Raw genomic sequence first — 55016 nt, 5'->3', positions numbered from 1 at the left:
AACTTTGGTTAAGACACCCTGATGAATTTTTGGTTAAGACACCCTGATCTAGCTTCAAAGAGTAGGGTGTTGATATGTTTTGCCGTGCTAGTTGCGTGTCCCACCAGGCATCGGATCCAGGATCACCGCCGCAGTGCCGAAGGAGGAAGGAAACGTGGGCCGGAGACGGGGAGTAGGGGAAGTGAAGGAAAAAAACTGTATTTACATGGTTACATGATTAATTACATTATTTACATAGAGCGGGACTGAGAATGGCTCTCATTGGAAGGGGAACGTCTTCGTCAACCGTATTCGACTGGAGCTAGCAGGCCTCTCTCGGCCACACTCACGGCCGAGTTAAATATCGTTCGGTTTCCCCAGATCCCTGGCTGGGGAATAATGGTCGACGAGCACTGTCCAATCGGATGGACCGAAGGGGACGTTCTTGTTACCACCCACGGCTGGGCAGGTGCGGGTTTTTCCACTCTCTCGCAGCTGGGTCGATGAGAGGGGGAGATGCTGACTCATCCAGCCCTGCGGGAAAGGAATCTCCCGAAGTCCTCCAGCAGGTGAACGAACTTGCTTCCCCGCCGATTGCCCAGAACGCGAGTCGGGGACACAGAATTCTTCAATTATCCGCCAGCGTGACCGGCGCCGGCACGTCGCCTCCTCTGTGGTCGCTCGGACAATACCTCCGGCGCGTCCCCGGCTTTCGCCGCTATAGTGGTCATCTCCGCTGTGGTCGCTCGGACAATACCTCCGGCATTCCTGCTACACTAATCCGCTCAAGGAATTTCGCTGGGGTTACTGCTGACAATGGCCCTTGAAATTCCTGCTACACTAATCCGCTGAGGCTCGGAGGGGCATTCCAAGCATCCCACTTCCCACCGCCGTCGCGGGGTTGTCGGCCTTGTTGATTGTTCACGGTAGCCGCTTGATCGGGCCCACGTGGTCCGAAGTACGGTCACAACAGCACGTCCGCCGCCCGAAGAGGTCTCGTAGTGGTTGCAGCCAACGCTGCTGCGCGCAGAGACCTGGAGTTGTGTCCGTTCGGCTTTTGGTCACAGCTGGGCCCAAAGGTTCTTCTTTCTTCGTTGACAGCTGTAACGAGCTCAACCAGCAAAGTCCAAAGCCCAACAAGCAGAAAGCGCCAAACCGACTTTAAGAACTGCCAAGCTGTTTTCGGTCAACAAAGTCTCTTTAGAGAAAATGAGCTGTCGCGTGAAATTTACGTCCTCCTCCGAAAGTTTCCAAGTTTGACCAAACCAGAATACACAGAGCTTGTTTAGCCAAAAGGGAAAAATTTCCTAAAATTTTTTTTTTGGGGGGGGGTGCCGTAGCACGGTTTATGTCACAGAAAGCCACCGCCCGTGAGAGCACAAAGGGAAGGTGGAGCTGCTGAACACACATACAAAACAGAGAAAAAAAATGATTTCCGCTAAAGCAAAAAACAAAATACAAATTTGCATAGCGGATTAACGTCCGGGGAGTCAGGAAAGGGCATTACACGGGAAAGCTTCGGCTGAGGCCATCAGCGTTGCCATTACTCGCACCTTTCGGCAACGCATGTGAACTGAGTCCCGCAATGCCAAGCTCCGAAATTTCGCTCTCATTTCGCATAGGAGAGTGTAATGAACAAAAGACAAAAAACAAGCATTAAACTCAATATGAGATTATGCGTCATATCCACCCCTGGCGCAGCCGCGGTCCGGCAGCTGCTTTAGCAGATGAGACATTGCATAATGCTAGGAATTCCAGCTTGCATTTCTGTGCAGGATAGTTAAATGAACAAAAGAAACAAGCATTCAACTCAAGACGGGATTATTCCTCGAATCCGTCTACCAACAGCGTTGCGACTCAAGGAATTTACTGGTTCCTATTTTTCAGCCGCCCCCTTCGCGGCCGCGGTCCGATAGCTGCTCTAGCAGGTGCAACAGGACACAAGGCTAGGAATTTCAGCTTAGGACCCTTAACCTCGTCCAAGTCTCGTGGTTCTGAAGTTTGGCTGACGCTCAGAAAGCAGAACGCGGGACGAGTGCGAATGCCGCGCCAGCGTATCCGTCTCTTTTGGAATGGGTTCGCGCGTGGCGTTCTCTTGGCTTGTGTTCCCACGGGGCGGGTGCGAACTCTTGAGCACCGAGGTGCCAAATTGGGGCGGCTACGCGGTTCGGATTTCAGTCGAGCAGTCAACAAGAGCCGCACTTTCCCCTTAATTAACTCTTCCCGTTTGGCCACCTGTTTACGTTGCCGCTCCGTGGAAACCCTCGCTGTTGGTTTGCGGGGCGCGTCATTAGTCATCGCGGAACCGTCACAGGTTAAGTCGTCGGCGTTCGCCTCATTTCCAATTTGTGATCCATCCTGCTCTGGCTCACTACCGTGAGAGTTTATAAGGGTTACAGGGTCACGTTTGCCCTCTTCACCCGCGTGCTCTGCTGGCGCTGCGAATTCTGGAGCCTTCGAACTGGTGAGGACCTGCGCAGCGTTATCTCCAAGACTAAGGCCCTTTTCTTTGGGCAGCATATCCAAGCGATTTGGGAAAATCGAGGGATGCTGCATAGGCAGGTCTTGGGAGACGGCTGCCTCGGTCAGACGCAGCTCGAGCGGGCTCTCGATCGCGACGCGGGCAGTAAGTTGGTCGTGTTCGATACCTTTCCTATCCTTATACTGGCGGTACAGCAGGCCAGGATGGAGCTGGAAAGGTATGCTCTTCCGTGACACACCTATGTCACTTTGGTGACTCAAGTTGCGTAGAGATTGGTCTTTCTCTTGCTCAGCGGTGAACGTTTCTCTGTCCACACGAAGGAGTTCGAGAAAGCCATCTGAGCGGGGCAACACTAGATTCGTATTCAATTCCTCACCTAGCTCCAGCTCATCACTCGCGCCTGATTCGGAAGACTCACTATAGCTTGCACTACTATCGGTGCTCTTAACCCCTGTGCTAGAAGTGAGTAAGTCCTGGGCTGGCTCGCCGTTAGGTAACGCGGAGCCGTCACAGTTTAAGTCGCCGGCGTCCGTTTCATCGCCAGTCTTTACTAGAGCCGGCTCTGGCTCACCACTGTGAGAATTTATAGGCTTCGGGCTTACAGGTTCAGGTTTGCCCTCTTCAACCACGTGCTCTGCTGGCGCCGCGACCTCACGAGCCTTCGAAATGGTAAGGACCTTCGCAGCGTTATCTCCAAAACAAAGGCCTTTTTCTTGGGGCAGCATATCCAAGCGATTAGAGAAAATCGAGGGATGCTGCTTAGGCAGGTTTTGGGAGACGGCTGCCTCGGTCAGACGCACCTCGAGCGGGCTCTCGATCGCGACGCGGGCAATGGGCAAAGACACGCAGTTTTCATTCACGATTTTAATTTCACTTCGCGCCGAAACCTCCTGATTTAATGTCGAATAGTGGTCGAATGCCGCTATAGTGGTCATCTCCGCTGTGGTCGCTCGGACAATACCTCCGGCATTCCTGCTACACTAATCCGCTCAAGGAATTTCGCTGGGGTTACTGCTGACAATGGCCCTTGAAATTCCTGCTACACTAATCCGCTGAGGCTCGGAGGGGCATTCCAAGCATCCCACTTCCCACCGCCGTCGCGGGGTTGTCGGCCTTGTTGATTGTTCACGGTAGCCACTTGATCGGGCCCACGTGGTCCGAAGTACGGTCACAACAGTGTTTCCTCTGGTGTTATGTAATCACAATTCCGTCCTGATTTCTATTTTCCCATTTTTATTTATTTGTACACTGTGCCCCTTTTCTATTCAAGTAGCCCAGTTCTTACCTTCTGCATTTTTAACCTGTCGTTTAAAGCTCGTTATTTCTCTGTCCTTTTTACTGCATACTACTTGTTAGTTTGCTAGTTTCTTACTTTGTTTCCCGGTTGGTATAACCACCTAATTTTCAACCCCGTAGAAACCAGGTTTATGTTTTTTGATCTACTCAAAATATCACTAATCACTTGCCTTCTTTATCGCTTGGCTACACTTCCCATTGGACTAGTGAACGCGTGACAATCCTTTGTATTCAACTTGATTCTCACCTAAAATTTCATCATCATATCTACCAGCTCAAGGAGAAAGCCGTGTTTGGAATCCCTTCTCTATAATAAAATATCTTTCTTTTCCCCTTCTTCCGCTCTTTTATCGCTTTACTATGTGTTTATTCATGCGCATATCAACTACGACACTGTAACATGGGGAAACGCTCACCGCTGTCATTTGCGCTCCAAACAACACATTCCAAATCAGGCCGTACCAATCACTACCGGCAGTTCATATAATTCCAGTGCTACGCCTTTGCTACGTGAGTATAATCTTATCCATTAATATTTTGTTGCAATGCAATCTAGCTATCCAGTTATTTAGGTGAATTGACAACAAAACTTTCTTTTCAGTTTACTGAGAATAGTATGCAGAATAGTAACTCCAGCAGGTTTGCAGCTCACAAAATTTTTCTTCCTACACCAAGTCTGGGCTATTCATGGAGTTCTCGTTTGACCTGTATTTCTTTATGGTGTAAACTGCCCTGAGTTTAAAATTATCCATGTTCTTGTGTATGCGTAAATCAACTTTGAAAATTTTTCTTTCCAAACAATAGAAGACTTGACAGGTTTGTGTCTATGCCTTTTATTTTTGAATAGTTAAGTTGTTTCCACTCTGCTGTCTTTCTTCTTTTTGTACTTCGTGCAATATAATATATGAGGATGATGATTTTATTTTACATTTCCGTTTTTCGGCCTGCAAATGTGTTTAGTTTGTTTCCATCGCATGGAACGTTTTGCTATGAATATTACCTTTCTTAATAATGTACAATTACCTCTCTGTTTTGCTGCTTGTTTATTTCTAATGCAGCTTAATGTTAATTTATCGAGGATATCGTTCCAGCCTCCTGACTGTGGGTCCTTCGCCTGCATACGGATGTTTATGAGCTCATCCCCCATCTACACCATCAATTCCAATTAATTACATTATCGTTATTATTTGAGTTCCCCGCAAATATACCATTTGGTAGTTTTTACAAATAGCTCTGCTTCTACGTGCACTAACAATTTGAAATTCAGCCCGAGGAACGAGCGCCTGTCCTGTCGACTTCTTTGTTCGCCCTCGTTTTCGCAGCGAGCTACGATCAGAGACCAACAAACCATAACAGCCACTTCAACCAGAAAAAAGGCCCCGGAAAAATAAAAATAAGTGCGTCGGCCGGGAATCGAACCCGGGCCACCCGCGTGGCAGGCGAGTATTCTACCACTGAACCACCGACGCTTTTTTTTTATTGCCTGTCTTTGGCTCATGACATTGCACAACAAAAATACACAAAACGCTATATACATACGACTTTGTCGTGGTCAGCCAGCACGAGACTGGCTTCTTCAGCTTAAAATTCCCGCAACATACACAACGGCTCTAGTCTTGAGAGCCACTCGGGAGGCTCCGCAGCTGCTTTTTGGATTGCAAGAAACCAGTCCATGCTTTCCCGAAAATAAATTCGGGCCGGTCGTGCGTCTTTGTCACAATGGTAGCCTGCCATTCTGGAGCGCCATGTACAATGGAGGCCCAAGAGCATTATGAGATCAAAAGGTGCCCCATCCTCATTATCAGTGCTTAAATAGGGAATTTCGTGCGCGTGAAGTGGTAGCTCTTTCTTTATGGTCCTTTGTAACACGCCCCAAAAATAAACCCCTTCCCACCAATGCAAAAAAACATGGTCTATTGTTTCAGGCTGTTTACAAATTAAGCAGTTCGATCCCCACGGTAAAAAGAAATCATTTCCCTCTAGAAACTTTTTAACTTGTAACGTCCCGGTGTGTAACTTAAAAAAGAAAGTCTTTACTCCTGGTGGCACCTGCATTTTCTTCACCGTTTTTAATACATCCCCTCCCGGGCCTCCACTGTACAAGGCCCTGTACATGGGCTCTGGGAAAACAATATCACAAAGATCATTGTACAACTTTTTCCTTTTGCTTTTCCACAAATAATCGGTGGAAAAACGTGCCGAAAGAAACCGAACGCTTGCTACAATCTCTTTGTAGTAACCAAAAGTTCCGCCAGGGAGCTGTTCTGTGGATACCACAAACTCCGGCAGCAATCGCCGCAGCTTCACTTGGCACACGGTGCGCAAGAAGGGGTCTGTGACGTCGCGAAAAAACAAAAAATGGTTCACCAGCTGCCTTAAAAAGAGGTGCCCTAGCCCTAGCCCCCCGTCTTTTACCCGCCGGAACAGGTTCGTTCTGCTACAACGTTCCCATTCGGACGCCCATATGAAAACTGCAAAAATCCTGTGTAGCTTCAGAACGTTCACACGCGAGCAATGCAAAACCTGCATCACATACCAGAGTTTGCTAATAAAAAAAAGATTGCAGACTGTAGCTCTGGCGAAAATTGAAAGGCTGGTGCCTTTCCATTTCCCAGCTCGGTCACGTGCGTCTTTAGTTTGATCTTTCCAATAGTCCTCGCTATCGCGATAAGCATCGAGCGGAACGCCCAAACACTTGCCCGGGGTCGTCGCCCACGGTACGTTGGCGAAATGGTCCGGGTGGGATGGCCACCATCGATGCCAGAGCCCAAGGCACTTGGACCAGTTAACCCCGCTACCTGTGACTTCGCTGAACGCGCGTACACACCCGTCAGCTTCACTTATGCTCCCCTGATCAACCGTAAATACTGCAACGTCATCTGCATAGGCCAGCAGCTTAACTTCAGCTGCTTGTAACCTAAAGCCATTAATACTATTGTTTTCTATGATTTTCATGCACAGCGTTTTGATGTAAATACAAAACAAGAGAGGGCTGAGGGGGCAGCCCTGACGCACCGAACGCTGCACGCTAGTGTGGGCCCCCAAACTCTTGTTAACAATCAGTCTCGTCGTGCAGTTTCGATACGCCAGGGCTACACCCTTACGGATAACTGAACCGACAATCACATGGTCTAAAACGGTAAACAAAATAAACAAAATTTAATGAGAAACACAATCAAATGCCTTTTCTAGATCAATCTGAAGCATCGCTACTCGCCCATTGATGTCGTCACAGCTTTCAAGCACACTGCGCGCTTTGTGAATGTTGGAAAAAATTGAGCGCCCTTTGATTCCACATGTCTGGTGGGGTCCAACAGTATCCGATATCACTGTCTGCAGTCTACGCGCCAATACCTTCATAAAAATTTTGTAGTCCACATTAGTGAGTGCTATGGGTCGATACGCTGTAACCAATTGTAATTTCTCTATATCATTCGTTTTAGGTATGAGCACTGAATGGGAGATCCCAAAAGATGGAGGCAATACTTTTACTTTATAGGCTTCGACGCCGACGTTGGACAGGACGAGTGACCCTTTATTGAGAGCGGAACTTGTTACGCAAGTCTGCCTTCATGTAGGTCATCACCCCGGCTGCGCCTGCCATAGAGAAGCGACTGCTTTTTGTGGAAAAAAAAAAAACTGCTGTGATAAACCGTGTGTTCAACGATGGCGTGGACTGCATTCCTGAGCATTGATTTCTCCGCTCGAATATGTTTCAGGTTCAACGTTCTGAGCCACTTGTTTTGTTAGTACTAATAAACCCAACAATTCTGGACAAAAGCATTTTTGAGCAGGAAATCATTTATGAAAGCATATTTTTCGTCATATAATGTAAAATTTCACTATAACAGTCAATATATCAGCAGATACCCGACGACAGTCTTGTATTTTTTTTTATTAAGGATTTGGCTGTCTTCAAAAGCATTCCCCGTTGGTTTTCTATGACACTCTTGAGTGTTCGATGCGTTCGATGGAAACACTCCAAAATAAACACCTTGCTACAGATGAGAAGAATGAACAATTACCTTCGATGTGTCCATAAAAGTGTCTTACAAATTTCCAATTTTGAAAATTTTTCTCCTAGAAAGTTGGACATGCATACTGTATTTTTTTATGGGCTTGCGCGTTTTTTCTCCAGAAGTTCTAAATGTATATCGGCAAGATATTGACAGAGAAGACTCAAGTGACTATACGCAGATAGATGACCATAGGCATTCCCTTTGAATCTGTGAGGAGGTGAGTGCCAGTAATTTAAACTGATTAATTGCGTATCATATTTGTACTCACACCTCCCCCTTTCTTTTATTTTAATTTGAGTCCGGTGGTTGCATTTATGAAAAGTTAGGATCATCTGCTTTGAAACATTTAAACGGGTTGGTTGCAGTTGTCACCATGAACGGCATTGATTCCCCATATTTTTAAGAAATGCGTCCAACTTAACGGTATTATGTATCAATTTGCCACTTTTCTTTATATCCAATATTTAATCGCAAACTTGGACACTCACGTCAACGCCCTGCTTATAAGCCACCACCATCCAAGCACAATGTTTGCTAACTTATACCGCAGATTCCTTCACATTCCCTTTCTTGTCACTAAATCCGGGGGGGGGGGGGGGGCTTAGGGGAGCGACTAAGCCCGCGTCGGCACCCCAGTGGATACAGCCACATTCTAGAAAAACACGTTCAGTTGTTTTAGAGAGTTACCCCATACTGCACATGTGTCATCTTTTTGGTTAAATGTCTTTTTGTAGCTTCGCGTTCTTAGACACCCTGATCTAGCGTCAATGAGTAGGGCGTTTCCTCTCTCGTTATCAAATTACAATTCCTTGCTGATTTTCATTTTCCCATTTCTATTTATTTCTACAGTCTGCTCCTTTTCATTCAAGTAATCCAGTTCATACCTTCTGCGTTTTTAACCTGTCTTTTAAAGCTCTTTATCTCGCTGCCCTTGTTTAGTGCATACTTACTGGTTAGTTTGCTAGTTTCCTACTTTGTTTCTCAGTCACGATAACCACCTAATCATCAACTACGTAAAACCTAACTATATCTCTATATGTTTTTTGGTCTACTCAAAATCTCACAATCACTTGCCTTCTTTATCGCTTGGCCATACTTCCCATTGCACCAGTGACAACGTGACATTCCTTGGTATTCAACTTGATTCTCATCTAAAATTTCATCATCATGTCAACCAGCTCAAGGAGAAAGCCGAATTTGGAATCTCTGCTCTATAATAAAATATCTTTCTTTTCCTGTTCTTCCGCGCTTTTATCGCCTTACTATGCGTTTTTATTCATGCGCATGTCAACTACGGCACTGTAACATGGGGAAACGCACAACACTGTTATTTGCGCTCGAAACAACACATTCCAAATCAGGCCGTACCCATCATTACCGGCAGTTCTTATAATTCCACTGCTATGCCTTTGCTACGTGAGTATAATCTTATTCATTAATAATTTGTTTCAGTGCAATCTTGCTATCATGTTATTTAGGTGAATTGTAAACAAAACTTTCTTTTCAGTTTACTGAGAATATTTTGTAAGATAGTACCCCACCAGGTTTGCAGGTCACAAAAATGTTCTTCCTACCCCCATTCTATGCTATTGATGGAGGAGTTCTCGTTTTACCTCTATTTCTTCATGGAATGAACTGCCCTGAGTTTAAAATTACCCATGTCCTTGTCTATGCGTAAATCAACTTTGAAATTTTTTTTTCACCACAATGGAAGACTTGACAGGTTTGTGTGTATGCCTTTCATTATTGATTATGTAAGTTGTTTCTACTCCGCTGTCTTTCTTCTTTTTGTACTTCGTGCAATGTTATATATGAGGATGGTGATTTTACTTTACATTTCCGTTTTTCGCCCTGTAAATGTGTTTCGTTTGTTTCCATCGCATGGAATATTTGGTTATGAATATTGCCCTTCTTAATAATGAACAAGAACCTCTGTTTTCCTGCTGGTTTATTTCTAATGCAGATTAATTTTAATCGATCGAGGATATCGTTAAAGCCTCCTGACTGTGGGTCCTTCGCCTGCATACTGATGTCTATGAGCTCATCCCTCATTTACACCATCAATTCTAATTAATTCATTAATTCAGCCCGAGGCACGAGCTCCTGTACTGTGGACTTCTTGTTCGTCCTTGTTTTTGCAGCGAGCCATGAGTAGAGACCAACAAGCAGAAACAGCCACTTCAGTCAGCGATAATGCTCCGGAGAAATAAAAAGCAATGCGTCGGCCGGGAATCGAACCCGGGCCACCCGCGTGGCAGGCGAGTATTCTACCACTGAACCACCGACGCCGATGTTCGGAAAGCCCCGCTGACTGTCTATATACAGGGTGTTTCACCTAAGACTTTCTGCAATTTTTAAAAATAAGCTATTTGAATTAGATGCGCGCTTTTTCTGGCATAGCATTGTCAGTGGTGTAGTACATCATAATGCAGCTAAGACGTGCTAACTAGCAGGCTTGTTAACCAATATTTAATAGTTAACTTTTAAACTATTACCGTTGGGCTCCTTAATTATTGAGAGGCATGTAGCCCACCGTAAGTGATGTCCATATCCGTTTTTAGAATTTCGAGAACGCGATTATCCTCGGCGCTGTGGCCCAACAAATTTTGGCTATTTCGACGAGTTACGTGCACTGGAGAGGTTGCTTTGCCTGCAAGCTTCTCAAACCGCATGTATTTTGGCGCGATGTAGGCGAAATTTGTCGGGCCACAGCGCCGAGGATAATTGCGTTCTCGAAATTCTAAAAACGGATATGGACATCACTTACGGTGGGCTGCATGCCTCTCAATAATTAAGGAACCCAACGGTAATAGTTTAAAAGTTAACTATTAAATATTGGTTAACAAGCCTGCTAGTTAGCACGTCTTAGCTGCATTATGATGTACTACACCACTGACAATGCTATGCCAGAAGAAGGGCGCATCTAATTCAAATAGCTTATTTTTAAAAATTGCAGAAAGTCTTAGGTGAAACACCCTGTATAGCCACCTGTTACGCAAGTCTCCGTTAAGTAGGTCATTGCGCCGGCCGGCCGGTCTCTCCTACACAGAGGAGCACTCTATGTAGAGAAGAGGCCTTGTGGTAAGGCGAATGTTCACAGAATTGAATGTCCGGTATGTGGGCATGAAATTGTTCGAAATGACAACGTTTTTGTTTGTGCAGAACTAAGCAGTCAAGGAATTTCTGAAGTCTGCATTGTTCGTTCCTTGCTGGGCACTGCATATATACTTAGTCTAAGCATAGCAGGCCACAGCAGTTGAGTAACATACTGAATATAGATTTGCAGCGACTTTTCACACGGCCATGTTTCAGTAGGGTTAGTGGCATCGCCAGTGTGCTGTGCGACGTCAGCGCCCGTTAAAGATCCCCAGGTGGTCGAAATTATTCGGGAGGCCTCCACTACGGCACCTCTTTCTCTCTTTCTTCTTTCATTCCCAACTTCCCCTCTTCTCTATGGCGCGGTTAGGGTGTCCACCGAGGTATGTGAGACAGTTATTGCGTCAGTTCCTTTGCCTAAAAACCAATTTACAATTCTTTCATTAAAGAACACCAGTTTGTTGAAATTTTTCAGCAGCCCTCCACAACGGCGCCTCTTTCTCTCTTTTTTTCTTTAGCTCCCACCTTACTCTCATCCTTCAAGGCGTGGTTGAGGTGTCCATACGCAAGTGACAGTTACTGAAGCTTTCATTTCCTCAAAAACTAATTATTTTTTAGTTCCGCGACCCACCACGCTCTCTTCGCGTCTCAAAAAGTTACAACTATCATTTTGCTATCCACAGCTTGCAGAGACAGTTTCTGCCTCATTGCTTAGTATGTGCAAGATACAATTATTACACTTTTTATTTACCTCGAGGGAACAGGAAGTACCTGCAAAATTCTATCCGCTCCATTCTTACATACGACATATGTGAGTGCCATACCCACCAATTCTGCAGAAAACAAATTTTCAACGGGAAAGAATGAACGCAATTTTTTTTTGTATTCTACAAGATTTCACTGTAACAATCAATACAACCGCACATCTCCTGTCCTGCCGGCTTTCATTTTTTTTTTGCTTTTAACGTTATTGCTGTCGTCAGAAACGTTCCCCTTTGATTTTCTATGGCAATCTTAACTGCTCGATGCGAGCGGTGGAAGAACGTTAAAAGAAAGATTTTGCCACTGATAGAAAGAATGGACCATTACTTTCAATATTTCCATACAGCACCTTATAATATTTCAATGTTCCAAAGTTTTTGTCCAAAAATGCTGGACATGTATGGTGCAAAGTCCTAGATATATGCATTACCTTACCGCGCCGAATACCGCATGCTTGTTTTCACAAAAATGCACTACATGACTGTGGAGCTCTTCCATGGACTTTCAAAGATGTAAAGAATCATCTTTGACGTTCTGTGGCAGTTCACAGTAATTTACATCGTGTATAATGCAGAGTTTTGCTCAGGTGTAAAGACGGAAGGGCTAGACAACTGTAGGACACAATTATTACACATTGGCAGTGAATGAATACACTTTGCTGCGCAATTCTGAAGAAAAAAGAGCTAGCTTCGAATTGATGGAAATGCTCATTTAATTTTTCGGTACGTGATGGACTCCATAAAGAAATATTTTCGTAAAGGTCATTAGCAGTCGTGCTATCTTGTTTTTAGTGTCGCATAGCCGTAACCATTGGTCTGTGGTTCATTGTTCCTTTGACCAGTATATCTTGTGCTGTATTCTTGTGTTTGTTTGTTTTATATAGGAGAGTTCCCGCAGAAAACACGTCGTGTCGGGAATTTAACTTTCAATACCATGACATAAATGGAAGTCATTACTTTATTAGTAAAAGAATTCTGTGTTGTGTTGTGTTGTGTTGGGTTTTATGGCACATAGGCAACTGAGGCCATTCTGTATGTAGGAAAAATTATTTTCTCTGCGGTGTTTTCAGTGGGCTTTCAGTAATTATCACGAAACTCTATTGTAGCGATGCTGTTTTCGGAGGTTTTCATGTGTCCTTACGCACCAGACTAATCTCCAGTAATTGAAGTGGGAGAGAAAAATTTACGACGTTTACGCTTGTTGTGTCAATTCAATAATTGCACGAGAGTTAGTGAAAATGTTGTCACTTGTTTTTTTTTATCTTTGCTCATTTCCCTCTTCATTCACGAAAATCTCATTCACGCAGTCTTACCACATATGGTAAGACTGCCGCACTTTTCCTTTTGATTATGAAGGTACTAAGACACGCACACTGCTTGGCTTCGGCTGCGGATGCTCGTGCCTCTAGCTAAGCTGTGAATCAAATGCAACGCGTCACTGTGCGCACAGACGATGCTGCTATCTCCGAGTTCACGGCGTTAAGTATCTTGGCGTGAACGTTGTCCACTTCTGTCTATGAAATTGTTCCGCACAAACTTCTGGATGTTTTCGGGCAGCGTCCTTAACCTGTGCTCCATATGTTCGACACGCTCATGCAATGCCCGTATTGTAATAGCCCTATTCAGGGTATTTGCGGAGTACAATAATCAAAATAAATATTGCTAAACTAGTACCAATCACTTGGGAGAGCTTGCCATATCTTGCCATGTCAAAATCATTCTTATTCTTCTGGTTATTTCATTCTCATGGCCCGGATCTGCGGTGATTACCTGCCGTATGTAGATCTATTTCCCTACCACTGCAAACGCTTCATTGTCATTGCCTTTTGTGACTGCTGAGCATTATTTAAGATTTCTTCATGTTAAAGCGACATTGAGAGGAAATTGAAGTTGACTTGTGTCGATAGAATACCAGCTCCTAACCTCAAAAAGGTCTCGCAAGGTAGAAAAGAGCAAGAATTAAAATGCAGGTATCGCCGCCACAGGCCGTGCGCGCGTGTGCTTGTGGGCATGGTCATCGCGCTTGTGCTTGGCGCTGTCAAGCACAAGCGCGATGACGAAATAGCCGAAAAGACACGGATCACTGAGGCTGACAAACGTGCATGAAGGTATCGCGTTTGATATTGAAGTATCCATGTGTTGCTCTGAAACCGCTAGTGCACTTTTATCGCATGAAGAAGACGGAAAAAAAGACAACCTGAATGTCGGCAGATTAAGAGAACCTATACTTGGCAGCGCAAAATGTGGCCAGCTTAGTTTCGCTATATTTTGGTGTTTCGCGGCTATATGCTTTGCGTGCTCCCGTGAGTTCTTATTTGACGCGCCTCGATCTTCAAGTGCAGAGCAGCAGAGGAACTCTAAGTGCCCCTCTAAGTGGCTCTCAAGCGAAATCCATGCTGTGGCACACCCCTGCTCCGATGAAAGCACTTGTGGAATGGTGCACGAGCCTCCACGTAAGCGAACTCACCACTCGCGGCCTTCGCTTCGTCATCCTATCAGCACGCAGAGCTGCATCAGCAGCAGTACGAGGGCTGTTATTATAAAATTTCAATATTTCCGCACGTACCAGTCCTTAGTCGTCAGTCGTGACGGCGGCTCGGTGGTGACAGCTGCCGCACCAGTAGCATGGCTTGCTATCTACGCCACCGACTTCTCTGCGCTCGGACTATCCTACCGAACATGCCACCTCAGCCATTAAAAGCATCGCACGTTGTGTGGCGTCTAGGTCGCTGAAATACAGACTGCAGTTCTTTGCCAGAACTTCGCTGTCGTGATCTGGTACAGGATCCATCGTAACTCTGGTGCAAACGCAGACGAAGCGGTGGTAGGGTCGCCTGATAGAAGCCTCCAACGTCATTACGGCGGTAGTTTCGTTTGTAGACTGCTGCTAGACTCCACCATTCGCCGCCAGCAACCATGGAGTTGACGTTTACGTCACTTTTCGGCTTTTTCGTCATCACAGACTCCCGAGTTTTAATTCGAGCATCGGCAAAAAGTTTTATTGCGAAAGCAATACTACACCAGGTCTAACCGCTCGTCGCGTTGTCCGTGGCCCGTGGACTCCCCTGCTTTCAACAACGAATTGGCCAACATGGGCGGCACATTTTCTACCGGTGGCTTTGATAGAAACAGCCCCCGGCCAGTGCAGTGGTGCATCATTTAACCGCTGCGCCACTGGGATGGTAGTGCTATGGTGACTCAACGCCATCTATGAGTGGACATTAACCCACTACAGCTATCGCGTCATACCCTTAGGGCGAAGCCTAAGTGTCCTTTCCAACTGAAGAATGAACACCTGCTTTCGCACATGTGCTCGGTTTAACGACGTTGAACCCCTACCAATTTGTTCAGCTGTGCATCTAAATTTCTTTGCGATGAATGCATCTTTCGCAGCCGGGCAAACGACGACAAAGCCATGAAATGTCCAACTACCGAATTTTGCTAACAAAAAAAAATTTGGTAGAGGTGTCCTCATTGCTCCTTTAAGGGTCCCTCTTCGATTTTCCTAGTTGAGAACTGCACCCGGGCACCTCTAGGCTGTGTCCGGACCGGAAGCACAGTCAAGAGTGGCGTATGCAGAAAGCTCCAGCCTGCCCCGTGGGATCCGACGCGCTTTGCAAATCGAGGATACGCTCGCCGTTGTCTCCTAATGGCCTGTTCGTTGGCTTGCATAACCGCCGCACATCAGAAGATGCACCATGAGAAATAAATTTAAGGCGATTGTAAAATGAGCTCAAGAAGCACGAAAAGATTAGGAAACGAGGCCTCTGGAGAAATTTTTCGCAATAAATGTTATTGGCTTAAACTTTTCGCTCTTTCGTTTAATGATAAACACCATCAGACGGCACGGTATTCTTATCGGGGGTTCAAGTGGAATTCGGTCGCTGCTTCCTTCCCGCAGAAGAAACATGCCTTGGAGAAAATCATTAGTTTCTCATCAATTATTTTTTTTTTCGTGTGGGATCGGCTCAGTAGCCGAACGCCCTACATTCCACTCCCCTTTTCTCAACTTATGCCTTATGGCAGACTTCTCGAATAATAACAAAAGAGCGCCCTAACCACTTGAGCCACCGCGGCAGGTATGAAGTCAGATGGTCGGTGCGGGTTTCCTCCGGTCTCAAATGCCTTTCATCCCACTCCCGTAGTCTCTGCAGCCTTTCCCTGCAAAATCTGCAGACATTGTCAGCAAAAGCTGGGGCTGTTTACAAACTTTCCATTACTTATTCTAGCAACGTGACTAATGACTTTGATAGCATGCCAAACAACTAGCTGCCATGAATCCAACCAGCCATATCTTTTTTCCCGAAAACTGATAGCACACCTAATACATTGAGTCGTGTCTTATGCGGTAACGTTTGTCGGAGTTCTTAGGTTTTTTTGCTCTTCTTCCGCTGTACGCAGGCTGGTCTGATGGTTTTTGATGAACGGGGAAACAGTGACACTGTATCCGTTGGCTTTCCCTGAAGACAACGGCCGTGCTCCCGGCTCGAACCGGACAATGCAACCACCGTAGGCGATCAGGGCGCTTGCGGGGTCAGCTTCACGAGGCTGTAGCACGATGATAGCAGCAATGACCTGTGCGACAAAGGCGAACGATGTCAGACTAGGTCGCATGGCTATACAACTGTCGAGCCCACCAAATAATTAACGATACATGTACGTAGTGTAGAAGCTCATTAGTTTATGTTAAATATAGAGAAGGGCTGAGGAGGGAACCCTGCTGAACTCCATCAGTAGTTGTTAGTCGCGAAGATGCGGATTTATTAGCAGCTCCGTATTGTTCGCGATTGCACACACACTTATGTTTGAAGTAGTTCTACCAGAGTTCTTCGAATTCCGTAGTATTGAAGTTTTGGTAATAATCCGTCGTGGTTTCACATATGTAACGCTTTAGTCAAATTAAATGCGCTCATTGTTAGTCTTTCTGCCTCTATATCAGGACAAATCATGGATTGATTTGATATTTTCATTTAAATCAGCATCAACATTGCACATATTTAAAAGTGACCACAAGTGCATACCACTAGTGCTTTAATATCCGACATTTGATGGTCCTTTTAGTTTCTTTATTTCTTGCTATGTGCTGTGAATGCCTTGATATATGACACCTATTCATGCCTTTGTGCATCAGTTTCAATCAATTTCACTTTTAACAATTGTATTCAATTTTTGTTATATTTATTTTATTTTTTTTTGTATTCGTTTGAATGCTTCGATATATGGTACTATTCATAATTTTTTTCTATATCATCCTACCCAGTTTAAATTTAGCGCATCGTCTTCGGTATTTGCTGCATTCATTCTGATGTGCCCTGAATACTCCCTTCTTTTCTTCTTTTTATCCCTCGCAGGATCCAGTTCTGTTTATGCGTCTTTGTTGAGATGCTTTGTCTTACTTTGCAGTACCTTATTAAGGGTCCCATTTAAGTATGCGACTTTGGAACCCTCGATAAGGTATTGCTTAGTGGAACATGCGACTCTGGGTCCCTCGTCTGTACTATTAATGTGAATTGAATTATGTATTATACCTCATAATATTAAATTGAAACTGAAGCAACGTTCAGCAAAGCTAGCTCACTTTATTTTACATTCATGTATCCATATTGCTAGTTTGTGAATAAATTATACGGGGTGAAAAACGGCTCAACCGAAAAACATTTCATTCTCAGCAACCTTTGCTAAAGGAAGCACAATTGGATGGGACGGCAGTTTTCCAAACCCGTTTTGCTCACTCTCTTTTGTCTTGGTACCATCTTTAGCTTTATATTGTGAACCATAACAACCTGTGCTGATTTTTCTTCTATTTAGAAGGTGGATCGTACCGTATGAAGCATTTAATTTCACCCGGCAACTTTCCATCCATTCAAACCGCTTCAAACTGTTGTGAATATTTTACCTCTCGAAATGAACGCACTGCCACATATGTCAGAGATTCCTTGGAAAAAGGTGCGTTCAGGGCGTGAGTAAACACTAATACTTTCGTGCGTACACAGCGCAGGTCTGAGGTGCAGAGTGGAAACAGGAGCGCGTGAATATGGGTTCACTGTTCTAAATCTTTCTGTTGAATGCTAACTGAGTGCAGGGTGGTTACCCGCGAACCGCAGTGCAACAGTCCAGTCCTCAGTGCATCAGTTCGAATTGCAGTCAAATTTTCAGTCCCCTACCAATTGTCGGCATTGGACAAAATATATTCATTACAAAACAATCCCGAACGCGTTGCGCTGAAGAATCGGCTTTCCAGCGGGAAGGACCCAACCGAAATCAGCGACTCTCCATTCAGAAAATGACGAGGACTGCAGGCAAGGTTTACCATGCTAAATATCTACCGACCAAGTAGACCACTAATGCATTTACCGGCATTAGAATTTCAATTTTTAATCCGTGTTCGTGTCCCATTTACATCTCCGCTTCGCAGTACCTTGACTAGTATGGCACTTGAACCCGCTTGTACACATGCCTCCGTGGAGCGGAAGATATATGGCATCAGCACATTGGCCCAGTAGCTGCCAGATTCTATCAGGGCTCTCACATGGCTTCTCTCTTAAAGGAATCTTAAGAGGAATCTTAAAAGAAGAGGAATCTGAACCCGTCTTTTTGCCGCGGGAACTCGACCTACACGTTCCCAGCAGTCTTAGAAACATCGATTTATTGCCCTGTGTGGCCGATTTCACTAATTAAATCGGATTAACGTCCGACTCCCGCCTTTCTTTTTTAATTCTCCCCGTACGATGGGCGGTGTAGACCAACGCGTGGAGTGCCTTTCAGTCAACTCCGTGGCGGCTTGCCGTTCTGCCATCGGCGGAGTAATACGTAGTAATCCATGTAAGCACATAGCTCGCACGTGTTTTTATTTCTGCGGGCTTATTTTGCGGCTGTATTATCTGCGAATGAAACTATTTATTCACGGAAACCTAAAAACAAAAATAAAGGAAAGCAAAGCCTCCACGGAGCTGGATGAAAGGCACTCCACGCGTATGTCGACTCCGCCCACCGTACGGAGAGAATTCAAAAAAAGAAAGGTGAAAGCCGGACGTTAATCCGATTTAAGTAGGGAAATCGGCCACACAGGGCAATAAGTCGAAGTTTCTAAGAATGCTGGGAACGTGCAGGTCGAGTTCCCGCGGCAAAAAGACGAGTTCAGATTCCTCATCAGTGCACCTTTAAGAGGCGTGGCGTGTGGTCTCGCGTTTTCAAATGATACAGTAAACAACTTTAATGATTCATGAAAGAACAAAGTGAGGGGTGGGGAGGGGGGAAGGAGAGGAAGCAGGACGACGATGGACCCTGGGGCTGCTTTAGATGCCGGACGCTTTTGTGCTTCGGCGACTCCTCGGGCCGAGACCACTGCGGCGAAAAAAATGAAACATGCGTCGGCCGGGAATCGAACCCGGGCCACCCGCGTGGCAGGCGAGTATTCTACCACTGAACCACCGACGCTTTTTTTTTTCTTCTTTATTTTCGAGATTGACATGAAAACAATAAGACCACTTCAGCTACACTTGAGCTGATACGGATGAAGTTAAAATTTCTTAAGTTTCACTAGATCATCTAGTAGTGTTACCCACTGGGGTGGGTCACGCTGCGCCTAGTAACATTCCCGCAGATAAACAGCACTTTCAACAAAGTTCTCACGTGTACTACGAGCGTTTATATCCGCATGCCTTACTTGCATTCGCGTTTTCCACAAGCTGTGGAGGCCAAGAAGCATTAATAAGTCATAGGGTACCTCTTTGCGATCAACTGGTAGAAATATGATCTCATAAGGGTGCAGTGGTAGTTCTTTCTTGATGGTTCTCTGCAGGACATCCCAGAAAAGTATGGCGTCCCAGCAGTCTAGGAAAACATGTTCAATTGTCTCCGGCTGCTTACATAATAGGCAATTTGTTGTCCATGGGACAAAGATTCCTTTTTCATGGAGCCAGGTTTTAACGGGTAGTGTATTAGAGTGCAATTTGAAAAAGAATGTTTTCACTGTCGGCCGGACCGGCATCATTTTCACCCGTTTTAAAATATCCTGCCCTGGGCCTCCACGGTAAGGCGCACGATACAAAGTTGGCGGCAGCATAATATCAACCAGATCCTTATACAGCTTCTTTTTGGGAATGTTATACAGGTATTCTAGTGAAAAACGCACTTCCAACAACCTGAAGGAAAGGACAACCTCACGCAAATATCCGTTTACAGCACCACACATGTTTTCACACGATGACACTATGATTCCGGGGAGCAGCCTTTGCAACCGCATTTGCATAACAGTTCTCAAAAATATGTCAGTTTGATCACGAAGGAAAATAAAGCGCGACACCACTTGACGCAAAAACAAATGAACCAGTCCAACGCCACCGCTTTTGACTGAAATAAACAAGTTTGTTTGCCTGGTTTTCTCCCAGGTCGACGCCCAAAGAAAAACTGCAAACGCTCGATGGATTTTTTGAATATTGCTGCGCGACGCACAGAGCACATTCATCACGTACCATATCTTAGAAATCAAGAAAACATTGCACACAAATGCACGTGAAAAGATTGACAGCTGCCTTCCTTGCCACGCGTCCGCTTTCTCTCTTGCCTTTAACGTCTCCTCGTTCCAGTGTGTGCTGGGATCGCGATAACTTTTTAGGGGCACCCCAAGGTACCGCGTCGGTAAGTCAGTCCATTGCAGTCGAGAAAAAAAATCTGGTGAAATATCCCATTCCCCATGCCAACATCCTGAGCTTTTTCCCCAGTTTATCTGACAACCAGTCTGGTCGCAGAACTTTTCGACCACATTCGTAGCTTCACGAATGCTGTCTCTGTTTGTGCAAAATACCGCTATGTCGTCCGCGTATGCAAGGATTTTCACTTCGGCTGCCTGAAGCTTGAATCCAAAAATGCAGTCACTGTTAAGAATGGCCAAGCACAACGGCTCGAGATATACTGCAAAAAGCAGGGGAGAGAGCGCCGATGTCAGGAGGGTCTACTGACCGTCTATTGATAGCGCAACTTGTTACGTAAGTCTATGTAGGTCACTGCACCGGCTGGCGCGTGCTATAAAGAGGCGCTCTCGTTTCCCTAAAGGAACTTCGGTGTTTGAAATATATTCCTGCACATTTAGTTCTTTGCTCAAATACTCCTCAAAACTAGAAGTTTGTAGTCACTTCCTAAGTAAATAGTACTAGCACAAGAAGTACTCGCATTTGTAAGTGCATGTCGGCACGAAATTCATGCGGCGATATACGGCAGGAGCAGACAGCAGTGGATTGTAATGATGTCATGGGATGTCATGTCATGTGACGTGCCGTGACAGGGAAAACGGATGAGGACGGACGGACGGATGGACGGATGAACGGATGAACGGATGGACGGATGGACGGATGGACGGATGGATGGATGGATGGATGGATGGATGGATGGATGGATGGATGGATGGATGGATGGATGGACGGACGGACGGACGGACGGACGGATGGATGGACGGACGGACGGGTGAATGGATGGACGGACGGACGGGTGAATGGATGGATGGACGGACGGGTGAATGGATGATGGATGGACGGGTGAATGGATGGATGGACGGACGGGTGAATGGATGGATGGATGGACGGGTGAATGGATGGATGGATGGACGGGTGAATGGATGGATGGATGGACGGGTGAATGGATGGATGGATGGACGGGTGAATGGATGGATGGATAGACGGGTGAATGGATGGATGGATGGATGGACGGGTGAATGGATGGATGGATGGACGGGTGAATGGATGGATGGATGGACGGGTGAATGGATGGATGGATGGATGGACGGGTGAATGGATGGATGGATGGACGGGTGAATGGATGGATGGATGGACGGGTGAATGGATGGATGGATGGACGGGTGAATGGATGGATGGATGGATGGACGGGTGAATGGATGGATGGATGGACGGGTGAATGGATGGATGGATGGAAGGGTGAATGGATGGATGGATGGACGGGTGAATGGATGGATGGATGGACGGGTGAATGGATGGATGGATGGACGGGTGAATGGATGGATGGATGGACGGGTGAATGGATAGATGGATGGGTGGGTGGGTGGGTGGATGGGTGGATGGATGGATGGATCTTCCTTTTAAACTCTGATTCCCATCCTGTTTACTTTTTCCGTGTTAATGATATTTTTCATATTTATAAGCTATACAACTGTGATTTCTACGAAGATTAACGCAATTTCTCTATTCCGATTCTACACCACCAGTACTATGATCTTCTCTTGCACGTCTCTACTGTGAATGTGGAAAGTTTCGTTTCGCTATTAGTAAAACCAACAAACTAATGACAACCTCTTCATGCGTTTTCTGATACCTGGATAGCTTTACCGATTAAAAGAAAATGTTTAATGTTTTCGACACTGCTCCCGCTTGATGCACAAATATCAGCTCCCTGTTAACGCTTGCATCTATATTGCCTGCTTCTAAGGCAAGCTGATTTAGCCCCAAATGAAAGGTCACGACTGGACTTATCACATGGTGTTTCCTTACGGGTTTCACCTTTTCCAGCTCTGTGTTAATGCAGTGACTCTTTTGCTCCACTTTTTGTCGCCACCCTGGTGCCTCGGTTTTGGCGAATTTTCGTTTTTTTTTTGTTCGTGATAACTTGCCTCGCAGGGTTGCTGCCTGCGTATAGCCTGTCGTAAGCTTTCTAGTCCTTTAACTCCGATGCGTGCCCGCGTTTTTATTTTACGAATAGCTATAGACTTCGACTGCCAATCCCGTATCCAATTTTTCGTAGTCTTACCTCAAACACTATTTTGCTCTTTCTTTTCCGTGTATCAAAAGACGAGCAAACCATATCCTCCACTGCAGCTTTGCTCGTTGTGTTTCCATGGGCCCCTAGAGGTAATCTTGACGAAGCAAAACTGCGCAATCTTCACAAAGAACACAGAAGCGGAAGACGATACACCGGCGCTGTTTTGCTTCCTGGTGAACAGCCATCTAGCTTCCCATCATTCTTTGGTTCAAGCCCAGTACTCTTGTACAATCTCATTTGTGAGGCACCTGTGGAATATTGCAGTATACTATTATTAACATACTGGTGGAAATGGTCTACTCTACCGATGAGTCGCAAAATCGTGCTTCCAAAGATTGTCGTTCGCTGGCACCTAGTATCCAAGACCGCCACGGAAAACGAACGAGGTCCATTTTTGACAATAAAAAGTGCAAAGCTACAAAACCTAGCTCGCAGGTACCATTCGCGAATATGTTGATTGTTATGGCGAAATCTGACGATATGCGAAAAAATTGCCTTCAGAACTAATTTACCATTAAAAATATCGAGTCCAGAGTTTTCGGGCATCTAATCTGTAGCTTGTGCATTACACGTGTTTTAAGCACAGTACCCCTTTCGCAAAATTCAACCGCGGAACAATTACGTACTGCCACAGTCCTGATGTTACCTTTAGGCCAATTGTACATGCATATACAGGGTGTTTCACCTAATATTTCGCACAATTTTTAAAAATAGGCTTTTTGAGTTAAGGGAGTGATTTTTCGACATAGCATTGTCCGCGGTATAATACATCATAATGCAGTAAGACGTGCTAACTAGCAGGCTGATTAACTAATACTTTTATTGTTAGGCTCCTTAATTGTTCAGAGGCGTGTAGCCCACCGTAAATAATATCCATATCAGCTTTTGTACTTTCTAAAACGCGGTTACCCTCGGCGCTGCGGCCCTACAAATTTTGTCTATTTCGAAGAGTTGCGTGCATTGGAGAGGTTGCTTTGCCTGCAAGCTTCTCGGAAACGCGTGTGCTATTTTAGCACGATGTAGCCAAAATTTGTTGGGGCACAGCGCAATGTCCAACACCGGGTGAAGTTCCAATGCACCGTGCCAGGATAGCGTGGAGGCTTCGAATGCGCCCACTGGGAAAAATACAGGGGGCTCTGGTCTGGCGTGTTACGATGATGACGATTCCGACTGCAACCACAGGTAATTCCGCTAAGATTAATTCATCTGTAAAACCCCGAGCTCGGTGGCTCATTCTATTACCGGCCACCGAGCGTGACGGACGCAGGATCATGAGCTCCCACGGAGCGGCGACAGCGGCCCTTGCCGGCCGCGGAAACAGGCTAGATGTAAAAGATGATAACGACTACCAGATTATTTTGCCGCAGCTGCCCACCGGGCGTGTCGTGTTAAACACGGTTTTCTTGCATGGTGACGTGCGTGCGAGGCCCTTTCGGGTCGAAGATTTTCGTGAAGCCTTGGTCGAGACTGGTACGCTCCCCGACGTGGTGGCTTTGGGGGCGTATCAGGTGAACCACGTCTGGGCGGTGACTCTCAGTAGCGCGGAGGCAACGAAGCGCCTTCTCGCTTTTAAGGAGGTTCAGGTGAAAGACCGTCGGTGCATCATTATCAACCCAGAAGACCAACAGGTGAGACTGCGACTGCATTGGATTTTGCATGGCGTGGCAGACGAAGACATAAGGACGGCCCTCGCGGCATTCGGAACAGTTACCGAAGTTACTCGGGAGCGCTGGTGGGTTCAAGGTTTCCACCAGAAAGGGTCGAGTACAAGAGCAGTGCTCATGAAGCTGAAAGCTGGCATGAAAGTGGACGACCTCCCACACCAAATCCGAGTCGCGGGAGAGCTGGCTCTCGTTGTCGTGCCCGGAAGGCCAATGCAATGTCTGCGCTGTGGAGGCAAGGGCCACGTCCGCAGGGCTTGCAAGGTACCGCGATGTACCCAATGTAGACGGTACGGTCATGTTGCGGCGGACTGCGTGCGGACCTACGCAGCGGCGACAGGGTCGACGGCAAGGGACGAGTCGGTAGACCTGCTGATGGACGTAGACGAGGCTAAAGCTGCTGGGAAGGGTGCCGGAGGTGACGAAGGGCTGGCAGCGACAAAGCATTCATCGGTGTCTACGGGAGAAGAGAGCAAGGTGACCGACAGCGCTGAGACGCAGACTGCGGCAGCGGTATCACCCGAGACAGCTGAAAGAGCGTCAACTGAGGGTGGGAGCCCTCAGCTTGACGAGTCGCTGAAACCAATGGACTGTGAGGCCGCGACGCGAAAGGACAACACTATCGTGGCCAGTGTCTCCGGCCCCGCAAAACGCTCCCACGCACAGACCGACAGTGAAGAAGACAAGGCGGCCGCGACTAACGCAGAGGAGCCGCCTGCAAAAGCACCTCCAGTACGACGACCACCTTTCAAGCCGCGGCCAAATGTCGCGACGGACAGACGGCCAGCCGATAAGCCGGCACCGCAGCAGAGTGACCCGGGTTCACCCGATGACTCAGGGGCAAAAAACGGCGTCTAGCTTAGTGCTAGGCGTGAAAGGTAAGCACCATGCTTCCGGCCTCTTCTTTCGCTACCAAAATGTATCTGGAGTCGTGCCTTAATTTCGCCACGCTTAACGTAAGGGGCATGAGCGGGAAGCGAAAACAGAGTCAAGTGCTCCACCTTTTGACGGACAGAGACATAGATGTATTAACCGTTCAAGAAACCAAAGTGGAAGGGGAGGTGGAGACTGGAGGCATGGTGCAACGATTCACGTCGAGGTACTATGCAATTGTGAGCCATGCGATTGGCAACTCTGCTGGGTGTGCTGTGTTTGTGAAAAAGTTGCCGGGACTCGAAATACAGGCGTATTTTTCTTGTCAATCGGGCCGCTACGTAGTATGCGATTTTTTGTACTGCAACGTTGAGTGGCGTGTGCTATGTATTTATGCGCCAAACGTAGTGGAAGACAGGGCAACGTTTTTTGAGAACCTGCAACAGTATCTTCTTTCCGACAAACAAATAGTTTTCATGGGCGACTTTAACTGTGTTTTGAGCGCTCGCGATAAGAGTAGCACCCGTGCCTTCAGGAACAGAAGTACTGAGGTTTTAAATCAAATGATAGACGAATACGCCTTGGAAGATGTTGCCGAATGCTTAGAGGGCGCACGCGATGTGCAGTACACGCACTTTCAACGTGTCAGTCACGCGCGCCTCGACCGCATATATATGTCACTTGATTTATTGCCGAAATGTCATAAGTACAATGCTTTGCCTGTGTCCTACTCTGATCACTGTGTAGTCGAGTGCTCTGTAGGATCAAGAAGCGAAATAACAGCTTTTCGTGGGACCTATGGAAACTAAACTCTAACCTGCTAAGTGACAAAACTTTCACTCATGCCGTGGTAGAAAAGATTAATAAAATAGAAAGGGAGGGAAAAAACGAAGTCGGGTTGCAGTGGGAACTAGCTAAACAAGACATTAAAATGAAGGCTATAGAACGGTCCACCGTTCTAAGGCACGAAGAACGATTACAAGAGAGGCAGCTGAAAGTTATGCTAGAAAAATTGTTAGCTCAAGAATGCAAACAACCGGGCATATTTATGGAAGACATCAAGAAAACAAAGCAAAAGCCGGAAATTATCGAAGAAAAACGGTATCAGGGAGCGCTAGTTCGGGCGCGAGCGGCAGATTTGGTCGCGGGAGAAACGCCCATTAAGCGGGCGCTTGGAATGGAAAAGGCGCACGCTCGACGAAACCAGATTCACGAGGTAGAATGGGCAGGCACTTCAGTCTCTGATAACGATAGCATACAGCTGGCCTTCTTTGAGCACTTTCGGACAATCTTCGCGCAACATGAAGTCGACTCGGATGCATTTAGAGACGAGTTTTTGAAAGATATGCCACGGCTGGATGACGAGCAAAAAGAAATTTTAAAGCAGCAGATTGCGCAGCAAGAAGTCGAACGCGCTATAGATAGCTTGAACCCTGGAAAGTATCCAGGCCCCGATGGTTTAAGTGTTTTTTTATATAAAGTGTTTAAGAGTGAATTAACCCCTTTGCTGACTTCTTTATTTAACGAAGCCTACAGTCGTAATGCTCTGCCTCCATCCTACGGTACGTCCCATACAGTACTCATTCCTAAAACAGATGACGCGCAAAAACTTAAACTGGTTACAGCATATAGGCCCATCTCGCTAACGAATATCGATTACAAAATTTTTATGAAGGTGCTAGCTGCCAGAATTCAGATGGTAATTAAAGAAATCGTTGGCCCTCATCAAACGTGTGGCATAAAGGAGCGGTCTATTGCTTATAATATTCACAAAGCAAGAAGTGTGTTGGAGTGCTGTGACGCCATTGGCGCTCGTGTGGCAGTTCTCCAACTAGATTTAGAAAAAGCTTTTGACTGTGTTGCGCATGACATATTGTTTTCTATCCTTCATCATGTTAATTTAGGCACTATTATCACTGAGGGTGTGGCCTTGGCGTACAGAAATTGCACTACCAGGTTAATTGTTAATAAATCGTTGGGGGCCCCCATTAACGTTCAGCGTTCTGTTCGCCAGGGTTGCCCCCTCAGTCCTCTTTTGTTTTGTATCTATATAGAAACTTTGTGTAAGCACATTATAAGAAATAATGCTGTTCAAGGATTTCGACTACAGACGGCTGAAGTCAAGATCCTAGCATATGCAGATGATGTTGCTGTTTTTGGCGTGAGTCACGATAGCATTCGTAACGCAGTCGACGGGGTCAAGCGTTTCAGCACTGTGACGGGGAGCAGGGTTAACTGGGGGAAGTGTGTGGGGTTCTGGCATGGACAGTGGCCAGTGACCCCAAAGAATTTCACTAACGTGACCTGGCACACGACCCCTGTGAAATACTTGGGTGTCCCGCTGGAAAATTACCGCGACAGCGAACCGTATTGGACACGGCAGGTGCAAGAAACACGCGATAAGGCTGAAAAGTGGAAAGCGTCCTATTTATCTATATTTGCGAGAGCCACAGTGTGCAATCTGTTTTTCATCAGCAAACTGTGGTATGTGATGCAAGTGATGCATTGTTCGCGAATTAATGTACAAAAGTTTCATCGTATTTTTGCTGTTTTTGTGTGGGCCTCGAAATCGGAGAGGTGTACGCGAACCAATTTGTTCAGAAGAGTGAGGGATGGAGGACTCGGGCTTGGACATTTATTTGCGAAGCAATTGGTCAATAGATTCTTGTTTTTGCGCGATGTTAATGATCCTTTTCTGCGCACAGTGTGCCAAGTAAGGCTCGGTAGGGCTTTGCCAGACTTTGTGATTTCAACTGAGTGTATGACGGGTGGCATGTTTGGTTTTTTCAATGAGATAGTTGCCAGCGTCCGATTTTTGAATGCTAGATTTTCAAAACAATATTTGAGTGATGTGAGCCGTTAAGATTTGTACAAGGATTTGTGTGACATCCTCTTTCCGGTGCCCTTGTACAGGGCCATGTACTGTGGAGGGCCTGGCTACAACGTTTTAAAAAGAGTAAAGAAAATGAAGGTACCACCGGGAGTCAAGAGTTTCTTCTTTAAGTTGCACTCTGGAACTTTACCTGTGAAAATTTTCTTGAGGCAAAACAGATATTCCTTCCTTGGGGGTCGCACTGTCTCATATGCAAACAGCCGGAGACAATTCATCACGTCTTTATGCACTGTTGGGAAGGGGTCTATTTCTGGGACGTGCTGCAGAGGACTTTAAAGAAACAGCTTCCAATCCACTCATACGGAATAAGGTTTTTGCCAACCAAGAACGAGGATGGGGTACCGTTAGACTTAGTCATGCTGGTGGGCCTCCACAGTATATGGCGCTCCCGCATGGCAGGGTATCATTGTGACCCTGACGCACGGCCAGCCCGTATGTATTTTAGAGAAAGTATGCACAAGTTTCTGGAAGAACAAAAGCTAATAGTGGAGGTTCCTGAGTGGTTACCAAGGCTGGAACCCCTCGTAACTTTAAGAGAATTTTAACCTAAGTCAGGCCCACTCTTTGGGATCATGACTAACTGTGTATACTGTATGTACATATTATTATGTTCTGTTTTGTAATGTCGAAGCACGGCAAAAAAAAAAAAAAAGCTCGGTGGCTCAGCGGTTAGGGCGCTCGGCTGCTGCCCAGGAGATCTCGAGTTCGAACCCTACCGCGGCGGCCGTGTTTCGACGGAGGCGAAGCGCAAAGAATCCCGCGTGCTGTTCGATGTCAGTGCACGTTAAAGGCCTACTTGACCGAAAATCTGCACACCGTAAAAGGTTTTTTTTTTTCACAGTACACTCCGGAGTATTTTACCCTCAAAACATTACGTTTCGGATTCAAACAGTTAAGGCGCCAACGGCTCGAAAAAATCAGCCTCGTCAATACCGATACTGGAAAAACGGCCGTCATCACCACAAGCCGGAAGTGACGCTTATTTAGCACGGGAGACGGGAGTCTGGACAGGTCCGGAGCGTCTGCTCAATGCGGCCGGTGCTAAGCTTTGGTATCGGTAGCGGGTGCAGTATTTTGCTCAATACATGCTGGCTATATAGGACAAAAATGCATATGAAACCGCATAACACGCATCTATAATAGAATGAAACCCCCTAAAAAAAGTTCTAAACGTGTTTTATTCGATGAAGTACAAAGTAGAAAATCGCTCGCGCAACCTCAGCGAAGATTATAATAATAACAATGGTATAATAATAAGACAATAATAACCACAGCACAAGGAAAAAACAAAACTCTGCTGGGTACCGAGTCATGTCCGAATAAAAGTCAACAAGAGAGCAGACTTTTGCGCAGTTCAAGCAAAGACAAGCAGATTCAAAAAGTAAATATTCCCTTTAAGGACTGCATTAACCTAGTACATCAGAAATTAAGAGAAAATGGCAGTCCGCATGGAACACCACAGTAAATAATAAACTACACTTGTTATTTGTACACTTGTACACTTGTTGTACAAGTTGTACAGCAACCACAGCGTGTTGTTGTTGTGTACACTTGTAAACTTGGTAAAGTCCCTTTTAGATCAAAGGAAGTCGTGCACTCTCCAGGAACGTTACAAAGAAGTGATTCTGTGTCGTCTTCCAATAGCCCCAACCCCACACACCTTAAACATAACTTCATCCTAACGGAGAAGTGCTAACCTTAAACCACATTTTATGTTCCTGCACTAAGCTCGAACGACTAAGACAAAAGCATTTTCAACAACTTTATGCGTAACACATCCCATTGTACCCTAGGTTACTCCTGGGGTAAAAAGCACTTGTTGAAATTTTCAACTTTTTTAAACCTCTTAAGGAACGAAGGTTCTGAAAAAAGTGTGAAATAACTTTAGTTTCTTCCCGCAATGCACACAAAGCTTATGTTTGGCGCATGATGGCCTTAGTTGCTTATTTGCCATTAAACCCAACGCAACACAACACGCGTCGCAAAAAAATCAAGGACCATAAAAAAAAAATCAGCGCCCAACGTGGGGCTCGAACCCACGACCCTGAGATTAAGAGTCTCATGCTCTACCGACTGAGCTAGCCGGGCGACGAGTTCGGCGCTTGTAAAACAATCATGGGAAGAATGGGAGCAAAAAGTAAAGGTTTCGAGGAGAATTGAGAAAGAGTGATAACAGGTGTCGTTGACGAGGAGAAGGTGGGCGCGTCGCGGCCGCCGACCTGGCATCTCTGCCGTCCTGAGAGGGTGGGAAGCTGTGCGAAGGGTTGCCTCTCGCCCCCCCCCCCCCCCCCCCCCCCCCGTTTTCTCCTCACGTTCTTCAAGCCGTCTGCTGCGCTTGGCAGGTCGTAGCGAAAGTGGCGCTGTGCCATCGAACGCAGCAGGAAATGCGAGGACCCGCACAGAGAGTCGCGTGAATGCGGGAACAGCCCAAAAAAATTTGAGAAGCAGCGAATAACTGTCTTTTGGTTCGTACAGCAGTATATGATATAGAACAAGCGAATGGGTGTTGTGCTGTGCAGCATTGTTTTGTTTTGTGTTGTGTCGCGTAGCGATTACTTGCGCATAAGCATAAGATTATCATGCGACAAGCTGAAGGTATAGGGAGATTGTTTCCCCCAGAATTTTATAAAATCCGAAAAACAACGATGGTGTAGAGGGCTGTGACATTCCCGCCTGCAGGGAGTTTGTCACAACGCCACCTAATAGTAATCTAGGGGGCCCTCATGGAGCGATGAGAACTGAGCCAACAGAACGGTAACCCGGGAAATCATTATTTATTGCTCTGCTGCAAGGTGAACCTGGGGCGTCCGCTCACCGCTGGTTTTAGGAGAGCTGGTTGTTTGTTCGGCAGCTCAAGGCTTCGTTCACTCCACTCCGCTCATCTTGCTTCGGCTGTCCGCGGCGCTTCGGCAGTGCCGTGGTTTACTTTTCTTCACGGCGCCTGGATCTCATCACCCTCGTCTTCGTTGCATCCGTCGCGCCTCTATGGGGATCTCTTCCTCATTCGGGTTCCTCCTCGCCCAACGGTCGCCGTGGCTGAGCCGGCCAAGGACGCACGCCGAGTTGCCAGGAAGCTGGGCCGTTTGGCGATCTCTGGAGGAGAGTCCCACTAAGGACAGCGCTTTCCTGCATCCACGGCCGGATTAAGAATGATGGCCTTCCAGCCCCCCGCTACACGACTGGAATATATCCCATGTTTCATTGTAATTCCACCAAATTCAAAAAGAGTGAAGTGCAATCAAAGGGATTCATGCAACAGTAACGCATTAGTTATACACCGCACAAAACACAACGCCACTCTTGGAACGCGCGACACGTGTCTGCCCGTGGCCGAGCGCCACGGAGGAGCCACGTTTGCCGAATGATAACATGCGGGGCTGCATTGCAGCGTGCTGCGTGCGCCACATCATCTACTCTTTCAGTAAAGCTGTGCACAAGCCGACAGACGGGTTTCCGTCGCGGCACTGTTTTAATGGCAACGCATTAAATTAAAAGCAGTCCGTACTAGCTTACTACAGTTGAGCTGGGTACTCCGGCAGCGACAGGGAAATAAAAACACTCGTTAATTGGTGCCCCGACAGGGTATTAATAAAAGTTAATAATATTAATTTGATTGCACAATGAACATTTACTACTGCCCCCGTGGGGCACATTTGAATACAAGAATTTAAGTTCTGGTTCAGTGGTTAGCGTCCTCGGCTCTGAGCCTAGTACCCGGGTTCAAACCCAGCCACACGGTGGTCGCGTTGTGAAGGAGGCTAAATGCAAAAAAAATGCCGTCACCGTCTGGAAAGACGTTAAAGTAACGAGCGTTAGCTGTTCAGTAGCCCATATGTCGTCCATGTGATGTATTGCCACGTGATTGGGCTACTTTTTCATACCTTACGGCGAGCAGGCGTCTACCACCTTGAGGTCGGATATTTTTGACCACTTTAGACAAAAAAAGTTTTTCGACATTTTGGAGCGTCATTTTTCCTTGGCTCAAGGCGGTAGTGCCCGGTCGCCATGATGTTTAAAATTGTGAGCGGCTGAGTGTTGACTACATGGCCGCCGTGTTAAGCCCAACCATAAGTAAATATTAACCTAATTAGGCAATACAGGTGTCTAATATGTCCTACTAATCGAGCCCTTTAAGAATATTCCTTAGTTAGACCATGACGTTGTCGGTTAGTTAATTATAAGCAATTAAACATAAGCATAATCATAAGTGAATATTAAATTCATTAGTTAATTTTGATGTCTAACCTGTTCTACTGATATGGAGGATTCCAAAAATCTAATTCGTTTTATGAAGCCTCATTAATTACTGAGTTAAAAGTGATTAAACATAGGCATGTGAATAGTTAATTAAGACATCACAAAATCAGGGACGTCACCAATCATCAATTCGGTATACTAATGACGCCATCAATCAATCACCAATTGGGTTGCTATATCGAATTACTATGGGAGCCATCTTGAATTCCTCGGACTTGGAAAATTTCACGCCTAAGGAAGGTGGTAGCAGACTCCATGAAACCGAGAAACGTGATGAATAAGAGCTAACGCTCTTAAATAAAACGACGCCGTTCAACTACTGCTGAACCTGAGCGAAAGCTATGGCGTGGTGGCCGTGTGACGAGAAAAATTAAATAAACGTTTATACCCTCACTCTTCCAAAACCAGTGCCGCAAAGTAAAACAGTGCGTCGGCCGGGAATCGAACCCAAGTCACCCGCGTGGCAGGCTAGTATCCTACCACTGAACCACCGACTTTTTTTTTCTTTATTGCCCACTAGAGAGAAAAATCAAATACAATACATTAAAAGGTGCTATCTGAACATCGACAGCACTCATAGGTTAAAACCATTTCAGGGCAACAAGTTCATTCAGAATAGTATACCATTCGGGTTTGTCGGCTTGTTCCTTGTACATATCTCTCAGGTAAGCAATACTCTCAACAAAATATTCCCTAGCAGGTCGCACATTTTCATCTGCGTGATTGACACCCATTCGTGTCTTCCATACACCATGCAGTACTAACAGCATGAACAGATCATACGGTACACCATCTTCGTTGTCAACTGGCAAAAAACGGATGCCATACGGCGCTACTGGAAGGTCTTTCTTTAACGTCCTTTGCAGGATGTCCCACAGAAAGACCGCATCCCAACAGTCCAAGAACATATGGTCTACAGTTTCAGGCTTGCGGCATATCATACAGGTTGTGGACCATGGAACATATATCCCTTTCTCCTCCAACCATGGTATCACGGGGAGTGTGCCACTATGTAAGTGGAAAAAGAAAGTTTTCACCGATGGTCGCACGCCCATGTTCTTAACCCTTTGAAGAACATCCTCACCCTGACCGTCACCATTCATTATGCGATAAATTGGCACTGGTAACTTCATATCTGAGAGGTCCATCTACAGCCACCTACCTTTCACCCCACTAAGATACTGCATCGAGAAACGCGCTTTCAGTATTGGAAAAGCTCCAACGACTTCACGCAAATACCCATGCACACCTCCACGATGAAACCCGCGCGCACACACCAGAAATTCGGGTAAAGAGTTTTGCAGTCGCACCTGCATCACTGTCCTCAAAAAGGGATCATTTTGGTCACGCAGGAACACGTGTCTCGAGACAACTTGCCCTAGGAACAAATGCACAAGACCAAACCCACCGTTCTGCACTGAGCGAAACAAGTTTGTGTGGCTCGTGCGCTCCCAGGTTGATCCCCACACAAACACAGCTAACACTCTGTGCAGCTTCTGAACACACATTCTTGTCATAAACATCGCCTACAGCACGTACCATACTTTTGCGACAATGAAAGGGTTACACACTCTAACGCGAGCAAAAATGTAAAAATCCCTGCCACCCCATTTTGTTGTTTTCAAACGGACCTGCTCGCTTTCTTCTTGCCAATACTGTGTCGTGTCCTTCTAGTGCTGAAGTGGAACGCCTAGGTATTTTGTAGGCGCGTCTAACCACTCAAGATTTTCAAATAAGGAAGGAGTGTCTTCCCACGCCCCCTGCCAGAAACCCAGGCATTTCGTCCAGTCTATAACACTGCCGGTACATCGGCAGTATGATGTGGCATCGTTCAGGGCCTCTTTGACACTTTCTTTGTCTTCGCAAATAATAGCAATATCATCAGCGCATGACAGCGCCTTCACTTTTGTTGACATTAGCTGGAAGCCTCTAACCCTTTTATTCTACAGCACTTGCAAGCAAAACGGCTCCAGATAGATGGCAAATAGCAAGGGGGATAAGGGGCACCCTTGCCTTACAGAGGAATGGATTTCGATACAGGCAGTGAGTTGTTTGTTTACTACAATATTTGCGAAACACCCCTTATATGCCATTCTGACACCATCCGAAATCACTGAGCCCAAGTTTACATAATCTAATAAGGTGAAACGTGTGTCGTAATGGGCGCGATCGAAAGCTTTTTCCAGATAAACCTGTAACACTGCTGCCCCTCTTGAGAAAACGTCGCAACACTCTAAAATGCTCCTCATAATATGAATGTTAGCAGTTATTGTGCTTCCTTTGATGCCACAAGTCTGACTTGGTCCCACTATATCCTTGTTGACAGTTTGCAATCTCCTGGCTAGCACCTTCATAAAGATTTTATAATCCACATTCGTTAACGTTACAGGTCTGAAAGACGAAGCCGACTGCTGCTTCTCGCGATCATTACTCTGGAATTAGGACTATGAGGGCTTGTCGGAAAGACGGCGGCAGCACTTTCTTTTCGTACGCCTCCATTAAAACGGTGTGTAGCGCCTCTGCCACTTCTTCTCGGAACCGCTTATAGAAAGCCGCACTCAAACCGTCCGGACCAGGCGTCTTGCCCGGACTAAGGTCATCTATGGCTTTTTCAATTTCTTGGACCCTAATTGGCACCTCTATAATTGATTTTCTTTCATCATCGAGTTTTGGCATGAGCTACAAAAACGAGCTTTCAAAACCCTCCGCCAGTTTTTTGCTACACCCAAATAATTCACCGTAGTATTCAACGAACCCCCGTTTAATCATTTCCTTGTGGGTGAGGGAATTTTCGAATCTGATCTCTTGGATATCATTTTTCGCTGCCTAGCTCTTTTCGTCCGCTAGTGCCCGCTTCGTTGATATTTCGCTAACCCAATGCTTTTCTGCCCGTGCCCGTATAACTGTTCCTTGTATTTATCATTGTCTAGCACTTCCAGCTGCCTCCGAGCTTCTCTGATTTATTTACTGCGCAGTCCCGGCTGCCCACATTCTTGACTTAGTAACAGATCCAGCTGGCATTGTAATTGCTTCCCTGCCTGTTTTATTTTGTATTGTTTTGCAGTACTGTGTTCGATTGCGCCTATCTTAACGCTTTCTTTGGAACACTCCCACGCGTAAACAAAACTATTAGCCCCACTTGTCAGTTCTTCTCTTATGCTACCTTGTGTCTTACTAAAGAAGGTCTCGTCTTCGAGAAGTTTTTTTATTCATCTTCCAAAGATGCCAGTTAAGGCGCGAATTCTTTTGTTTTGCACCTAGTGTAAACATAACCAGACTATGCTCACATAATGATACATGTTTCACAGTGTAATGGGTACATATTGGCACAAGGGCGACAGATATGTAAGCCACTGAACCACCGACGTCGATGTTCCATTCGCATATACTGCCCATCGCTTTATAGCGTAGCTCGGTGAGTAAGCCGGCAAAAGTAAAGCAATCCATCGGCCGGAAATCAAACCTGGGCCACCCGCGTGGCAGGCGAGTATTCTACCACTGAACCACCGACGCTTTTTTTGTTCTTTATTGCCTGTTCTGCGGCCAGCAACAATACATGTTTATACATACACAAATCGAAGAATTTAAAAGGCGCTTGCCGTTCTTTGGCATGCGCCGGTGTTTAAAAGCGCTTCAAATTGACAACAGCGTCTAACAGCAGCAGTCAGTCTGGCTGCTCACTGCTTGCTTTGCACACTTCGCGTATGAAAACAACACTTTCAATGAAGTACTCTCTGGCAGGCCTTGGGTTCAGGTCGGCATGATGCGCAGCCATCCTAGTGCGCCATATGCCATGGAGGCACAGGGTCACAATCATATCATACGGAACCCCTGCTTCATTAGCGGTAGGGAGAAAGCGGCGGCCGTACGGCGTGACTGGCAAGCCCTTTTTTATGGTGAGTTGCAGAATGTCCCATAGAAAAACCGCGTCTGAACACTCAAGAAAAATGTGGTCGATGGTCTCTGGTCTTCTACAGTGCAAACAGTTTACAGACCACGGGACGAAGATGACTTTTTGCTCGAGCCACGGCTTGACCGGGAGCGTCGCAGTCTGTATTTGAAAAAAAAAGAAGCTTTTCACAGACGGCCTAACCGGCATCCGCTTTACCCTCTTCAAAACATCTTTACCCCCTCCATGTGGATATACTGCACGATACAATGGCACTGGCATACACATATCAACTGAACCACCGACGCCGATGTTCTGTTCGCATACTGCCCATCGCTTTATAGCGTAGCTCGATGAGTAAGCCGGCAAAAGTAAAGAAATGTGTCGGCCGGGAATCGAACCCGGGCCACCCGCGTGGCAGGCGAGTATTCTGCCACTGAACCACCGACGCTTTTTTTTTTCTTTATTGCCAGGCTCAGAACAACAATACAGATCATAAAGAAAACAATGATAAAAGTGCCGCCAGTACTTTGGCTGACACGTGTGGTTTAAAATTGTTTCATAGTAACCAAATCGTCAAGTACATTCAGCCAATCCGGTGGATTATATTGGGCTCGGTATACATCTCTTATATACGACAGAAGCCAACAGCCACAGAAACCAAGGGGCACAGGGGATTTTCTGAACAGTCAAGAAAAATCCCCTGTGCCCCTTGGTTTCTGTGGCTGTTGGCTTCTGTCATATTTACAACGAGCCCCTCATTTCCCTTCCTTGTTTGCTTAATCTCTTATATACGTTACGGTCTCAATGAAGTTTTCTCGGACGGGACGTGCATTGACGTCTGCGTGCCGTACCTGCATTCTGGTCTTCCATAAACTATGGAGGGCAAGGAGCATTATCATATCCTACGGTACTTCTTTGTTGTCGACAGGTAGAAATCGGATGCCATAGGGATCTATTGGGAGTTCCTTTTTTATCGTTCTTTGAACAACATCCCAATGAAATTGTAGCGCCCGGCGACGCTATAAAGCGCCGGCGCTGAGATCGGCGTTCCCGCGCTAGAGGAAAATAAAGAACAGCGCGTGCTGGGCGCGCACGCCCGGCACGGGCAGTCCGGAACTAGACGCCTGCCACGCTGGTCGTCTCTGTCTGGTGCTCCGCTGCGACCCCGCAAAACCTCAACAGTGGTGACCTGGCGAACCGTGCCTTCTATCGCAGTGGCGTTCCAGCATGGCTTACTGGCAGCACCCAAGTTTCGACCCGCCGCTCCCGGCGTTCCGGCCTGCAGGCGTCGGCGGGTGGTTCGCCCAACTGGAGGCTTCGATGTACCTGAACGGCATCACCATCCAGCCGTTCAAACACGAAGTCCTTTGTGACATCCTCCCGGCCGACCTCCTGCGTCGGCTCACCTACTCTGCTTTCGGCGGCCGGCCATACGATGAGCTGCGTGCGGCCGTCTTGGCGGACTTCGGCGCCTACTACGTTCCGCCGCCGCTCTACGACGCAGCGGACCCGTTTTCGCCGCCGCCAGCCTCTGTCCCTGGACCGGCCTCGCTCGCGCCCACGCAGCCTTCATCAGAACCCGGCCCGCCTCAGCAGCCCCTCGCCGCATCGCCGCCCCTCCCGTCCAGCGTCTCCAGCCCGGCTGTCTCTCTCGACGCCACACCAGGTGGGATCCGCACGAGCTTCGCCTCGCGTCCTTCTCCCACTACTATCGTACCCGCGTCTCTGGCCCTGCCTCTTTGCGCTTCAGTGGCGTTGTCGCCAGAGCCTCCTGCAGCCAAAGACGACTCTGCGGCAGCAGCCGTGCCGAGGCTTCCGGCATCTCCATCTACCTCGTCACTACCGCCAACAGCTCTGCAGGCCTCTTCTGTGAGGTTGAAGCCGTCGCCCGCTGATGCTAAAGAGCCCTCGACAACGACCAAGCCTGCTTGTCACACTCCCAGCCCCTCAGAAGGTCCGCAGAGCACTACTCGTCATCAGGAGCAGGATGAGAAAGCCAACCCGATGACAGCAGTAACAAGCACGGCGATCGCCTCCAGCCCTACTTTGCCTGAAACAGTTCCTGACCCAGTGTCAGCGCTTGCTCTCAAGCCCGACCATGCCCACACGCGCATCAGCACTGGCCAGTCGCTCCGGACGGCCACTCCCGCTTTACCCCAGCACCTGGAATTGAACCCAGCAACTTCCTCCGTCATCACCACAGCTGTCACCGTTGTCTCGTCGGTCACACCTGTGCCAACCCTAGTGGCCGGACCGCACTTCTCGCGCCCTACATCAGGGGCACCTGAGCCATGTAAGCCAGCCATTTCCACCTATTTGGACGACTTGAAGCTGGCGCTACAGCAGCGACACGACACCACGCTAAAGACCACATCTGTCCACGGAGCCGTTTCGACCACTCCCTTGCTTGTGACGGCGTACTCTGTGTGCCAGCTTCCCGCCGACATCAGCTGCAACGGTCCAGCACCAATGACACTTGTGCCAGCGGGCAGCACTACAGTCGGTGACGGCCCCACCATGGCCTCCATTGCCCTAATATGCTTTGTCAGCTCGGCACCCTGCATCATTCGCCCATTGCGCAGCAGCCAGGCTCGTCCACCTGAATCCGCGCCCTCCACCCGACGGCTCTTCCCGGACCCTGACATGAACTTACTGGACACTCAATCCCTCCTCTCTTCCACCGAGTCCACATTTCGACGTTCCGTCTAGGCGGGGGGCCCTGTAGCGCCCGGCGACGCTATAAAGCGCCGGCGCTGAGATCGGCGTTCCCGCGCTAGAGGAAAATAAAGATGAACAGCGCGTGCTGGGCGCGCACGCCCGGCACGGGCAGTCCGGAACTAGAAGCCTGCCACGCTGGTCGTCTCTGTCTGGTGCTCCGCTGCGACCCCGCAAAACCTCAACAAAATATTGGGTCCCAACAGTCTATGAAAACATGTTCAATTGTCTCTGGCTTCTTGCACAGAAGACAATTCGTTGTCCACAGGACAAATATTCCTTTTTTCTCAAGCCAAGTTTTCACTGGAAGTGTCCCAGTATGTAATTTGAAGAAAAAGGATTTCGCCGCTGCTTTAACTGGCACCCGCCTTACTCTCTTTAAAACGTCGCTTCCAGGACCTCCATAGTACACAGAACGGTACACAGGCACAGGTAACATGATATCAAGGGGGTCTGCATACAGTTGACGTCTTGAAACGGAAGAAAGATATTCCATCGAAAATCGGACACTCAACATTCTAAACGCACATACCGTCTCGCGTAGGTAGCCAGTGATTGCTGTACCTGCTTCTGTGCAGGATGATACAATGAACTGGGTTAACATTTAAGCATCCTCACTTGCAAAACAGTTCGCAAAAATGGGTCATGCTGGTCTCGAAGATATAGAAACCGCGATACTATTCGGCGTAGAAACAAATGAACGAGGCCCAAGCCTCCGCTTCGGAGAGGTCGAAACAAATTTGTGCGGCTCATTCTTTCCCAAGTAGAAGTCCAAATAAAAACAGCAAAAACATGATGAACTTTCTGGATATTGACACGTACGTGACACAGACAAAACATTCGTGATATACCATATTTTGGAAACTAGAAAAAGATTACAGATACTAGCTCGCGAAAATATAGATAAATCTCTGCCCTGCCATCCTTCCGCTTTTTCACGCACTCGATTTGTTTCTTCTGTCCAGTACCGCTTAGTGTCTCGGTAACAGCACAGGGGGACACCGAGGTACTTTGTAGGCAATAGCGACCACTTCATCAGAGCGAAGTATTCCGGCCTGTTGTCCCAGTGCCCGTGCCAAAAGTCTGAACTTTTTTCCCAGTTAATTTGGCACCCAGTCTGTTTGCAGTATTTCCCTACAATAGTAACAACTTCACGTATACTATCTTTATCTGAACAGAAAACAGCGATGTCATCCGCATCAGCTAGGACCAGGACCTTAACATGAGCGTCCTGAAGCTTAAACCCAACCACCCTATCACTTTGAAGCAGAGCTAAACACATTGGTTCAAGGTACAGCCCAAATAGCAGCGGTGATAGCGGCCAACCTTGTCTCACCGATGAGTGCTCATTCACTCTCTCGGTAAGATTGCCATTTACGATGACACGCGTCGTACAAGATGCGTATTACATCTTAACACCATCCATCCAGTATCACTCGGCCCACATTGGTGTGCTCAAGGTCGCAAAACAAAACTTCGTGCGACACTCGATCAAAAGCCTTTGCTAGATCGAGTTGCAGCATAGCAACACGACCTTCAAAAGCATCGCAACACTCCAGAACACTACGGGCAACATGAATGTTAGTATTTATCGTGCGGCCTTTGATGCCACAAGTTTGGTGCGGGCCTGTAAAAAGAGTAATCACTTTCTGTAGTCTGTTTGCTAGTACCTTGGTGAATATTTTGTAGGCTACGTGGGTGAGGCTAATTGGGCGATAGGACCCCACTAACAGGCGTTGTTCAGGATCATCAGTTTTAGGATTTAGAGTAATGTGCGATGTGCCAAAGGACAGCGGCACTCTTTGCTTATCATACGCTTCTGATATTACACAATGTAAAAGGGCCAGCGATGCTCTAAAGGCTTTGTAAAAACCTGCAGTTAACCCATCCGGTCCAGGTGCTTTTCCGGACTGTAAGCCTGCAATGGCGCTTTCAGTCTCACTGACTGTAATCGGTTCTTCAAGTCGTGCTTTTGTCTCCTCATCAAGCGTTGGCATAAGCAGTAAAAAGTCAGCTTAAAACTCTCCTTCAACGTTTCTTTCCTGTCCTAACAACTCACTAAAATATTCAACAAATGCTTGCTGTATGGTTCTGCTGTCTGTTATCACCCCATCCTGATATCATATCTGTTTGATTTCTTTTTGAGAAGCATATCTTTTTTCGTCAGATAGGGCGCCTTTCGTGGGCGTTTCCCCCGCCCATAGCTTTTGAGCTCGAGCTCTTATCACTGCCGCTTTATACTTATCTGTGTAGATCTGTTGTAAGCAGTTTTTCACAGCTCTTATTTCGTTCATATGTCTTCCTGGCTAACCACTTTCACTGCAAAAGGGAAATTCAATTCGCTCGTGAAGTTGTTTTTTTCCATGTTTTGATTACACCTATTTATGCAGCTTCTTTCAATTGCTTTCATCTTTACACGTTGCTTGAATTCCTCCCACTCGGCTGCAGCATTTGCCGAATTAGCTTCAATAACATTTTTTTATTTCCCTATCAACGTATTTAATGAATTCGTCATCTTCGAGAAGCTTTTCATTGAACTTCCACTGATTCCAATTGAATCTTGGTTTTTTCGGCTTTGTTGCTATCATTACAATTATTACGCAATGGTAACTAAATTGAACTGGTATGACCTCATATTTCGTACACAGCGGCAAAAACTCGACTGAAACATATATTCTGTCATGTCTGGCATGACTTTCATTCTGCAAATGCGTAAACAGTGGCCGCGTACCATCTGTGAGAGCTGCTCCCTCATCTTCTAAATTGCATTCTTGTACGATCTGGTTGAGCAAGGAGGCACTGTTGTTCCTAATAGGCGGATTTTTAACTCTGTCAGCAGTACGACAGACACAGTTGAAGTCTCCGAATAGTATTACTACACTCTTGTCACATGAAATGTACGGCACAAGGCTATCAAAAAAGGCTACACGATCAGCTTCAACTTTCGGTGCATATACACACTGCTCTCCAGTTGGATAGCTAAAAGGAAAAATCTACAACCAGGAAACGACCATTTTCACAAGCAACAACAGATTCAGCGGAAACTGCTAAATCATTTAGAATAAAAAGAACACACCCTCCCGATGTGCCAACAGCATGGCTGACACAAACATTGTAACGCAATAGGAAGGGAGCCACCATATGATGCGTTTGTTCCACGCTTTCGACTTTAGTCTCTTGCACGGCTGCTATGTCTAGTTCTTTTTCTAAAAGGAGCCTATTAAGCTGGTATTGTCTCTTTTTTGCTCCCAACCCTCTTACGTTTAAAGTGGCAATGCGTAGCGCTGTTTTGTTGTTAGAATCCATGATTTAGTTTAAAGACCGAATCGTATGATGTCGCCCCTGCCGGCATATTTAAATAGGGACTCACTGGGTTTGGATGACTGCTCCCATTGCGACACCGACACACAGTAGCAAAGAAACTAGCTCGGCTCTGTCCGCACAAAGTCCACTCAGCCCCTCGAAAGCTCACCATTCTAGTTCCACAGGTCTTCAGTGCCTACGGCGGCGATTTCCCGGCCGATCTTGTGTCGGCCGGTATGTTGGGGCGCGGCTTGTAACTCGGCCGTCTGGTCGATGCCGCTTTTGATGGTGGTTCCTCGTCGGCGCTGTTTCCTGTCGTCTCTGTTGCACTGCTTGCTTCGTCTCGCGGGCGCTTTCCTCCCAGACCACCAACTGCCTCTTCGTTGACTTCCATGGCGTCGCGTTGCTCTTGCGACACATGTGCTGACTTATCATCTGGTGGCCCAGTATCATTTTTCGTCATGCCCGTTTGCTTTGCATCGGTAGCTGCTTGCTGGGTCTTGGCTGAAGCATAATGTTCAGGTGTCGTCTTCGGCTTGGAAGATGCGGCCGGATACACCGCAGACGTGTTTTGCATGTCAGTAGTGGCTTCCTTTGCAGCCTCTTCTGATTCGGCTTCGTCCATCAGCAGATGGGACGCATCCTCTTTGCTCACGGGCCCTGTGACGCTGGCGTAAGTGCGCGTGCACTCGCTTTCTTCGTGCCCATAGCGACGACAAGCCCCGCAACGCGGTACTTTGCAGTCCCGTCGGATGTGGCCAGTAGAATGGCACCGAAGGTAGAGAGGTGGTCGCCCGGATAGAACCTATTCTAATACACTCTAGTCCGGATACAACCACCAGAGCTAACTCGATAGCGATTGACACTTGGTGCGGAAGGTCGTCAAGCGTCATCCCTGGTTTCAGCTTGAGAGACACCAACCGCTTCGTCGAGCTTTTGTCGGCCACACCTTGAACACGCCACCGCTCTTTCGTTACATCGGTCACTTTTTCATACGGAGCAAAAGCAAGCCTAACGTCTACATCTGTTACTCCATGCAGAAGCCAGTGCACTTTAATACGTACTTCTTGGTTGGCCGGGTCGATAACAAGGTACCGGCGCTTTTTAACCTTGAGTTCGCCCGCACTCAGGATCTTCTTCACACCAGCCACATCTTTGAACGTCACCGCCCATACATGGCTCATTCGATACGCCCCCAGAGCGATAACGTCTCGGAGCAACGACAGACCGGCCAACTCGTCACGAAAGTCTTCTACCCTGTATGGGCGGGCCTGTATGTCAGAGTGCAAGAAGACAGAATTCAAAATAACTCGCCCGGTTGGTAGACTCGGCAGGATAACTTGGTATTTCTCGTCAGATGCAAAAACCTTGTTTCCGCGGCCGAACATGGCCGCTCCAGCGAAGCCCCGCATCCTGCGTCCGTTCACTGGCGTGGCCGGAAGCGGAATCCCACCCTGAACCACCGACGCCGATGTTCCGTTCGCATACTGCCCATCGCTTTATAGCGTAGCTCGGTGAGTAAGCCGGCAAAAGTAAAGCAATGCGTCGGCCGGGAATCGAACCCAGGCCACCCGCGTGGCAGGCGAGTATTCTACCACTGAACCACCGACGCCGATGTTCCGTTCGCATACTGCCCATCGCTTTATAGCGTAGCTCGGTGAGTAAGCCGGCAAAAGTAAAGCAATGCGTCGGCCGGGAATCGAACCCGGGCCACCCGCGTGGCAGGCGAGTATTCTACCACTGAACCACCGACGTTTTTTTTTTTCTTTATTGCCGGACTTCGACAAAGGTCACACAAAGCACATTCACCAAAGACAATCACAAAAACTATAGCACAATAGTAGCCTAAAACCCACTTTGGTTAGGCGTTGTCAGATTAAAATTCTCTGAGATGCGTCAAAGGTTCTAGCTTTGACAACCACTCAGGAACACATGGTCTTGTTTGTACTATCTCACAAAACTTGTGGATATTTTCCCGGAAATACATTCGAGCCGGCCTCGCGTCCGGGTCACAGTGGTACCCCGCCGTTCGAGAGCGCCATATACATTGAAGGCCCACGAGCATAATGAGATCTTCTGGTACGCCACCTTCGTTCTCTGTAGGCAGAAACCTGATTCCTTGAGGGTGCAGCGGTAATTCTTTCTTTAAGGTCCTTTGCAGGACGTCCCAGAAATAAACTCCCTCCCAACAATGAAGAAAAACGTGATCTACGGTTTCTGGTTGCTTGCATATTAGACAAAGTGATCCCCATGGAAGAAAGAGCCCCCTAGCCTGTTGAAATGATTTCACACTCAAAGTGCCTGTGTGCAACTTGAAAAAAAAATTTTTTATCCCTGACGGCACATGCATATTTTTAACTCGTTTAAGGACATCGCTGCCTGGGCCTCCAGTGTATAAGGCTCTGTACATAGGTTCTGCGAAAACAGTTTCACATAGCCTCTTGTACAACGTTTTCCTCTTAACATTGCTTAAAAATTCTAATGAAAAACGGGCGGTGAGAAAACGAACACTGAGGACAATCTCTCTAAAAAACCCTGCAGTTCGTCCAGTCATTTGTTGTGTTGAGACAACAAACTCCGGTAAAGCGCGCCCGAGCCTAACTTGGCACATGGTACGAAGAAAGGGATCCTTAATATCCCGTAAAAAAAAGAACCTATTTACAACTTGGTGCAAAAACAAATGCCCGAGTCCAAGTCCGCCTACTTTGACGCTCCGGGAGAGATTCGACCGACTACACCTCTCCCAACTTGAGGCCCAAATAAAAACTGCGAACACACGATGAAGCTTTTGTACATTCAACCGAGAACAGTGCAACACTTGCATGACATACCAAAGCTTACTTATGAGAAAAAGATTGCAAACTGTGGCTCTTGAAAAAATAGACAAATGGGCGCTTTTCCATGTTGCTGCCTTCTCACGTGTTTCTTTCACTTGCTCTCGCCAATAAGGCTCAGAATCTTGATAAAATTCCAACGCAACGCCCAGGTACTGAACGGGTGCTGTCACCCACGAGACATTGGCGAAAGTTTCTGGGGTTGATGGCCAATCACCGTGCCAGAATCCAAGACACTTCCGCCAGTTCACCAAGCTTTCGGTAACTGCACTAAAGCGCCTTGAAATGTCGACCGTATGGGTTATACTGCTCTGATCGGTACAGAACACAACGACGTCGTCTGCGTATGCAAGCAACTTCACTTCCGCTGCCTGCACTCGAAAACCATGGATTGAATAGTTTTCAATAATTCTTAGACACAATGTTTCAATATATATATACAAAACAACAGAGGGCTGAGGGGGCAGCCTTGGCGCACCGAACGTTGTACGCTTATGGGGGCCCCCAACTTCTTATTTACAATTAATCTTGTACTGCAGTTACGGTACGCCATGGCAACTCCCTCACTAATTACAGACCCGACATTAATATGGTCTAGAACACAAAACAAAAGTTCATGAGACACACAATCAAAAGCTTTCTCGAGGTCGAGCTGGAGGACTGCCACACGGTCTTGCGTGGCATCACAGCACTCGAGCACGCACTTCGCTTTGTGAATGTTATTTACAATGGAACGCCCTTTTATCCCGCATGTTTGGTGTGAGCCAACTAATACCCGTATTACGGTTTGTAACCTGGCCGCTATAACCTTCATGTATATCTTATAATCCACATTTGTCAAAGCGATCGGCCTGTAAGAGGACACCTGTCTTAATTTTTCTATCTGCTCGGTTTTCGGAATAAGTACGGTGTGAGATGACGCGCACGATGCGGGAAGTGAATGTAATTTATAAGCTTCATTGAACACAGCGGTTAGTATTGGTGCTAAATCGTTCTTAAATGTTTTGTAAAACGCCGCGCTCAGCCCGTCAGGTCCAGGCGGCTTTCCCGCGTTCAATTTATCTATGGCCCGTTCTACTTCGGCTTCACTAATCGCCCGTTCCAATCTCTGTTTGTCTTCATCGGCTACACGAGGCATAGCCTCCAAAAATTCTTCTTTGAACCGTGCCACATCTACTCGATGCTGGGCAAAAAGCATTCGATAATGATCAAAAAAGGCTTGCGCGTTACTGTCGTTGTCATACACCGTTTGGCCTCCCCTCTCAACTTCTGCTACGTGATTTCGCCGTGCGCGTGCTCTTTCTATTTCCAGTGCTCGCTTTGTGGGCGTCTCACAAGTAGCAAATTCTTCGGCTCTCGCGCGCACAAGCGCCCCTCGATATCGGTCTTCTTCAATCACTTCTATCTTTTGCTTGATTTCTTTATATCGCCTAAGAACATACCCGGTGATTTGCACTCAGCAAATAATTTGTCAAGCAGGGACCTTAATTGTGCTTCGTGTAACTTTTCTTGGTATTTTATACAGCTAGCTCTGTCGATAGCTTTTATTTTAATTTGTTGTTTGCAAATTTCCCATTCGATCCCCCATACGTGTATGCCGTCGCACGTTACTTTATTTACTTCTACTTTTACCATCTCAGTGAATGTTTCGTCCCGTAAAAGCTGGTTATTTAATTTCCATAAGTCCCACTGAAATACACTAGATCGTCTTTCAACTCCTATATTGCATTGTACCATGCAGTGATCTGAGAAAATCACGGGATCGCCATCATAACTATTGCATTTTGGCACCAGATCTAAAGATACATAGACTCTATCGAGACGAGCATGACTACTGCGTTGAAAATGCGTGAACCAAACATTACGCGTGCTTTCCACACATTCAGCCACGTCCTCCAAGGCAAAAAGATCTGTTAATTGGCTCAAAACATTGGTACTTCCATCCCGGTGGGAACGTGTGCTGGTTTTATCAGTAGCATTCAAGACACAGTTAAAATCACCCAGAAGAACTACCTGTTTTTCAGTGCTTAGATATTGCTGGATACTTTCAAAAAACACAACTCGCTCCTCCAGCACATTGGGCGCATAAATGCAAATGAATCGCCATTCAACCCTCGCAAAACAAAAGTCAACCACTACACATCGCCCCGATGGACATGAAAAATGCGCCTGCACCTCAAGACTCGGCAGTTTTTTAACAAAAATTATACATCCGGCCGATGTGCCATTTGCGTGGCTAACGACTGCGTAATATCTGGCCGTGAAACGCTGCATCAAAATCCCGGTCTCTTCGTCCCCTTCCACTTTTGTTTCTTGGATAGCAAGAACATCAGTCCCACTGTCTGTTAGGAGGCGGTAAACTTGGCTCTGCTTCTTTTTACCCGCTAGACCCCTCACATTGAGCGTACCCACCGTGAGCTTAAGCGCAGTAGCCATTTTTATAGAGAGTGAAGAGACCGAGAGATCGGTGCTTACCGCTCACGTCTAGCACGCAGCTAGACGCCGCCACCAGAACCATCCGGTGCAAGAGCCTGGCTCTGCTGCACAGGCCAATTTTTGTCAACCCGCTTTTCCGACGAGACATTAGGCCGCGGATTGAAACTGGGCCGAAGCCCTTGGGCCGTTTTCGCTGACGGCTCCTCGACGTTGGTTACTGTCACTTTGTCTCCATCGCCGCCGGTCTGGTCGTGGGGTCGCTTAGCTGCTGCGGTGACGCTAGCAGTGTGTGCGCCGCCCTTGTCTGGGTTATCCGCGCTCATTGACGGTTCGGCGCCCTCCGCCTCTCTGGTTGCTTCGTTGCCCTTGGCGTCACCGCTGCCCGGTTTTGAAGAGGCCGTCACTGCCTGGCCCTTTTCGGCTGAGTCAGTGCCTTTCGCCGCGTCCTCTGCCTCAACCACGTCCATGGTCAAATCAGCCGCCTCGTCCGTGAGTACAGGGCCTGTAGCTGTCGCGTACGTGCGAACGCACTCGACGTCAGTGTGGCCGAACCGCCGGCATTTTGAGCACCGGGGCACCTTGCACTCGCGGCGGACGTGTCCTGTGCCGCGACAACGTAGGCATTGCATCGGGCGTCCAGGCGCCACAACGAGGGCCAATTCGCCGCCGACTCGTACCTGATGAGGAAGGTCGTCCACTTTCATGCCAGGTTTCATTTTAAGAAGAATGGTCCTCGTTGTCGAGCCCTTCTCCTTGACGCCTTCGACGCGCCAACGCTCCCGCGTCACCTCCGTCACCTTTCCGTACGCCGCGAAAGCCGTTCGGACATCTTCATCGGGTACGCCGTGCAGCAACCAGTGGAGCCGCAACTTGAGCTGCTGGTCCTCGGAGTCGATGATCAGGCAACGGCGTTCTTTCACCTTCAGCTCCTTCAGCGCAGCCAATTTCTTAGCACCATCCGCAGAGTAGAACGTCACCGCCCAGACGTGGTTGATATGGTACGCCCCCAACGCTACCACGTCGGGGAGCGCGCCAACGTTGGCGAGAGCATCCCTGAAATCTTCGACCTTGTACGGTCGCATTCGCACGTCAGCGTGCAAAAAAAACGGTGTTGAGAACAACACATCCTGTAGGCAAAGTCGGCAGAATAATCTGATAGTCATCTTCAGCGTGTTCAATCCTGTTACCGCGGCCGGCAAGGGCCGCTGTCGCTGCTCCGTTGGAGCCCATGATTCTGCGTCCGCACCGAACGGTAGCCGGAAGTAGAATGACTGAACCACCGACGTTCCGTGCGCATACTGCCCATCGCTTTATAGCGTAGCTCGGTGAGTAAGCCGGCAAAAGTAAAGCAATGCGTCCGCCGGGAATCGAACCAGGGCCACCCGCGTGGCAGGCGAGTATTCTACCACTGAATCACCGACTTTTTTTTCTTTATTTCCTGGCTTTGGAAAACAACACTGCACGAAAAGAACAGACAAATCACAAAAGCAATAATACAAGAAAATGAACACACTGAAAGTCATACTCAGCCAGCGTCAGGCTGGCTTCGTCACATTAAAACTCCCGCAAAGACAACAGAGGCTCTACCCTTGAGAGCCAGTCGGGAGGTTCCGCAGCCGCTTTTTGTATAGCGACAAACCAGTCCATACACTCTCGGAAATAAATTCGGGCAGGGCGTGCTTCCCTGTCACAGTGATAGCCTGGCATTCTTGATCGCCATATACAGTGGAGACCCAGGAGCATAATTAAATCAAATGGAACCCCGCCGTCATTATCAATGCTTAAATATCGAATGCCATGCGAATCTAGGGGGAAGTCTTTCTTCATAGTCCGTTGCAAAACATCCCAAAAATAAACCCCTTCCCAACAATGTAAAAAAACATGGTCTACTGTTTCCGGCTGCTTACAGATTAAACAATGCGAACCCCAAGGTAAAAATAAATCCTTTTCCTCAAAACATTTTTTTACTGGCAACGTTCCGGTGTGTAATTTTGAAGAAAAAGGTCTTAGCTTCTGGCGGCACCTGCATTTTCTCTCTTTAAGACGTCTGAGCCTGGGCCTCCACTGTATAAGACTCTATACAAAGGTTGTGGTAAAACAGTGTCACATAAATCGTGGTACAGCTTTTTCCATTTTACACAGGACAAATAATCATTAGAAAAACGCGCTGAAAGAAATCTAACACTTGCGACGACCTCTCTGTAATAGCCTAAAATACCACACGTAACTTCTTCGGTGGAGACAACAAACTCCGGCAGTAGGCGCCGCAGCCTAACTTGGCAGACAGTGCGCAAGAAAGGGTCAGAAATGTCGCGAAAAAACAAAAACCGGTTGACCACTTGCCGCAAAAAGAGGTGTCCAAGTCCCAAGCCGCCGTCTTTTACCCGACGGAATAATTTTGCTCTGCTGCAGCGTTCCCATTCTGCAGCCCAAACAAAGACAGCGAAAATCCTGTGGAGCTTCTGTATGTTTACACGCGAACAATGCAAAACTTGTATAACAAACCAAAGTTTACTGATATAAAAAAGGTTACATACAGTAGCCCTGGCGAAAATCGATAAGTTGGCACCTTTCCACTTCTCCGCTTTCTCCCGTAGCGCTTTCGTCTGCTCTTGCCAATATTGCTCGCTTTGGCGGTAACCATCAAGCTCGACGCCTAAGTACTCGGTTGGGGTTTTCGCCCACGTCACATTTGCAAAGTGGTCAGGCTTCGATGGCCACCGTCCATGCCAGAACCCAAGGCACTTGTCCCAGTTCACCCGGCTTCCGGTAGCCTGAGAGAACTCACGGACACATTTGACAGCCTCGGTTATACTCTCATGGTCAACCGTACAAACTGCAACATCGTCGGCCTACGCCAGCAGCTTCACCTCGGCTGCTTGTAAGTTAAACCCATTTACGTTATCATTGTTCAATATTTTAATACACAATGTATCAATATATATACAAAACAAAAGAGGGCTGAGAGGGCAGCCCTGTCGCACCGAACGCTGCACGCTAATGGGGGCCCCCAGACTCTTATTTACGATCAATATCGTCGTGCAGTTTCGGTACCCCAGGGCCACGCCCTTGCGGATAACTGACCCAACATTCGCATGGTCCAAAATAGAAAACAAAATTTCGTGATCGACGCAGTCAAAAGCTTTCTCAAGGTCGACCTGGAGAATGGCCACCCGACCATTAGAGTCATCACAACACTCAAGCACACTTCGAATCTTATGAATATTGGACATTATTGACCTCACTTTTATCCCACACGTCTGGTGTGGCCCAACTATATACTTAATCACCGTCTGCAACCTCCGAGCCAAAACCTTCATAAAAATTTTATATTCAACGTTTGTAAGTGCTATGGGTCTGTAGGCTGTAACCAGTCGCATTTATCTATTTGATCCGTTTTAGGAATGAGCACCGTGTGGGATGACCCATATGACGGAGGCAGTGCATTTTGCTGTGTAGGCTGCGTTAAAGATCACGTTCAAAATAGGGACAATTTCGTGCTTGAATTGTTTGTAAAAACGCGCGCTGAGCCCATCTGGTCCCGGCGATTTACCGGGGTTTAAACTGGCGATTGCATGCTCCACTTCGGTTTCAGTGATAGCCATTTCTAATCTCTCTTTTACGTCATCACCGAGACGCGGCATCGCCGCCAGAAACTTATCTTTAAACGTGATAGTGTCTACCACGTGGGAAGCGAACAGCGCTTGGTAATGCTCGTTGAAAGCTGCTTTTATATGGTCGTTGTCCGCCGACAAGACACCGCTCCATTCTATTTTGTCGATGTGGTTTCTTTCAGCGTTTGCTTTTTCCAACCCTAGCGCTCGTTTTGATGGCGTATTCCCTGCAGCTATGTCTTCTGCCCTTGCCCTCAGTAACGCTCCCCGATACCGTTCTTCTTCCATCAATTCTAGTTTTTGCTTTGTTTCCCTTACATATTCAGTCCATTTCCCCGGCGCTAGAGATTCCTGTTGAAGCAGCCTATGGAGCAGCTTCTTTAACTCTGTCTCTTTTTTTTTCTTGAAACCGTATACAGGCAGCCCTCTCTATTGCTTTAATTTTTATAGTTTCTTTACGCAGCTCCCACTGTTGCCATATGTGCATATTTTTACCGGGGCCTATTTTTGCAATTTCTCCTTTTACTATGCTGGTATACAGTTCGTCCTGCAGGAGTTTATTATTGAATTTCCACATTTCCCACGAAAAAGAATTCCCTCTCTTTACCATCCCAAAACAACATTTAACTACACAATGGTCTGAAAAAGATACTGGCACAACATCGTAACTATGACATTCAGGTAAGACATCAACGGATGCATAAATGCGGTCCAGCCGTGCATGGCTAGAACCCTCAAAGTGTGTGAGCTTTACTGCACGCGTTCCCTCAAGACACTCTGCCACATCTTCCATGTTCCATTTCTCAACCATTCGCGATAACACTTGTGTGCTGGCATCTCTAAACAGTCGAGGGCTTGTCTTATCTCGCGCACTAAGAACGCAATTAAAATCGCCCAGGACGATCAGCTGTCTGTCACTACAAAGGCGCTGTTCGACGCTATAAAAAAACTCCGCCCTTTCTTCTGCTTCATTAGGCGCGTACAGACAAGTAATCCGCCACTCGACGTTCTGCAATCGAAAGTCAAGGAAGACACACCGGCCCGACACACAAGAGAAATGAGCTTGCACTTCTAGCCCCGGCAACTTCTTTAGAAAAAGAACACAGCCAGCCGATGTGCCTACAGCGTGGCTAACTACGGCAAAAAACGAGGACGTGAAACGTTGCACCATGCTCCCGGTCTCTTCCTCGCCGTCGACTTTCGTCTCCTGCACAGCCAGTGCATCTATGCCGTGCTCCGTTAAAAGCCGAAAGAGCTGGCCTTGCTTTCTCTTTCCTGCCAGACCTCTAACATTCAGGGAGGCGACTTTCAGCGGAGATGCAGGAGCCATTTCTACATAAGAAGAAGACACCGAAAGCGTGGTGCTTACCTCTCGCGTCCAGCACATGGCTAGACGCCACCGCCGCCGTCGCCGCCGGCGTCATCCTGAGCGTGCACCTGGCCCAGCTCGGAAGGCGCCTTTTCGCCGGCGCGCTTCTCGCTCGCAAGGTTAGGTCGCGGCCGAAAACTGGCCCGCCTTGCTTGAGGCGTCTTTGCTGGTGGTTCCTGTGCGCTGGGCGCCGCCTCCTTGTCGCCGTCGGGGCTGGTGTCTCCATGGGGACTCTTCCCAGGCGTAGCCACAGTGGTCGCACGGCCACCGGTGTTCTGCCGATGACCCTCGGTAGGCTCGTTCGCTACAAAGTCCATGGGCACTGGTAGGCTTTTTGCATCCCCCGAAGCCGCCTCCTTTGACTGAGGCGAGTCTCCCGTTGGTGGCTGGAGTCCTGGTCCACTGGCAAGGGGGGGGGGGGGGGGTGGCCGCTTGAAGTCGCCGACGTGTCCAGCGACACAGGGAGGTTGCCCACCTCGTCGGTACCCCTCGCTGCGTCCTCAGCCTCCGCGACATCCATCAGCTCCCCGCTCTCTCCTTTCCCTCCGAGCCCGGTCGCAGACGCGTAGGTACGGACGCAATCCTCGTCCGCATGTCTGTAGCGCCTGCACTTGGAGCACCTGGGAACCTTGCAGTCGCGACGAACGTGACCCCCGCCGTGGCAACGCAGGCACTGCATCGGCCGCCCGGGCACCACCACGAGAGCCAACTCGCCGGCGACTCGAACCTGGTGGGGCAGGTCGTCCACCTTCATACCTGGCTTCAACTTGAGCAGCACTGTTCTCGTGGTGGATCCCTTCTCTTTCATCCCTTGAACGCGTCAACGCTCCCGCGTCACCTCGGTCACGTTTCCGAACGCCGCGAATGCAGTCCGGATGTCGTCGTCAGCGACGCCGTGCAGCATCCAATGCAGGCGCAGCTTTACCTGCTGATCCTCCGGGTCGAAAACGATGCACCGGCGTCCCTTTACCTCAAGCTCCTTCAAGGCGGCTAATTTCTTCGCGGCTTCGGCGCTGCTGAAGGTTACCGCCCACACGTGGTTTACCTGGTACGCCCCCAACGCCACGACGTCGGGGAGCGCACCAGTGTTGGCGAGGGCGTCCCTGAAGTCTTCGACCCTGTAAGGTCTCACACGCACATCTCCGTGCAAAAAAACTGTGTTTAGAACAACACGTCCGGTGGGCAGGGTAGGCAAAAAAATCTCATACTCCTTGTCTTCGGCGCTGAACCTGTTTCCGCGGCCATCGATGGCCGCCGTCGCCGCTCCGTCCGAGCTCATGATCCTGCGTCCGTACACGACAGTGGCCGGAAGTAGAATGACCACTGAACCACCGACGCCGATGTTCCGCTCGCATACTGCCCATCGCTTTATAGCGTAGCTCGGTGAGTAAGCCGGCAAAAGTAAAGCAATGCGTCGGCCGGGAATCGAACCCGGGCCACCCGCGTGGCGGGCGAGTATTCTACCACTGAACCACGGACGCTTTTTTTTTCTTTATTGCCTGACTTTGCCAAGACCCACAATACACAAATACACTTACAGAGCACAATGAGCAATAATTAACAACACTATCCGCCTGACGGGGCGTGGCTTCGTCACGTTAAAACTCTTTAAGCGTCACCAAAGGATCGACTCTTTCGAGCCACTCGCGAGCTTCAGGAGCAAGTTTCTGACCTTCAATGTACCTATGCATGCTCTCCCGACAATAGATGCGTGCTGGCCGTGCATCAGGATCGCTATGATATCCTGCCATTCTGGAGCGCCAAATACAATGGAGGCCCATTAGCATAATAAGGTCGAATGGTGTGCCATCCTCACTCTCTACAGGCAAGTACCGAATACCATGAGAGTAGAGCGGTAATTCCTTTTTTAAAGTCCTTTGTAAGATGTCCCAAAAGTATTCCCCCTCCCAACAGTGCAAAAAAACGTGGTCTATTGTTTCTGGTTGTTTACAAATTAAACAGTGGGATCCCCAAGGTAGAAATAAATGCTTCCCTTCCAAAAATTTCTTTACTGGTAGTGTTCCGGTATGTAATTTAAAGAAAAAAGTTTTGCACTTGGTGGCACCTGCATCGCCTTCACACGCTTAAGTACGTCGCGTCCCAGGCCTCCATTGTATAAGGCCCTGTACATAGGTTGTGGAAGAACTACATCGCACAAATGCTTGTACAACTTCTTCCTGCTAACAGAAGATAAATATTCATACGAAAATCGAACAGACAGGAATCGAACACTGCGACAACCTCTCTGAAGTAACCAAAAATACGTCCCGAGAAACTTTCGGTTGAGACAACAAAGTCCGCCAGTGCATTTCCGAGCCTTAATTGGCACACAGTGCGCAAAAACTGATCGCTTACATCGCGCACAAAACAAAATCTGCTTACAATCTGCCGCAGAAATAGGTGTCCCAGACTCAGGCCACCGTCCTTCACCCGCCTAAACAAATTGGTCCGGCTGCAGCGTTCCCAGTCCGCATCGCACACAAAAACGGCAAAGATCCGGTGCAGTCTCTGTACGTTCATCCTTGCACAATGCAACACTTGCATCACGTACCACAGCCTAGACATAAAAATCAGATTACACACTGTGGCCCTTGCGAAAATTGAAAGATGTCGCCCTTTCCACCTCTCCACTTTTTCACGCGTGGCTTGCGTCTGGGCTTTGCAGTACGAATCGCTATCGCGATGACCGTCCAGTGGGACGCCTAAGTACTTTACTGGGGTCGTCACCCAGGACACGTTTGCAAAATGGCAGGGCTTCGTTGGCCATTC

The 55016-nt window shown here is 47.6% G+C and overlaps 5 non-coding genes and 1 pseudogene across 5 annotated transcripts; all 6 read right to left on the bottom strand.

The window, feature by feature from the left end:
* Window positions 1-5155: 5155 nt before the first annotated feature.
* TRNAG-GCC (transfer RNA glycine (anticodon GCC)) lies at window positions 5156-5226 on the bottom strand. The gene has a single exon. It is a non-coding gene; the product is annotated as a tRNA-Gly (tRNA).
* Window positions 5227-9993: 4767 nt separating this feature from the next.
* On the bottom strand, window positions 9994-10064 carry TRNAG-GCC (transfer RNA glycine (anticodon GCC)). The gene has a single exon. It is a non-coding gene; the product is annotated as a tRNA-Gly (tRNA).
* Window positions 10065-18999: 8935 nt separating this feature from the next.
* TRNAG-GCC (transfer RNA glycine (anticodon GCC)) lies at window positions 19000-19070 on the bottom strand. The gene has a single exon. It is a non-coding gene; the product is annotated as a tRNA-Gly (tRNA).
* A 10772-nt stretch (window positions 19071-29842) lies between these two features.
* On the bottom strand, window positions 29843-29915 carry TRNAK-CUU (transfer RNA lysine (anticodon CUU)). The gene has a single exon. It is a non-coding gene; the product is annotated as a tRNA-Lys (tRNA).
* Window positions 29916-32665: 2750 nt separating this feature from the next.
* On the bottom strand, window positions 32666-34000 carry LOC149369989 (uncharacterized; annotated as a pseudogene).
* A 9535-nt stretch (window positions 34001-43535) lies between these two features.
* Window positions 43536-43606, bottom strand: TRNAG-GCC (transfer RNA glycine (anticodon GCC)). The gene has a single exon. It is a non-coding gene; the product is annotated as a tRNA-Gly (tRNA).
* Between the last annotated feature and the right edge of the window lie 11410 nt (window positions 43607-55016).

This window comes from Amblyomma mixtum, chromosome 1, assembly GCF_055824585.1.
Source record: "Amblyomma mixtum isolate Tamu chromosome 1, ASM5582458v1, whole genome shotgun sequence".
NCBI lineage: Eukaryota > Metazoa > Arthropoda > Arachnida > Ixodida > Ixodidae > Amblyomma > Amblyomma mixtum.
Note: the sequence above shows the minus strand (reverse complement) of the source record. Positions and strands in the feature narration are given on the sequence as shown.